Source organism: Lithobates pipiens, unplaced genomic scaffold, assembly GCF_037356315.1.
Source record: "Lithobates pipiens isolate NorthernLeopardFrog02 unplaced genomic scaffold, aLitPip1_a1.2 Scaffold_3, whole genome shotgun sequence".
Lineage (NCBI taxonomy): Eukaryota > Metazoa > Chordata > Amphibia > Anura > Ranidae > Lithobates > Lithobates pipiens.
Genome location: NW_027507790.1, coordinates 234747817 through 234819905, shown reverse-complemented (window position 1 = coordinate 234819905; position 72089 = coordinate 234747817). Strand labels below are relative to the sequence as shown.

Here is a 72089-nt window from a genome sequence, read left to right as displayed (position 1 = left end):
AGAGACGATAACTGAGGCGTGAAGCGTCCTCGACCAGTAGCGTTGTTTCAAGTGGTGGGGTATCGGGGCTTCAGGAAAATTAACTGGAGCTGAAAACAAGAACACACAAAAAGAACAGAAAAAAAAGAAAAACGGAACAGCAAAAATGCAGATAGTCGAGATGCAGTTAACAGTGGCTGGGTGGCGCTGCTCAACAGGTCAGCTAACACCCGTCTCTGACGGGAGCTGACTAATCAGGGGGGTAGAGTCTAGGTTCAAGTAGAGGCGAGCCTGAGGCCGGTCCGGATTATACATTGTAGCTTACACTGAAACGGGCAAGAGAGTTCACTTAGATTTGATTGGAAGACGATCCTTCTGACGGCTTTGGGGAGGGGAGGCTTGCCTGTGAGATCCTGACTGGTTATTCTGAGGTGAATCCTGGTGGATACCCCAGGAGTTGAGCAATTTCAGGCCTCCTTCCAGGGTAGAGATTGTGTGAGGGATGCCGTTGTAGTTTACCATAATGGTAGCCGGGTGGCGCCACTTGTATAGCACTTTGTGGTTGGTAAGAGCTTTTGTAATTGGTTTCAGTTGCCTCCGCATCTGAAGCGTGTATTGGGATAAGTCGGCAAACAGCTGAATATCTGCATAGGGTGCAGGGAGAGTGACCAGAGCCCTGGACTTGGATAGAATCTGCTCTTTCGCCTGAAAGAAGTGGATTCTCAGAAGGACATCTCGCGGTACTGACTCCGCTAGGTGTTTTGGCTTAGGGATTCTGTGGATGCGGTCTATTGTCAGCTCTATGGGGGAGAGTTCAGGTAGCATGGCGGCAAACATAGTGCTAGCAAACTTGTGGAGATCTGCGGGGGGCACCGTTTCCGGTATACCGCAAATTTTCACATTATTGCGGCGAGAGCGGTCCTCGAGGTCCGCTAATTTATGTTTGATCCATTCCGAATCCTCCTTTTGTGCCATGCACGAATCCACTAAGTCATTTACAGTCTCTGTACATTCCTCCATTTTGTCCTCCATGTACTGCACCCTGTCCCCCATGTGCCTCATTTCTGCTGAGAAGTTATGGATCAACGATGACAGGTTAGACATGAGGGATGATTGGAGTGATAGTAACATGTCTTTCATGGTTGAGTCCAACACTGGCTGGCCTGATGTGGGAAATGCCGCTATGGAGGACTGGAGTGAGGCTATAGCATTAGAGTTGTGGAGATTTGTACTCACTGCGGCTCCGGCCTGGTAAGCTGTATCCAGGCGCATCCGTGCCTTAGCTGGGCTCTGGGAATTCGGAGTACGTGGAGGAGAATCTGCCTGGGGCGAGGATGAGTTGCCGCCCGGTATTTCTCCTGGATCCCCATCAGGAAGGTCTGTGTAGGCCGTCGAGCTCCGCACCTCAGCTCCGGCGGCGCCATCTTGTCTAGGCCCTCCACGCTGAAAGGAGAGGACCGTCAGCTTCTGAACGTTCCGTTCGTCTTTCCGCTTGCGGGAGGACATGCCGGAGGGACGTGCGGATCTTCCGGTAGGCGTTGGTCGGTTCGGCGGAAAAGATCTTGCCCGTTGTGCGGTAGATGTCCGGTCGGCTAGCGGGAGCCTTAAGCACGAGCGTCCATCCGGCTTGCTTGCAAACCACGCCCCCCTACCCATCACACTTTTGAAGGTCCAGGAGCACCAGGACAATGGAATTACCCACAAAATGACCCCATTTTGGAAAGAAAACACCCCAACGTATATTCCATGAGACATGGGCTGAAAATAGGTACTCGGGTACTCTGATGGGCTGGTGACAGGTGCTCGGGTACTCTGATGGGCTGGTGACAGGTACTCGGGTACTCTGATGGCCTGGTGACAGGTACTCGGGTACTCTGATGGCCTGGTGACAGGTACTCGGGTACTCTGATGGCCTGGTGACAGGTACTCGGGTACTCTGATGGCCAGGTGACAGGTACTCGGGTACTCTGATGGACTGGTGACAGGTACTCAGGTACTCTGATGGACTGGTGACAGGTACTCGGGTACTCTGATGGACTGGTGACAGGTACTCGGGTACTCTGATGGACTGGTGACAGGTACTCGGGTACTCTGATGGACTGGTGACAGGTACTCGGGTACTCTGATGGACTGGTGACAGGTACTCAGGTATTCTGATGGCCTGGTGACAGGTACTCTGATGGCCTGGTGACAGGTACTCAGGTACTCTGATGGGCTGGTGACAGGTATTTGGGTATTCTGAAGGGCGGTGATAGGTACTCAGATGAACTGTGACAGGTACTTGGGTACTCTGATGGACTGTGACAGGTACTTGGGTACTCTGATGGACTGTGACAGGTACTCGGGTACTCTGATGGACTGTGATGGGTACTCGGGTACTCTGATGGGCTGTGACAGGTACTCTGATGGGCTGTGACAGGTACTCGGGTACTCTGATGGGCTGTGACAGGTACTCGGGTACACTGATGGGCTGTGACAGGTACTCTGATGGACCGTGACGGGTACTCGGGTACTCTGATGGACCGTGACGGGTACTTTGATGGACCGTGACGGGTACTCGAGTACTCTGATGGACTGTGACGGGTACTCGGGTACTCTGATGGACTGTGATGGGTACTCGGGTACTCTGATGGACTGTGACAGGTACTCGGGTACTCTGATGGACTGTGAGTGACAGGTACTATGATGGGTGGTGACAGGTCCTCTTTATTGGGGGGGGGCAATCAGTGTGTGTTGGTGTACACTGTAGGTGGTAACAAAATGTTACCGCAATCTCCTCCTCACACACAATCGGTTTGTGAGAAGGAGAACCCGGTAACATCTCGTTACCACGGTTTGTATACATTTAGTGATTGGCTGTGAAATTAGACTGCTTGTAAATTGGGCAGCCATTACAATAGCAGACCTTTTAAAGTGGTACTCCACCATAGATTGCTTGGCAGTCAACCCTGTCAGTCATTAGCGACCTTGAAAGATATATAAGCAGGATTGGTGGGAGGGAGGTGGCTGCTGGCTGGCAAGCTAGTTTAGGAAGTGTACCAACCCTTTCTCATATGAGCCACCCAGGAAAGGGGGAGCATATGGATTTCCCCCACCTGGGGAGGTTAAGACCAACTGCATGCCTCCCATGCCAGGACTATTTTCTACCAACTTCTAGGGTACAGTTCTCTCCTCTGTTCTCCCTTTTTTTTAAAAATGCTATACCATTGTAGTAGTTTTGTATAACCATTACCCAGTATGACCAATTAATCACTTATCATTCTTAAAGTGGTTGTAAAGGCTGAAGCTTTTTTACCTTCATGCATTGTATGCGTGAAGGAAAAACCTTCAGTGTGTAGCTCTCCCCTCAGCCCCTCTAATACTTATCCAAGCCCAATCCAGCGATGTGCACAAGAGCATCTGAGGAAGCCATTGACCCCTGCTGCTGTCAATCACAGCCAGAAGGGAGCTGGGGGGAGCAGGGCCGAGCCATGCTTTGTGTGTCTCATGGACACACAGAGGTGGCTCAGGAGCGAGCATGCAGCTTGCGCTGGGGGCACTCAGCAAAAGGGAAGGGGCCAGGAGGGCCAGTGGGTCAAGGCTTCCTGTGCAAAAAAATTGCACAGAGCAGGTAAGCATAACTTTTTTTTTTTTTAAAGCTGAACATTTAAAGCGGTAGTAAACCCGCAAATTATTATTATTTTTTTTTAAACCTGCAAAGCATAAGGCATAATGAGCAAGTAAGCACCGCATACTAGCTCATTATGAAATACTTACCTTAGAACGAGGCCCCGACATCTGGCCCGATCCACGCCGAGGGAGCTGACATGCTCCCTCTGCGTTTCTTCCGGGTATCGCGGCTCCGGCGCTGTGAGTGGCCGGAGCCGCGATATCGTCACTCCCGCGCATGCGCGCGGGAGATTTCATTCCGGCCGGCCAGCCACTGGCGGATTTTCAGGCCGAGAATCCCCTTGTGCGCATGCGCCGCTGCAGTCAGCGGCGCATACCGAGGGGAATATCTCCTAAACCGTACAGGTTTAGGAGATATTTTTTTTACCTACAGGTAAGCCTTATTATAGGCTTTCCTGTAGGTAAAAGTTAAAAATTTGAGTATACAACCACTTTAATATCACTTTAAGGAAATGTTCTCTTATTTAGGGGCTTAGTGTGGACCTTTGTGTTTATTTTGTACCAATAGGGGATTATTTGTGGCCAGGATCTTGCACGTAGGTTCAGAGTGAGACATAATTTGCAGGTCTAAGCAGGGATAAATAAGGTGGCCCTGAATTCTGGTGAGACCAGGGTGGACCACCTCTGGGTCTCCCAAGAGTGAAATAAATTTGTTTCCGCCCCATTATTTGAGGAGTTTCTGGGGAGCCCATGCTGTTTAAGCCCAGTGTGCCACAAGGAAACCTTTACAAGCACTGAAAGTTGATTGGGTCTGCATGTATCTGAATGTGGGCCTGCCTACTACACACCATTGTTCTTTTATTTTAGAAGGCTAAGTTTCTGCTCTTCATAGAAAATATGGGGACAGGAGCTGTTTTCAGTGTCTCTGTTGTGAACATTTGAATTTGTCCACAATGCCTATAGCTACAGAAGTCAGGGTTTGTTTTAAATTGTTTTTATTACTTGTTCACACTTTGTAAATATTTGAATGTGCATAGGATAGGGCTGGACACGGGTTCACGTTCACTAACCTTTGTTCTCAATAGAACTAGACCTTTGTACTCGCCAAATTGTCACGTGTCAGGAAGGGAAGTGAGTCACACGCTCCTCCAATCAAAGAAGTACCATGTAAGTGCCGCATTCCCAGCATCTGAGTGGGAAGGAAAAATGAATACGTGCCATGAGACCACTTCTACAGGGCAGTGAAGAACAGGGGACCCACTCATTACACAGTGGTTTATGCAGCTGACAATAGCATCTGAAAAATACATTTGGATACAATAAATCTTTACATAGCTTACGGAAACTATGATTTTGATGAAGGTAATCAATAAGGAGATTGTCCTTGAAATGCAGATTAGTGTAGTAGGAGGGCCCATTTAATGGTTTTGCTCTGGCACCCTATAACACAAATTTATGGCTCTGGCTGCTGATATATGTGTGTGCTTTGGTATATACAGTACTGTACATCCTGCAAACAAATTAAATTCTAACTGAATGTAATTTTTCATTTGGGAAAAATCATACATATTGTAATGTGCATTTTCTAGGCACAAAGAAACATATTTAATACATCTGAAATTTCATTTAAGGAGCAAGTCTGGATGAAAACCCAAGGGTGTTCCATCAAAATGAGTTGGCAGATCAAATGCAACAATAAATGATTTTTTTTTTAGAGTTTACGAATGAAAAAAAATCTTTTTTCTGCACATTTTTATTTTCAACGATTCTGAACTTCAGGAGAATACAAAACACATGTTTTAATTCAGCTATGTGTAACGATGACACTTTGGACAAAGTGTCTGTCATGTACAAATTTCGTTTTTTGCCTCAGAACAGTAAAGGGGTTCCGAGGGTTAATTGTGTAGGTGTAACTTTGAAATCAGTTTGGCTGGGCTGTGATAGAGTTCTGCTTGGTCATGTGTACAGTTAGGTGCACATGACATGCTCAGAACCAGGCCTGGTTGGACATTTTTTTTGTATCGGCTTCCCCGGAGCCAATCAGTTGATACGCCGGGCCCCGCTGAGGAGGAAAGGGTACTTAAGATGTTAAGGTCACGTGTTCTAGGTTCGTTCGTGAGACCTTAGCGGTCGGTTCCTGATTCCGGACCGGGGTAGCCCCGCGAGGGGTCCCGGTCACGGGAGCGTTCGTCGCTCCGCAACATGCTTCGGTTGGCTAGCCCCAATAGACCCGCCTGGTCTGGGGTAGGGATCCGTCTGTTCCGGAGTCTCGGAACCGGCTGGTCCGAGGCGCAGTAACTGAGGGAGAATTCAAGGCATCCGGGTGTGCTCTCGGCTTGGAGGGGCACTGCAGCTCGTGTAAGTGACCAGGGGAGGACTCTTCGGAGGAGGGCCAACAAGCTGGCGTCCTGAGAAGTGCCTGGTTGCTGAGTTGTGAAGGACACTGAGGAATTCACACTTTTTCCAGTACTGTCAAGGAGACAGAGAACGTTCCAGGTACTGAGGAAAAAGGTTCCCATTTGCTTCTGTTACCAGTTACTCAAGGCCAAAGATTTGACAAGTTCTGCATCAAAGTGCTGACTGCCATAATCTCTGGCTAGAGATTTGTTCAGCCTTGAAGTGCCCAGCTGCAAGTGGCTACTCTCTGGGTGGTATTGGAGACTTTCTGGTATTAGCAGTTCAAGGTGCCTGAGTTTCTTCACCCTTGCCCTCTGTTCCCATATGAGACTGTGCTGTTGGATGTTACCCCTGCAAATAAAAACCTTTTCTAAAGGACTTTTATGGTGTCAGCATCCAAAGTTGTTGGATACTAACTCCGGGAACCCCTAGACGTGGAAGAACCAGCCAAGCGGAGGTAACCGGTAAGGCCAAAAGTCAAGGCCGCCCTGCTAAGGGTTATGGCCGCTACATATGTATTCATTCATAAATCATTACATGTAGCTTGACCTGGCATAGTGGTTATAAACTCAAAAAACACATTGAAGCCATTAATTTATCTACCAATGTTTGCCTTTCCTTTTGTTTTCACAATCTGATTTTAAATAACACCTGTTGATTCTGCCAGTTATTTCCTCTTCCATGTCCACAGTGGTATTGATCTCTAGGTTCTTGTATCCTTAACAACAGTGCCACCACATTGCACATACTCCATGGTTGGACTACTGCAGTGGGTACATGTGCAGAGTATCACTTACTTTGCATGACCCAGTTAGAGGGAGGGACTAAGCCACAGCACCCTGACATTGTCACGGAACACTCCTACAGTCTGCCCTACAGTTGATGGCAAGGAAAGCAAAGCTCTATAGAAGAGCCACTGTCAATCAATGCCTTCATTTGCCCCAATCAGGGGGTGCTGCTTGTGATGTAGGCAGCTGGGAACTGGATGGGTGATGTGCTGCTGGTTGGTCCTGCTGACCGTCTGGGCTATGCAGAGCCAAGAGGGAGTGAGATGGTCACAGGCCCTACAAAAAAGAAAGAAGCCTTTTTTTACACAATGCTTTCACGTACATGGGATTTTTAAAGTGGTTGTAAAGGCTGAAGTTTTTTTTTTACCTTCATACATGAAGGTAGTATGCGCAAGAGCAGAAGCTCTCCCAGGTCTCTCCCTCTTCATTGGCTCTCGCCACTGTCAACCACAGCCAGTAAGAAGGGAGTGGGGGTGGGGCCACGCTCAGACACACAGAGGCCTCTCTAGAGCGAGCACCTATGAGTGCCCCCACAGCAAACAGCTTTCTGTGAAGGCACTCGGCGGGTGGGGGGGGGGGGGGTGGGAGGGGCCAGGAGCATCGGCAGAGGAGTGAAGAAAAGGAAGATCAGGCCTGCTCTGTGCAAAACCATTGCAATGGGCAGGTAGGTATGACATATTTGTTTTTTGTTTTTACAAATACCTTAAGGCACTATTCAATAAAAAAGATTCTATATATTATTTTATTTATACATACAGTGCCTTGAAAAAGTATTCCTACCCCTTGAAATTTTCCACATTTTGTCATGTTACAACCAAATATTTAAATGTATTGTATTGGGATTTTATGTGATAGACCAACACAAAGTGGTATATAATTGTGAAGTTGAAGGAAAATGATAAATGGTTTTCAAAATGTTTTACAAATAAATATCTGAAAAGTGTGGTGTGCATTTGTATTCAGCCCCCTTTACTCTGATAACCTTAACTAAAATCTAGTGGAACCAAATGCCTTTAGAAGCCACCTAATTAGTAAATAGAGTCCACCTGTGTGTGATTTAATCTCAGTATAAATACAGCTGTTCTGTGAAGCCCCCAGAGGTTTGTTAGAGAACCTTAGGTGAACTAACCGCATCATGACGGCAAAGGAACACACCAGACAGGTCAGGGATAAAGTTGTGGAGAAGTTTAAAGCAGGGTTAGGTAATAAAAAAATATCCTCACGCTTTGAACATCTCATAGAGCACTGTTCAATCCATCATCCGAAAATGGAAAAAAATATGGCACAGCTGCAAACCTACCAAGACATGGCCGTCCACCTAAACTGACAGGCTGGGCAAGGAGAGCATTAATCAGAGAAGCAGTCAAGAGTCTCATGGTAACTCTGGAAGAGCTGCAGAGATCCACAGCTCAGATGGGAGAATCTGTCCACAGGACAACTATTAGTCATAGACTCCACAAATCTGACCTTTATGGAAGAATGGCAAGAAGAAAGTCATTGTTGAAAGAAAAACATAAGAAGTTCTGTCTGCAGTTTGCGAGAAGCCATGTGGGGGACACAGCAAACATCTGGAAGAAGGTGCTCTGGATAGATGAGACCAAATTTAACTTTTTGGCCTAAAAGCAAAACGGTAAGTTGTTGGGGAAATCTAACACTGCATATTACCCTGAACACACCATCCCCGCCGTTAAACATGGTGGTGGCAGCATCATGCTGTGGGGATGCTTTTCTTCAGCAGGGACAGGGAAGCTGGTCAGTTTATGGGACTCAAATACAGGGCAATCTTAGAAGAAAATCCGTTAGAGTCTACAAAAGGCTTGAGACTGGGGAGAAGGTTCACCTTCCAGCAGGACAAACATACAGCCAGAGCTACATTAGAATGGTTTAGATCACAGCAAATTCATGTGTTACAATGGCCCAGTCAAAAACCAGATCTAAATCCAATTGAGAATCTGTGGCAAGACTTGAAAATTGCTGTTCACAGATGCTCTCCATCCAATCTGACAGAGCTTGAGCTATTTAGCAAAGAAGAATGGGAAAAAATGTCACTCTCTAGATGTGAAAAGTTGGTACTGACATCCCCAAAAAAGCTGTAATTGTAGCAAAAGGTGATTCTACAAACTATTGACTTAGGGGGCTGAATACAAATGCACGCCACACTTTTCAGATATGAATTTTTTAAAAATTTTGAAAACCATTTATCATTTTCCGTCCACTTTACAATTATGTGCGACTCTATGTTGGTCTATTGCATAAAATCACAATGAAATACATTTACATTTTTGGCTGTAACAAAATGTGGAAAATTTCAATGAGTATGAATATATTTTCAAGGCACTGTATATCTTATTTTATCTATGCATAAATAAAATGTAGTTTTTGGAAACCCTTTCGGTGAATAGTGCTCAAAAAATTGAATGGATATAAAAGCATTGTAATATGGATATTTGTGAGGGATGTTGGCATATTAAATAACATAAGTTATCACACCTGTTTTGAACAGGAACATTTTTTTTTAATATCTATTGCTTGCTTTTATTCAGATGGACATTTTCTACATAGATGTGAGCGTTCCGGTTTACAACCAGTTTAAGTTGCGATTCCTTATCTGTATACTTGTTCAGCTGAGTAATTTAGAAATGATAAAGCTATTGGATTAGTCAGGGCATTAGGATTTTTTTTTTAAAGGCAGCATTGGCACTTATGACAGGAGCACTTTAAATGGTTTATAGCTATTCTGAGATTTACCAGATTCCTGAGTATTTGGGAGCAGATTTGTTGCTAGGCAGCAAACGTGCATCGTTTTTTTATATATATAACTTGTGAAAAGACCTTTCATCGACTAGTAAGCAATCAATATTTAAGTTGGATGTGACATTTATAGCTTTGGAACATCAAAGAACGATGTCAAATTAATACTTTTTGCACTGGTCTAACATATCCGTCATGCTGCAGGACTGCAGAGGTCACATGGGGCAGAGAAGGTCAATTCCAAGGCAGCAGCCCCTTGTACAAATGGGTCCCTAGTGTGCAATTCATCCTATATTTTGTTATATTAGAAAAAAATACTGTTATTGTGGAAACAACCAGTCCTCAACTTAAAAAAAACTGCAGATAAAAGCCTTTTAAATGCTTTCTTGTAACTTTTTTTTTAAATAAATAAATGTTTATTCATGTGCCTTTGAACTTACCAGACAAATTGAATACTCGGTGAGGTCAATTCCCTAGAAAAACCCTCCCTTGTTACATCACACCCCTCTCCTCTTCTGGGAGTGTCTAGTTATTCTCTGTGCTGACCCAGCTCCTTTGCCCCTTATTGTTACATCACACCCCTCTCCTCTTCTGGGAGTGTCTAGTTATTCTCTGTGCTGACCCAGCTACTTCGCCCCTTACTAAATAACTTGTTATGTAATTGTTAGGTGAGGACTGAAACAAAAAAAATATAGAGCAGCTTTTCTCCAGCAGGGTTTCTCTGGAACCCTGGGGATTCTCCAAAGGCTAACACTGATGTGCACCAGTGCAAGACGTTACTTCTAAAACAGACCACCATCATCAATGTAAGGGATTGCAATCAATTTCACGTTTTCATTTTAAGCTTTCTGCTCTCTAGGTTACAGGTCTGGATGTAGTTTTAAAGGGGTACAAAATAGGAGTTCAAAACTTCACCCCCTTAAGAGTTTCTTCTCTCAAAACCAACCAAAAACTGCTCAAGGACAGTCAGACTTATAGAATGGTCGAAACCAGCTCTTGTCCCAACGAGAAGTTGTAATAGTACCTTAAGACAAGTTCAAAGGAGTCTATTCAAACCTATTCATGGGACCAAAGCCTAGCTGAGGTATTCATCCTATTCTGGACTTAAAATCGCTCAACAAATTCCTCCAAATTCTAAAATTTCACATGGAAGCCACTAGGTTGGTAATTGGCTCCCCAAAACAGAGAATATCTGGCATCCATAGAGATCCAAGAAGCCAATCTGCATATTCTCAATTATCCACCTCATTAACGCTTCCTGTGCTTTGCAGTAGAAGGCAGACAAATAGTTTATCGCACTGCCCTTCAGCCTATCCTCTGCTTCTGGAGTACCTCTGATTTTCCTTTTCAGAACTCAAGGCATCCACATCAAATGTTATCTATACCAATGTTTCTCAACTCCAGTCCTCAAGGCGCTCCAACAGGTCATGTTTTCAGGCTTTCCATTATTTTCCACAGGAGATTTGATCAGTTTCACTGCCTTAGTAATTACCACAGCTGTTTCATCTGAGGGGAATCCTGAAAAACATGACCTGTTGGGGCACCTTGAGAAACACTGACCTATACAACCTCCTCTTAAAGGAATTATCACCTATACAGCTGTCTACAGGACAAACCAGATGCTCCAGGCCATTGGTTGGTTGATCAGTTTCCAAAAATCTGTTATCCAGCCCTCTCTACACCTGAAACAGTTTGGTCCTGAACCTTCCTTCCAGAAGAGAAAATTCCCACGCTCGAAAATTTGTGAACAAATACACACCCGACAATGGAATTTTCCAGTTCTTCATGGGAGCCTCCATCAAGACTATACCATTCACCCAATTTCATTCAAGAGCCCTTCAACACAACAACACCTTGTCAACCTAGAATAAACATGCTCCATCTCTTGACCTACCCATGCTGCTGTGTCCACTTGATGGATCTCCAGTCCAGCCTTAAAGAGGAAGTAAAGGCAAAAAATAAATAAAAAGAAAACACACCCTGTAAGGCAAAGGCATAATGAGCTAGTATGCATAACATACTAGCTCATTATGAATAACTTACCTGAGAACGAAGCCCCCGAAGCGGTCCTCCGTCTTCCTCTTCGCCGCTGCCATGTATCCCAGAGCGACTTCTGGGTCTCGCCGCTCCGGCGCTGTGATTCACCGGAGCCGCGATGACGTCGCACGGGAGCCGCCACTCGCGTCATATCGCCGTTAACTGCGGCGCGCTCAGTGTGCCGCTTTCTAAGGCGCATGCGCCGTAGACAGCGATGCCTGTCTTTCGGCAAATATCTCCTAAACCGTGTAGGTTTAGGAGATATTTCTTGGACCTACAGGTAAGCCTTAATCTAGGCTTACCTGTAGGTCAAAGTGGTTTGTAAGGGTTTACACCCACTTTAAGGAAAGAAAATACTTTCCTACTGTTATCACTGGAAAGTGATAACAGATGTCAGTCTACCAGGTTGGGGAGGCGTGTTCTAGTTCTCAAAAGTTCAGAGAACATGGTCACCCACGGAAACCAAGCTCCCCGTCAACATCCTGGTGCTCAGAGCAATACGAATGGCTCTCCAACACTGGACCTCCTTTCTGTGAGGACACCAAATCTGGGGGGCAATCAGACAGTGCTTTGGCTGTGCTATAAATTATCACCCATCAAGGGGGCATCAGGAGTCATGCTGCCTTGAAGCAAGCAAGCCAGTTAATCTCATGGATGGAAACTCATTGTCCAGTGACCTCTACAATCTACATCCCAGGAATAGACAACAGAAAAGCAGACTACTTCAGCTGCCACCTCCTGGATCAAGGGGGATGGGCCATTCACTCAGACATCTTCAATCTGATATGTCAGAAATGGGGGACTCTGGATGTGGCCCAGTCTCCGAAGGGAGGGGATTATGCTCTACTTCAGTATGTCGCAGTACATGTTGGCATTTATGGTTCCCTCAATGAAATGCTGACAGCACTCATGCAGCCCCAGACCATGACAATCCCACCACCAAGGCAGCCATCAGAAATTTTTGGGCCCCTTACACAGCATTAGACCTGGGCCCACCGCCCCCCGAGCCAGACCACCAACATTCCCCAGGGCTTGCCTATGGGCCATGCTACCGATTTCGCACACCAGCCACCTCGCCTGTACACACTCAGCCCCCCTCACACACACACACTTGTATATATTTTAGCCCCTCATACACACCTGTATATATGTCAGCCCCACATACACACACCTGTATATATGGCAGCCCCCCCTCACACACACCTGTGTATATATGTCAGCTCCCCATACACACACCTGTATATATGGCAGCCCTCCCTCACACACACCTGTGTATGTCAGCCCCCCTCACACACCTGTATATATTTCATCCCCAACACACACACACACACACACCCACCCGTATATATATCAGCGCCCCCCCCCCACACACACACCTGCATATATATTAGCCACCCCTCCACATACCTTTATATAGGTCAGTGCCCCCCCACCCCCTCACACACACCTGTATATATGTCAGCCACCCCACACACATACACACACCTGTATATATGACAGCCCCACATACACAAATATGTACACACAAGCTTCTGGCCCCTCCCTGTACACAAACAGCCCCCCTCCCTTTCCTTCCAGGGCCCCTACTTGTAACTTCTTACCCGGTCATAGCTTGTTTTTACAAAACTGAAATGTTGTCGAGAAGCATAGTACAGGCAGATCACTTTCACACAAGGGGTGCACATGCACATAGTAGCCAGAGGTGGCAGTAAAATGGCTCGACGTCTAAAATCAATGACATGAGAACTGCAGAAACCGTGAGATTGTTTCTCTACTGCACAGCATGGCTCCCCTTCACCCGTCCTGCCTTCTTCTGGCCCGGACGGCCCTACAGTTGTAACAGCTTCACACCACCCCCCCCCAACCCCCATGCTTGACTGTAGGCAAGACACTTGTCTTTGTACTCCTCACCCGGCTGCCACCACACATGCTTGACACCATCTGAACCAAATAAGTTTATCTTGGTCTCATCAGACCACAGGACATGGTTCCAGTAATCCATGTCCTTAGTCTGCTTGTATTCAGTAAACGGTTTGCAGGCTTTCTTGTGCATCATCTTTAGAAGAGTCTTCCTTCTGGAACAACAGACATGCAGACCAATTTGATGCAGTGTGCGATGTATGGTCTGAGCACTGATAGGCTGACCCCCACCCCTTCAATCTCTGCAGCAATGCTGGCAGCACTTATATGTCTATTTCCCAAAGACAACCTCTGGATATGATGCTGAGCATATTTCAGTTTGTTGTTCAACTGAGTTGTACAGTTTATAGGTTACATTAAAGGTGGAAAAAGTTCTGAAATGATTTAGCTTTGTCTCATTTTGTTAAATCACAGAAACCTGAAATTTTAACAGGGGTGTGTAGACTTTTTATATCCACTGTATTTGAATGGTTCCATTCAATGGGGGCTGAAACTTTTCATAAGATTTGCAATTTCAAATCACACCAGTGTAAACAGAGAGCTTAAAGGCAATCCAATTTGATCTCAGCTAGTAAAGTAAACCTGACATGAGATATATACATATATATATATATATTTATACACACACACATACAAACCTGCGGCTGATAGGCTTCTGAAAATTCTAGCTGCAACCATATTGGCTTCAGTACTTTGCATAAAAGTATGCTGTTAAAAGTACAGTATATGCAAATCCCCACCTTGCAAAACAACCCACTTTAACATAGAAATTAAAGGTGAAAAAAAAAAACTATAAAAAAAAATTATATATATATATAATGCATGTTTTTTTTAATAACGTTTTTTAACCACTTGCTTACTGGGCACTTAACCCCCCCAGACCAATTTTCAGCTTTCAGCGCTGATGCACTTTGAATGACAATTGCGCGGGCATACAACACTGTACCCAAATGAAATTTTTTCCCACAAATAGAGCTTTCTTTTGGTGGTATTTAATTACAGCTGGGAGTTAAAAAAATCATGTTTAATAGTTTGTTATAAAATTTTGCAAACAGGTAATTTTTCTCCTTCGTTGAAGTGCGCTGATGAGGCGACACTGATAGGCATAGTTAAGGCGGCACTAATAGGCACAGATAAGGTGGCACCGATAGGCACAGATAAGGCGGGAAACTGATGGGCACAGATAAGATGGCACGGATGGGTGGCACTAAGGGGCACTCATAGGTACCACTGATAGATGGAACTGATGGGCACTGATAGGTGGCACTGCTGGGCACTGGTAGATGACACTGATGGGCACGGATATGTGGCACTGGGGTGCAGCACTGTTGTTGAGGCAGATTGTGGGCACTGATGGGTGGCACTGACGGGGGGCACTTATTTATTCCTGAGGTGGCACTGGCAGGGGGCAGGTGGGCACTTGTAAGCTGGCCGTGATCGGCTCTTTTTTTTTTCTGACAGCGCGAGGGAGGAAAAATAGCCGATAACCGGCTCCGTTGTATCACATGATCAGCTGTCATTGGCTGACAGCTGATCACGTGGTAAGGGCTCGGGATCGACCCCTTGCTCGGATCCGCGATCAGGCGAGTCTCATAGATTCGCTGATCACAGAGCGCGCAGGCCGCTCGTGCACGGGACAACATCAATAGACGTCCCCCCCTCCAGCTGCCTCCCACCGCTCTTACTGGGGCTCCCATTCAAATCGGGAGCACCGATGCACAATCCGCTTCCTGCGGCTAGGGAGGGACTAGTCTCCTAATTGTAAACACGAAAGCGACATCATGACATCACTTCCCTTTTACTCAGCTGCCAATGGGGCCGGATTTAAAAATATATACACTATTCAGAATCGCCAAAAACATAAAGTAAAGGAGGGATTGGGAGTCATTTAGACCCCCAATCCCTCCATAAAGAGTACCTATCACAACCTATTACTGTCACAAGGGATGTTTACATTCCTTGTGACAGAAATAAAAGTGATCAATTTTTTTTTTTTTTTAAACAATTTATTAATTTTAAGCAAAGAAAACGCATATGGAAGTTCGCGCATATGTAAACAGTGTTCAAATCACACATGTGAGGTATCGCGGCGATCATCAGAGCGAGAGCAATAATTCTAGCACTAGACCTCCTCTGTAACTCTAACCTAGTAACCGGAATTTTTTTTTAAAAAGCGTCACCTATTGAGATTTTTAGGTACCGTAGTTTGTCGTCATTCCACGAGTGCGTGCAATTATAAAGCGTGACATGTTTGGTATCTATTTACTCGGCGTAACATTATCTTTCACATTGTGCAAAAAAATTGGGCTAATTTTGCTGTTTTTTTTTTTAATTCATGAAAGTGTCCCTTTTCCCAAAAAGTGGCGTTTAAAACACTGCTGCCCAAATACTGTGCGACATAAAATATTGCAACAATCACCATTTTATTCTCTAGAGTCTCCGCTAAAAAAATATATATAATGTTTGGGGGTTTCAAGTAACTTTCTAGCAAAAAATATGGATTTTAACTTGTAAACACCAAATGTCAAAAATAGGCTTAGTCATGAAAGGGTTAAGTATAAATTGCCTTTACATATTAACTAAATTATACACCACCACACTTTAAGGTTATTATCTGATTAATCAAAACAATCGGCCAACTAATTGATTATGAAAAATCGTTTGTTGCTGCCCCAATTATAAGCAAAACGCACTCCTGAACTCTGCATTCTGAGCAGAATGCACTCCTAAACACTGCACTGTCTTGTAAAACTTTTTTTTTGTGTCCACTGCATTTGGGCTCTATTATGGGGTTAACAATGTATTGTATCATCACCCACAGTAGATCACAAAGGCAGTGCGTTTTGAACATTATGCAGGAAACACACATGGAACATGCCTTTCTGGCATCACGTTCTGATGTGAACCAGCCCCTAACAGGACACTGTGCCCGTGATATTTGACTTCATCATTGTTGTTCAAGTAGATCTCCATCACTCCAAGATTGCCTACCCCTGATTTAAATGTATATGAATTTATCGTCGACCATTATGGGAACCTTTAGAGCAAGAAAAGCTCAAGAAAAAAAAAAAAAATAGGATTTTTTCATCTTACTTACCTGTAAAATCCTTTTGAGTACATCATGGGACACAGAGTTAGGCTAATATTCATTACCTACTGGGTTATACGCCTTCTCTAAGTGTGAATAGACACTGGTAGACAAAGTCTTAAACAGGAAGTGATACCCTATATAACCCCTCCCATACAGGAAGGGGTTTTGTAGCAGTTTTGTAGCAAGCACTGAATCCTCAAAAAAGTGGGAAGGGATCTCGGTGTCCCACAATGTACTTAAAGAAAAGGATTTAACAGGTAAGTATGATGAAAAAATCCTATTTTCTTTTTCATACATCATGGGACACAGAGTTAGGCTATTATTGATTACCTACTGGCACATCCCAGAGCAATAGCCTTGAGGGGAGGGAGACCCCGTGTCAAACAACAGCCATCAGACCTCATATGGCAGCCTGAAGTACGCTTCGGCCAAAAGCCGAATCTTTGGCTGCTCAAACATACAACTTGATACCATTTTGTGAACGTTTGCACTGAAGACCAGGTAGCAGCCTTACAAATCTGAGCTACATATACCTGATGGCAAGAAGCCCAGGAGGTTCCTACACCTCTGGTAGAATGAGCTCTCACCCTAAAGGAAGGAGCTTTACGTTCCAGACCATAGGCCTGAATGACCAATTGACGGACCCAATTGGCACTGGAAGCTTTGGAAGCTGCCTGCCCCTTCTTGTGTCCTTTTGGTAAAACAAAAAAGGAGTCCTCAGATCCCAGCAGATCTAGATAAATAAACTTTGACATCCCAGACAACGCCAAGGATGCAGACGTCTCTCTTCTGCCAAACGAGGCTGAAAGGAAAAAAAAAAAAAAAAAAAAAAAAAAGGCGGCAAAATAATGTCCCGATTTAAATTAAAGGCTGACACAAAAAAGGACTCAAAAAGGATGGAACAGGTCGTAGCACGACCCTGTTGTGGTGAAGGATAAAGTATGGTTCTCAACACCCTGGCTTCAATAGCCATGCCGTCAAATTTAGAGACTGTAAATTGGGGTGTAATATAGGACCCTGAGACAATAGATCAGGGCGACGTGGAAGCATCCATGGCCTATCTATTGTCAGTCTCACAATCTCCAGGAACCAGGGCTTTCTGGGCCAGGCTGGTGCCACCAGAATGACTGGAATCCCCTCTCTCCAAATCCTGCGCAACAAATGTGGAAGGAGTGGGATCGAGGGGAGAGCATAAACCAGGGAGTACTGGCTCCGTGAAACTACCAGAGCATCTGCTCCGATTGCCAGAAAATACCTTGTTCGGGACACAAACTACTGTAGCTTGTTGAACCTGGAGGCCAATAGGTCAACCTCTGGCCATCCAACACTGGCAAATTTCCTGGAACACCGTTGGGTGTAGGAACCATTCTCCTGGGCAGAACTGTTGGTGGCTGAGATAATCTGCCTTTCAGTTCTCTACTCTTGCAATATGGACTTCCGATAGAAATTGGCACGTCCCTCTGCCCAGGCTAGTATGTGGTTCACTTCCTTCAGAGCTGAATGACTCCTGGTACCACCTTGGTGGTTTATATAGGCCACTGCAGTGGCATTGTCGGACTGAACCCCGATAGGGCAGTCCTGAAGCTCCACCGTCCAGGACCTTAGGGCCAGACGTACTGCCTACAACTCCAAGACATTGATGGGCAGGATCTGTTCTGTCCTTGACCATATCCCCTGAGCCATGAGCCCCTCTAGGGTCACTCCCCAGCCTGAGAGACTGGCATCTGTGGTCAGAACTCTCCAAGTTACCAGGAGGAAGGATCTTCCCTATTTGCGGTTTCTGATCCTGTAATGAGTGATTTCTGAGCAGGAGGTCGTCCAGATACCCGAGCGCCAAGATCCCTTGGGCTCTTAAAAGACCCAGTACTGGTGCTAGGACCTTTGTGAACACCAGGGGAGTTGTGGCAAGCCTGAAGGGTAGAGTCACAAACTGAAAATGATGTTCCTCTACTGATACCCTGTGCACCTTTTGGATACAGGAACCTGTACAATCACTCCTTGATGCACTAAATGATGTAGTGCCTGAAACAGCAAGTTTCTTTTTGGAGGATCGCTGGATCTTAGAGGGAACGCTGGATCTTAGAAACCTCTGAGGGGAACTGCAGCTTGTAACTGCAGGATATAGTCAAGGAGAACCACTCGTCCTGAACCACTGTTCTCCAAATGTCCACAAAGTGCAGCAGCCTTCTCCCCACCTAATAGAGTAGGGGTGTCCCCTCAAAAGGACCGCTTGGTGTTGGGTTTAGAAGTGTTTTGGACTTAGGGCTTTTTATGGCCCTGGCCTTGTCCCTGGCTCTAGTGCCCTGTTGGCAGTGGAACCGCCTTGGCGCCGAGATACCTGAGCAAGCAGTCCCAAAGGTTTTAAAAACGGGGGAAGCCTGGTGCTTCTCTTTACAGGAAGTAGAGAGCTCCTCCCTCTGGAAATCTTTTGGATACATTTGTTCAAAATCATCACCAAATGTTCCCCATGAAGGGGGAAACCTGGCAATAACTTTTTACAAGGAAGCCCGGATGACCAGTTCTTAAGCCACTAAAGTCTGCTCATAGGTACAGACAAGAGAGCTAAATGAGAAACCTGCTGTATTGAATCCTTTAAGCCATCAATGGCGAAAAACAGTGCTTGAGGGAATATCCGTCTTATTTACAGAAAGAGCCTAAGTTAGGCCTGTGAGGCCGACTGACTTGATTGTTTACAGACCGGCCGATACCAATTGCTGCAACAGCTGGCTGAGTAGCTGAACTGGCCAAAGAAAAGGAAGCCTTTAATGACTCCAGTTTCTTGTCAACAGGGTCTTTCAAGCCCTGTGCATTATCCACCAGACAAGTTATTGTTTAAGGAAGAGACTGCTGCATCTACAGCTGGCATGCTCCACTTCTTAATGAACCGTTCATCCATGGGATATAAAAGGGAAAACCTCTTAGGAGGAACAAAAAGGGGGTGTAAGGGGAAAGCCTGTGCGGCCTGAAGAGGCCTCAGGGACCCCAAGGAGGACCAGGGGGGCTGAGTAACTTCTGCAAAAGACAATTTAAAGGCAGAAAGAACCATCTCTGTGAGAGTCTGGATCAAAAGCCTCTGCGACAGAGGCAGACACCAACCGGATATCTTCTTGTCCAGATTGCTGAGAAGCAGACTCATCCACCAGGCCCTCCACAGAATCCTGAGCTTTTAGCTCTTCCCCATCCTCCACCCATTCCTGCTTCAAACTAGGAGGCTCAGGGGAAGGGGATCTGTCATGCTTCTTGCCATCCTGCTGGATGGAGGCAATCATGCCAGCAATCCTGTGCTCTAGCCCAACTAGGGCCAAGGACAGTTCATCCTTGGTGATAAAGGGTAAAGCAGCAGCGTTGACTCCAAGCACAATACCAGATAGGCGCAGCGGCTCAGATTGCCCCAGAAGCCTCTGGTCTTTCAGGGGATAAAACACTAGGGATACAACTAGGTTCATCAGGAGCTACTGACGACATAGGTGTGCCCTTCTCTGTAGCGTTAGTCCCCCTCCTCTTTTTTAAAGACATTTACAAGCCACAAAAAGAGAATACCTGGGAGTAGTATGAGCAAACCTCAGAAGAGAGACCCTTTGATAGGGCTCACCAAGCCCCTATGCAACAACCCTGCTAAGCATCCGAGCCTGTCAAGCAACACCTGGTGACTCACATGACCCAGGTAAGGAGAAATGAACCACTGCAAATGCCTGGTTCAGAGCTTACTCTGTGTCCTACAGCTGCCTCCCGAAAGCACTGCATGCTTGGCATACAAAGCTTAAATAAGCTGGCTGTGCATCGGGCCTTTCTCCACATGCGCAGTCCCAGCAAAAAGGCGTGGCTGTATTCGCATATGATACAAATCTCTGTGCGCCCAGATTAGGCCCCAGCGCATGCATGGCATCCAGTGCACACTACGCCTATGGGGAAGGTACACTTTGCAAACACCCACAAGCTAGCTCAAAACTCCCCCATATGGTCACTGCACACAGGTGTCCAGCCTCGACTGAAGTGCACCAAGAAATACGGGCAGCCGTGTAGTCATCATCCCTAGATGAAGTCTCACTGGAAAAAACCGTGGCAGGACAGGCTCTGCTAATACCATTGAGTCAATTTTACCAAAGCGCTTTTTAATCTTTACAAAATGTGAGTGTTCCTTTTTATTTAGTAAATAGCCCTTTTTTCTTAATGGAAGTACACTATGTGACCCTCTATGTTTTCCTTCTTAACCATACCAAATTGGGAGAGTGTATCCATCTTGCTCCTCATTTAACCATACTGTGGGTTGCCAACCTGGAGAGCCATCGGAAAGACCATAAGAATACCTGACTCCCAGCCAGAGGTCGTCTACATGAATGCCCATATTTCTTGGGGAACGTCACAAGCTCAGTAGACTCATCAGGTATATGCCAGTTTGAGTCCAAGCCCTCGGGTAAGCCTTCATCCAATTGGTGGATTATCTACTTGCAACTTTTCTGTATACCCATTTTTACCTTTTGATGTTATAATGATGCCATGAAAATCCATCTATGGACTTGAACTCATTCACACTATATATTTGTATTGTTCATTTATGCGTTGCTTCATGGGTTCCATCACAGACATTGTTTGATTTTGCGATCGTTTTCTCACATGTTCCGTTTACCACTTAAATGCTATTTAATTTTAGTTTATTCTGTAATTGTATTTTAGCGATGCACTTTTAAATTGGTTTCATCCACCTTGCAGACACTGGTTAAAAAAACAAAAACAAAAAAAACACAACAAAAAAAACACAACAAAAAAAAACACAACAAAAAAAATCACAACAAAAAAAAACAAAACACAACAAAAAAAAAAAAACACAACAAAAAAAAACCACTGATATACTTCCGGTATGGGAGCAGTTATATAGGGGATCACTTCCTGTCTAAGACTTTGTCTACCAGTGTCCATTCACCTAGAGATGATGTATGACCCAGTAGGTAATGAATATTAACCTGTGTCCCATGATATATGAAAAAAATGTAGCCCTTTAAATTGAATGCATGTCTGACGCTTGAGAGGGGGTATGATTTCAATGTACAAATACTGTACTGGTGACCCCACAATAGAGATAAAACTTTTCCGTGAAAGGCAATTTAAAGACACGTGGCCATTCACTAAAATTAGAAGAAAAGAGGTTAAACCTTAAACTACATAGAGGGTTCTTTACTGTAAGTGCGGCAAGGATGTGGAATTCCCTTCCACAGGTCGTGGTCTCAGCGGGGGCATCAATGATTTCATAAAAACAATTAGATAAGCACCTGAATGAACACAATATTCAATGTAATACAGACATTAAATCACACATATAAGTTGGACTTTATGGACTTTTTTCAACCTCACCTACTAGGTAACTATTTCTGCACACTGGTCCGTTGGGCTTCCATTGTAATGTTAAAAATCCACCTTGGTGGATTTTTGGTTGGAAAAAAAAATAAAACAAAATATGCACTAAAACGCACCTCCCAGTTCAAATGCATTGAAAAGGGAGCAAGAACGTACCATTAACGCACCTGTGTTATGTTTTCAATGCAGTTTTTGTGTCACATGACCTTTGAAAAATACACCATAAGCACAGCAAATTATGATAAAATCGGCCCAAAATTGCAGTAAAACTGCCGCAAATTTACAGTAAAATCACAACAAAATTGAAGCAAATTTGCTGTGCGTTTTCAGTGCCATTATTGATATTATTCTGATAACACCATTTTTGGCCAAAAAGGTGTTGGCCGCCGAAATTACAGTGCTTCTACTGAAAAGTACTGCATCAGTAAAGTCAGCATACCAGCCAGGCAACTAGCGTTTTCTGAATAAAAACTTAAAACGATATCTTTCATATTTCAGTCATGACCATTTTCATTTACAGCCATTCAAGTATTTGTATATTTCTTGAAGCCCGTGTGTGCACAAGTTTTTTTTTTCTGAGAAAGTCCCATCTGTACACCCCTGGCCTTCAAGAAAAAAGGTTACAAGTTAGTAGGAATAATTTTCTGATGAACTCTAGCAAAAATTAGCTACTGAATCTTCAAAGTCAGAACTTGCGTGATTTTTTTTTTTTTGTTTTATTATCCCCAGATAACTGCCTTAACAGTAAGGTTCGGTTCACACTGGTGCTCTGTCCGACAGCAGATGTGATTCACACCACACTGCATTGCAAAGCAGATGCAACCTCAACGATACAGGTTGTATCGCTGAATATGCATTGCATTCGTACCAAACTAGCACAGGACCGTTTTTTGGTCCGTACCAGACTCGCTTCACACCCATGCAATCCAATTCCTGTCCGAATTGACAGTTCGCACTGTCCACAGCAAAAGACCTGAAATGGTAAAGTTATAATTGCCAGCGCTCTCACACTTTGAAAATTAGTCACGCAACACCGTACCCAAATTAAGTTTTTTTTTTCCCCACACAAATAGAACTTTAATATTTCAGTGGCATTTAATTACCACAGTTTTGATTTTTTTTTTGCGCTACAATTTAAAAAAAATGCAAATTTTGAAAAACAGTTTTTTCTTCATGACGGTTATAAAGTTTGTTAAAGAAGTAAATTTTTCTTCACACATTTTGAGCAAAATGTATTCTGCTACATTTCTTGGGTAAAAATAACCCAAATCACTGCATATTATGGTGACAATCCAATTCCTTTTTGGAAAGTAAAATAGACAATCCAAGGTGTTTAGTAAGAGGCATGGTGAGTTTTTTGACGGTCATTTTTTCCCCACAATTCTTTGGAAAAGATAATAAAATGTGTTTATTTTCACAAGAGTTAACTGTCATACACGGCATAGGCCTAATTGAAACGACACCCCAAAATACATTGCTACTCCCCAAGTTTAGCGATACCATGTGTGAGACTTTCACAATCTGGCCACATAGAAAAGCTGAACATCCAAGGAGCACCTTCAGGCATAATTCACTTTAAGACCAGGCCCTTCTTCTGACACTTTTTTACAGGAAAAATAAAAAATAAAATAGTATTTTTGCAATTTTAGAACCACCAAACATTATACATTTTTGTAGCAAAGGCCCTAGAGAATAAAATGGTGAGTTTTGCAAATTTTTATAATCACACTGTATTAGCACACCAGTTTTTCAAATGCAATTTTACACACCAACGCATAAATACACTAATGAATTTCAATGCACACAAAGAAAATACAATGCCCACATTTTTGGTAAATATGGTGTTGTGCCAGGTAAATAGCTACCAAACATGTCGTGCTTTAAAATTATGCACGCTTGTGAAATGGCGCCAAACGGCATTTAAAAATCTCCATAGATGACGCTTTAAAAAGCCTTTATTGGTTACTAGTTTAGTGTTATACAAGGGGTCTGGTGCTAGAATTATTGCTCACTCGGACGTTCGTGGCAATATCTCACACGTGTGGCACGATCACCATTTACATATGTGTACGGCGCAGTGTGTCTTCGCTTTTCAGGTGAGCACTGTACATTTTTTATTTATTGATAGAACACTGGTACAGATGTTGATCATCCACCAGTGGACATTGACAAATGTTGATGTTACAATGGAACACTGGTTCAGATGTTTATGGGACACTTGGACAGGCACAGTGGTGTTTGGTGTACTGTGTGGGGATGGTTGCAGTATGTGTGACCTCTGTAACTGAACACTAAAATCATCAGTTACACAGAGCTGTCACAAGCTGAAGAATCCCCCACTTTCCCTCCCCAAACTGAGCTAAGTGGGGAGAGCCGACACAGCAACACGCATCTGTTTACACTGTTTGATGGCTGTAATTGGAGATAATCACATTATTTGGAGGGCCAATCACAGTTTCCATGTCTCGATCTGTGATGTGTCTGAAGTACACAGCCACCACAGAATTGCGCTGCTGTGTGGCCTTGGATCCATGCGCAGGCACCCACTGAGCGAAATATGGGTACATCCACTCAGAACGGGGAAGCTCCCACCCGGCCAATGTACATAAATTGTTGGGTGGGAGCTTTCCTGTTCTTAGTGGACGTACCAATACGTCGCTCTGAATGGGTACCCCAAGGCCATGCAGTAGCGCGATTCTTTGATGGCTGTGTTCTTCAGACACGGCACATCACAGATCGGTGGCGGTTAAACAGTAATCAAAATATGGAATATTGAGCTAGTAAAACTGTGAAAGTATACTTACAAATAACATAATGCAATTGTTTAACTCGTTGACTCAGACCCATTTTGGAAACAAATTTAGCACAAAAAAACAAAATAAAAAAAAACACACACTCCATGAACACCTATTTCAGGCACTTTAAAGATCATAGTTTATTAACCGTATAATAAAAAGCTAGTATACAGAGGGAATCTGATAACTGCAACGATTGTTACCACCTCATTTGTGTCATTTTCATTTACCGTTCCACCTCTAACAAAGCCGCATACCACGCCCCCTTCCTGCGCCGCTCCTGACACCACTATGTGTACAGGTTTCATTTGCAGCAGGGGATGAGACTGCCCATAAAGCACCAATCCATTCTATGAACAACTATGGAAGCAATGTGAAAGGCAAACAGCGCTCAAACATTAATGTGCTTAGCCACATAATTTCACATACATTATTATAATAAAATTAAAAAAAAAAAAGAAAGAAAAGAAAGAGGAAAAAGAAACTAGCGGTTTCCTGTTTTGTTTCTTTGTTGCAAAAGACCCGTAGCTGCAATTGAGCACGTGCAACTATTGTTTTAGAGTGACAGTCTTGATTGCATTTAAGCCTATACAAAAGACAGTATCAGGGAAACGCGTTGACCTACGTGAAAACAAATTAAAGGGTCGCTGCACCAAACACTGATATTTCGGTTACAGGTAGACTGATGGGCTTCACTGAATTCTGACCTCTTCCCTCCCTTGGGGTACTGCAGTAGCAACATTTTGTTGCTGGAGCTCCCACCTCCGTTGCCATAGGGTCTCCCCAAAAGGAGGAGCCCTCTCAATGTCTGTGCTTTACTTCCATAGCGTATAGTAAATGAAAAGATCAGGAAGCTTAAGTGCAGACATTTGTCATCCAGAGTTCCAGCATTAGTCCACACTACCACAGTCTCACTCCTCCCGATTCAGAGGTAGAAATCCCTTTGTTCTGCATTATCAATAACCCAAAAGGAAATAAATCAGGAAGAGTAAAACCCCCTATTTCTCGCGGTAGTTAAGTGGAACTCTGAATTCATATAGAGATCATGCTGCCAATAATTTTTGATGGATGCAAACCTGCAGCAAAAATTGAAATATCAGTACTAGGTGAATTGATCCTTTAAGATAAAATAATGTACCCAAGAATTTCCAAAAAAATTCACATAAAAATAAAATAAAAACACAATGGAGGACAACTGACCCACGAGTACATGCCAAACATTTAAAAATAAAGGTACATGTGCCACAACAAATGTGGGTCACAGTTCACTGCATGTTCTCGCTTTTAGCCCTGAGAAAATCAGAGCCTGAAATGTGTTGGAGACTGGGGTTTGACGTCAGATATACCACCAAAATACTTAGGAATTTCTTCAACTATACAACTGGAACTATGTACACAATTTAATGGAATGTTTCCCCCATCCCAAAAATGGCTTCCAGAGACCATGGGATCATTTACACTAAATACGTAAAGATTTAAAATTTTGATTGACAAATTTACAAGAGAAAAAAAAAAAAAAAAAAAAAAAGAACAAATTTCAGGTGTGTAAAAAGTGGAGAAATTGGGCCATTTGAACTTTGGTGACTGCAAGGCCCTTTCGTGACAATTCTGCTAATTTGTAAACCATCTTGTGGGAATCCTCCGAGGAACTTGAGGCAAACCAAACCCAACGTGCATCCCAGTGTGTCCATCGCAATCACAATTGATCTAGGCCTTCAATAACCTTAAGCCACGTTTTGAGATGCACAATTTTAAGGAGTAGTGTGATGCCAATATGGCAATAAGTATTTGAAATCTCTCATCAAGCTGTCTTAAACCAGTCCAGGTCCTGCATACAATTCAACGTCTTTCTGCGACCAGTCAAAACAAGCAAAAGGTAAAATTACTGAAAAAAAAAAAAAAAAAAAAAAAATAGAAGAAATGTCAAGCAGAGACAACTGGTTTGACGTAGAATGAACACTCCAGTCCACTAGGTTTATTTTGTGAAGGTGGCCACCACGGCCCATAGGATTTCATTAGCGTTTGGCTTTGCGGCCTCTACTTCCGGATCTAGGTCGAGCAGCTGCCGGACTCTCTTCATGGCCAGCTCGTACTGGTCGTCCAAGAGGGGGGCGAAGGCATTTTCGATGACGTCAGAAGAATGAGCTAAATAGATGAGGGCCAGCAAACGTTTATCCATGCGGTGAGGATCCTTCACCCACTTGTCAAGCACAGCTTCCTGTACCCTCTTGATAAGACGCTGCTTGATGTTGTTGTTGGTGAGTGGGTGCGTGGTCATGTCAAACAACAGGAAGTTTTGCTTCTCAGTTGTCAGGACACCCTTTTCTACAAGATTTTTAGCCAAGCGTTCTCGCACGTTTCGTAACTGGAAATGGAGCTTCAAGGGGTTCCAGGTCTCACCTGAAATAAAAAAAAATAAATAAATAAAAAAAAGTTAGATATAGATATAGATATATACACATACATATACACACACACAAGCAAGATGAATCTTAAAAATCACAGGGCCATCCCATAACATTCTCTTTCCTGCCTGACTGAAACCAAATGGAGTCTTGTTGGAATAAAATGGGTGTAAAGCTCTAATAAAGTTAATAAAGCATGTCCTTCTATAGTTCGTACTTCAATTCAAAACACTTGTGTGATTTCGGTCTCCTCTTTCATTCCTCGGCTATTTGCACAAGTCACTTCTGACAGGTGATGCAGACTACACTGGATCAATGAAAAAGGGGGCTTAAAGGGGTTGTAAAGCTTTGTTTTTTTATTTTCTAAATAGGTTCCTTTGACCACTTGCTTACTGGGCACTTAAACACCCTTCCTGCCCAGACCAAGTTTCAGCTTTTGGTGCTCTCACACTTTGAATGACAATTACTCAGTCATGCAACACTGTACCCAAATGGATTTTTCATCCTTTTTTTTCCCCCAAATAGAGCTTTCTTTTGGTGGTATTTGATCACCTCTGGGGTTTTTATTTTTTGCGCTATAAATGAAAAAAGACTGAAAATTTTGAAACAAAAAGCATATTTCTTTGTTTCTGTGACAAAATTATGCAAATTATTAATTTTTCTTCATAAATTTTGGCCACAATTTATACTGCTACATATCTTTGGTAAAAATAACCCAAATTAGTGGATATTATTTGGTCTTTGTGAAAGTTAGAGAGTCTACAAGCTGTGGTGCGAATCACACAATTGATCACATCTGATGTACTGGTGGCCTATCTCATTTCTTGTGACCCGAACAAGTCAGGAAAGTACAAATACCCCCCAAATGACCCCTTTTTTGGAAAGTAGACATTCCAAGGTATTTAGTAAGAGGAATGGTAAGCTTTTTTGGATGTTGTCATTTTTTTACCACAATTCTTTGCAAAATTAAGATTTTTAATTTTTTTCCACAACATTGTCATTGTAATAGGTTATTTCTCTCACATGGCATGTGTATACCACAAATGACACCCCCAAAAAAATTCTGCTACTCCTCCTGAGTATTACAATACCACATGTGTGGGACTTTTTCACAGCCTGGCCACATAGAGAGGCCCAACATGCAGGGAGCGCCATCAGGTGTTCTAGGAGCATAAATTACACATCTAACTTGTTGACTACCTATTGAACTTTTGAAGGCCCTGGAGCACCAGGACAATGACACGCGACACCGATACGTGGCAATGATGACACGTGACACTGATGACAGATGGCACTGATACGTGGCAATGATGACACATGACACTGATGACAGGTGGCACTGATACGTGGCACCAATGACGCGTGACACTGATGACAGATGACACTGATGACAGATGGCACTGATAAGTGGCATTGACAACAGGTGGCACTGATGACAGGTGGCACATGGCACTTTTTATTTTCCCACTTACGGCCACTGCAGCCGTTCATCTCTCCCCTCTCACACGCTGTCTGTGTGAGGTGGGAGAGCGGCGCTGAGAGATGATGATCTCATATGTTTACATATGAGATCATCTCACAATGGACACGCCGATCACGCAGTAAACGGCCGCTGTGATTGGCCGTTTACAGCGATCTGCGTTTGCCTGTCTCCGGGGGACACGGCAAACGCAGAACTCCCCCGGTGCGCGCCCGCGGCGGCGCACATTGCGGAAGTAAACACCAGGACGTCCAGGGATGGCCTCCCAGACGAAAGCGCCTGCTCTATAGCCGTCATTCGGCTATAGGGCGGGCGGGAAGAGGTTAAGCTAGTGCATTGTTGGTTCACTTACCTTTTCCTTCGATTTCCCGGCGCTCTGTGATCGGCGAGTCTTTGAGACTCGCCTGATCACCGATCAGAGCAAGGGGTCGATCCCGACCCCTCATCACGTGATCAGCTGTCAGCCAATGACAGTTGATCATGTGATATAACTGAGCCGGTAATCGGCTATTATTCCTCCTCGCGCTGACAGCGCGAGAAAAAAAAAAAAAAAAAAAAAAAAAAAAAAAAAGAGCCGATCACCGGCGGCCGTGATCGGGACATCAGTCCCGATCACGGCCAGCCCTGCCAGTGCCCACCTGCCCCCTCATCAATAAAGATGATTAAAAAATAAGTGCCCCCCGACAGTACCCACAATCTGCCTCAACAAAGGTGCTGCACACCAGTGCCACATATCCGTGCCCATCAGTGTCATCTACCAGTGCCCATCAGTGCCGCCCATTAGTGCCACCTATCAGAGCCCAGTCCCACCTATCAGTGGTACCTATCAGTGCCCCTTAGTGCCACCCATCCGTGCCATCTTATCTGTGCCCATCTTTGCCCACCAGTGCAGCCTATCAGTGCCGCCTCATCAGCGCACTTCAATGAAGGAGAAAAATGACCTGTTTGCAAAATTTTATAACAAACTATTAAACATGATTTTTTTCTTTTGCATCTTTTTTTGTTTAACAAAAAATTAAAACTCCCAGCTGTAATTAAATACCACCAAAAGAAAGCTCTATTTGTGGGGAAAGAAAATTATAAAAGTTTCATTTGGGTACAGTGTTGTATGCCCGCGCAATTGTCAAAGTGCATCAGCGCTGAAAATTGGTCTGGGACTGAGGGGGGGTTTAAGTGCCCAGTAAGCAAGTGGTTAAAAGAACCTATTTCGAAAATAAAAAACGAATCTTTACAACCCCTTTAAGAACACAGCCTGTGACTGAGAGTCTCAGATGTAAATATTTCCTTACGAGAGCGGGTGTGTTCAGACCCTCCACTCGGGTATTAGATTACATTGTTCTCTCTATGCTGTACATTGTGTGACATCAGTCCCCCCCCCCCCCCCCCCACCCCCCATCCCCGAATGTTAACATTTAGAAAACCTTTGTAAAAGGTGCGCTTTAGAATGCTGTAAAGGAAAGAAGGCTGCAGATAAACAGGTGCAATTAACATAGGAGGAATAGTTATTTCGGTGTATCGCCAGTCACTTTACTGGGTATATGTAAGGGTTTACAACCGCCGTATTACAGGAATGTGTTTAAAAAAAAAAAAAGAAAAAAGAAGAAGTTCCAGAAACATTTTTATTCCAAAAAAAAAAAAAAAAAAAAAAAACCTCAAGGACAATAGAGAGAGGGGCCAAGTTGTACCTGGACCTCTAAAAGTCTGCCTGGAGGTCACATATGTAGGGCCGATGTCTGTGCAGGGTCTGGTGCAGTTCCAATTCAGCGGTTCAGGACCCTTTTTTAAACTGCACCACAACTCGCCCGCATGTGTGTTAACCGGCTCTATTGAAAGACGGTCTGGATCACATGTTATGTGAATCTGATGCGGTTCAAAACGCATCAGTCTCACATATGTGAACAAAGCCTCAATTTTACATTTTCTGTGCATTACACCACAAGCCGAGGAGACTGGAGATCTTCTGGGGTGTGGATCCGCCTGCCCAGGAACCAGATCATTTAATTCATCAGTAGTTTAAAAACAAGAATACCAATAGGATAAGCTTACCGGTCCAGCACTATATTTCACTTTACTAAAAAAGCTCAGTCCTGTCAGTTTTAAAATTCTCATAGACACAAAATTTCCCTAAACAGGATTTAAAAAAAGAAATCTAGCGTGAAATCTAGCAGAACTATCCACATTCCTAAAAAGCAGGGACAGGCTTGATAACCATATATTTCAAAATGTGTCAGTTCCGCTAAAGAGCAAATCCAATCAAATTATAGGGCAGGATGTTTTAAAATGAAGAGCTTCTGAAATCAAATACAACTAATAAAGAGGAAGCTTGATTGTAGTCCAAGCTATAGAAGGTTATGTAGCAGAGTTTTCCTCTTCCGCTGTAGAGTCTACAAATATATTCATGCGAAGTGAAACGCATTAGAAGGAGTAGACAGGGTGGTTTTCCTAGTACCATGTGAAACAATAAAACATTGGCAAACAGTTCAGAGTGGGTTTCATTTTTATTGTTTATGTATAATAGAGAGAAAAACGGACAAAGGCATTTTGACCTCGATGCGATTTTGAAAAAGGTTCTGCGCAAGTTTAGTGTGATGCAGTGTGATTTTGTGGTCCAGACTTGACACGCATCAAAACTGCATCTGTGTTGTTTTTTTACCCGTCTTCAGATAGGATATGCTCTGGTTGTTAGGAGCCGGCATCTTACCAACCAGTGACTCATCCCAGCTTCCTAACAATGATGAGCCATCCCCGCTGTCAGCTGGATTCCACGCCAACAGCATAATGTGAATAAAAGAGCTGGCACCAAAACAAAACAAACAAACCACACCAAGCGCGAGTGTAAGGTTCCTCCACCAATCCATACTGGCACTTTTTTTTTTTACAGAGGAGTCTGTATGGATTGGTGGAGGAAGCCCATGCTTTTTTGTGTTTCAGTGCCAGCTCTTTTATTCCCCATTATGCTTTCAGCGCAGAATCCAGCTGACAGCAGGGATCGCTCATCGTGGTTAGGAAGCCGGCTCTTTAACAATCAATGACTAATCCCAGCTGCTGACATCAGAACCGAGTCGCAGTACTAAAAACTTGCATCAAAACTAGGGGTGCAACGGATCAAAAAACTCACGTATCGGATCGTTTCACGGATCGGATCATTTTTCTGCTCAGCAAAAAAAGGACAAAATCTTGTTACACCAACCGGAGTTGTTTAGATTTCACAGTTATTTTCAAACACAAAATGGAACTTATATGCTTAAATACATTATTTGTAAATCCGATGGACTGTTTAGATGTCACATTTTAAAAGCAGCAGCAAACCTGCTGACCTTACATGGTTGCTAATGTGACAGAAGACCTCCGATTTTCATATTTAACTATTAGCGACCATGTAAGGTCAGCAGGTTTGCTGCTGCTTTTAAAATTTAACATCTAAACAGTACGTCGGATTTACAAATACTGTATTTAAGCATATAAGCTCCATTGGGTGTAGAAAATAACTGAAATCTAAAACTCCAGTGGGTGTAACAAGATGTCCGCTTGCCCCCTTCTCACCATTACTGTGCAGGAGTGTGTCTGTGTGTGGGGGGGGGGGGGGGTTTAGCAAGATGGCGGCGACAAAACGTCACTTCCTGATGAGACAGCGGTCGCCGGGTGTACCAAGATGGTCGCCACTCCGGAGCTAGGCCGAAGCCGTAGCAGATCGCGTGGTGTGCCAATCCCAACAGGGTGACCCGTTCTGATTGGCGACGATCCTTTGCACCCCTAATCAAAACCGCATCAACTCGCGGCTGCCCCTTGAAATCTCTCTGGAAACCGGATTGAAATTGCACTGCATCAGTGCAAACCTAGTCTTACAGACACTAATTGCTTAGCATGCTGCAAATTTTATATATATATATATATATATATAATATATATATATATATATATATATATATATATATATATATATATATATATATATATATACACACACATATATACATACATATACACACAGTATCTCACAAGAGTGAGTACACCCCTCCCATTTTTGAAAATATTTTATTATATCTTTTCATGTGACACTGAAGAAATTACACTTTGCTACAAAGTAGTGAGTGTACAGCTTGTATAACAGTGTAAATTTGCTGTCCCCTCAAAATAACTCAACACACAGCTACTTTACATTGTAACAAAGTGTCATTTCTTCAGTGTTGTCACATGAAAAGATGTAAAAAAAATATTAAAAAACGTGAAATATATATATATATATATATATATATATATATATATATATATATATATATATATATATATATATATATATATATTTTTTTTTTTATTTCTTTATGCTAGGATCACAGCAAAATCTAGTGTATTAGATTACAATAATGTGTTGCAGACTTTTATTCAACCCCTGTAGTTGTGTTCACGAACATACCACTAAGAAGTTCAATCCAGCTCTGTACAGTCTCCGGGGTCGGCGTTTCCTTTATATGTTTTAAGGCTTCATCCAGCATGACATCCCCTGTCGGAGCATCAGATTTGTAAGTAACCTATTAAAATTAAGACGCATTTTGTTAACAGCCACAAGTGCAACCCAGAATATATCCCTTGCTTGTTTGATACCACTTTCTAAACAACACAAATAAGGAGTCTTTTACCCTCTAACCACTTCAGCCCAGGAGGATTTACACACTTCCTGACCAGGCCATTTTCTGCGATATGGCACTGCAACGCTTTAACTGACAATTGCACGGTCATGCGACACTGTACTCAAACCCAAACGGACATTGCGGCCACGCGCACCAGCTCTGGCGTTGCGGGGGCACCCACTATATCTCTTAAAGCGGTTGCCGTACAGCTACGGCGATTTGCGCAGCAGTACAAACCTGCTCCTGCATGACAACGGCGGCTGGTCGGCAGTTAACCACTTCAGTTCCAGGCCTTCTGACACTTGTTAGAATCATTTTTGCTTAGAACCCCCAAACATTGTATATATACACATACATACTTATTATATTTTTTAGCCGAGACCCTAGAGCAGTGGTTCTCAACTCCTGTCCTCAGGCAAGTTTGTAAGATAATTGAAATACATCACAGCTGATATTTTCTGCTCAGCGATTGCAGTATTCTAGTCTGCATCTCCCCAAAGGTGAAACTTAAAATCTGGCCTATTAGTGGGTCCTGTGAACAGAATTGGAGAACTACTGCCCTAGAGAATAAAAAATGGTGGTAGTTGCAACATCATACAGTATTTTGCGAGAATATAATATATCTATATCTATTCAGCGCTGTTGCAACACCGTACCCATATGACATTTTTTGAGACAGAAGGTGTGCTGAAGAGGCTGCACTGATGGGCACAGATAAGCTGCACTGATACAGCAATCATAGACAGTGAGAGACGTGGTTCCTGGAGAACATCCGTGACAGTTAGGAAGTGGTTAATGAATTTTAGTGCAAGCAAACAAAATATATAACCCAATTCTTTGGTAATGTATAAGAGATAAGGTTACACAAGGGTTATGGCTGACAGCTGCAGCCATAGCCTGGTAAACCTATTCAAACCATAAAACAAATTCACGTTAGGGGGTCATGAAGTGGTTAATAAAATGTGCAATCTTATGGTCAAATCGGGAACTGCACCATTACATCAACATCTCTAGGTAGGAGTGAATAACCTTTAAATCAAAGTTGTGGGCTATGGCTACACAGATGTTTTCTCTATGCTATGCAGAAATTTAAAGTGGCGTTCCACCTAAAAAAGGGCAAGCTCCACTTATCTGCCTCCCGCCACACTTGGCATCCCTGGGGGGGGGGGGGGGGGGGGGGGCAGGATGGGTACCTGGTTTTGACCACGGCAAACTCAGACGGAAGTTCAGCCCCTCTCCTCATTCCCAAGCAGCCAGCCCATTCATAGAGTGCGGTGCCCTTTGCACATGCGCAGTAGGGAACTGGCTGTGAAGATGGCAGCACCAGCACCCGATTTCCTGGATTCCTCCGATTTAACCGCTGGATTCCTGGGCAGGCAAGTGTCCTAATATTAAAAAGGTCACAGTATTTGTTGCTGCTGACTTAATTTTTTTGTGAAGGAGCCTGGAGCTCTGCTTTAAAGCTGACCTCCAGGTAGATGAAAGACAAATATCCCAGCTCTTTTTAAAATTACAGCTGGAGTAAGTACCTTAATTTGACCTGATATAAGCATGGTTTCCATCCCCCTACACAGCAACATTCAAATAGGGGAGGGAGAGATAGAAATAGGAACCAATCAGATGTGTTGAATGCAAACATGTTGAAAAGCAACATACCAAAAGGAGACAGCAGAGCGATGACCTCACATCTGCTGCTGCCCTTTCTTTGCCCAGTCAATAAACAATGGGTGGGAGAACACCAATGTATTTTTTTTATTAACAAGGAAATTAGTGTGATCCATCTGTCTGTGCAAAATCTTAGAACAGGATAGAAAAAATAAAAAAATGTTCATCTCTGTATGAACCTGCATGTTAAAGTTCAGCTCTAACTGCCGTGCCCACAGCCAAAAGTGCTTACACAATGGGCATGTGAGCATCAGATCTGGACTATGGAGCAAATGAAGGATGTGGTCTGGTCTGAGGAATATAAGAATGATCTGAGCAACATGAGTTTGAAGTGACAACTTAACCTCCCAATTCCCCAGATCTTAAATCTAACATCTGTGAGATGTGCTGGAAAAACACGTTCGATCCATAGAGACCTCCCCTCAACACACAGGAAAAAGTGTCTGTGAACCTCAGACATGAAATAGATACAAAGCATATCCCTCTATAGTGTGTACTAGAGTGCTTATCGCGCCTAATCACTTCTGACAAGTTTTTCTGACACCAGGTAAAAGTGTTGGCGACAGGGGAGGGACCCCCAGCTTATTGACAGCCTCAGCTCTGTTCCTATGTGCTGGGGCGAGGGCGGGGGGGGGGGGGGTCTCTTCCCTTCAAGCAGCTCTTTACTGAGTTTTGCAGTGTGCAACTTCAGCTCTCTGCCCCTTTTTTAAACTCTCAAACAAGCTTTATAAATGCAGCACTAGGAATAGAAGACAGCAGATAAACAGGTACAACTTATGTAGGAGGATTTGTTTCATCTCTGTGTACCACCTGAGCCCAGTCACTTTACTGGGATATGTAAGGAATTACAACCACTTTAAAAGGATCTGCTACTGACAACTTTGTGCCAAATACCACAACATGCCTTCAGGGGTCTAGTGGAGTCCATGTCTCAACGAGTTATAGTGTGTGGTCATAATATTATGGCTGATCAGTGTATACATGGCTGTTGCATTTAAATAATGTGCATTTAACCCAGATTTCAACTTTTTTTCTTCTATTTGCACTATAAAGATGTAGAAATTAGAATTGCTCAGAGCTTGTTAGGAAACCAAAGAAATACAGGCAACACTGCCAATACGCCATAAGAGTTTAACACAGAAAAGTCTTATACCTTCCTTGACAAGAGACTTTTACGCCTCATTCCACCGGCTTCCAGGGAAATTCTACCTCGAAAGGCTAGTTCAATTAGCATGCACCCACGCAGCCCAGCAGAGATGCAGTCATTCCAGAAGGACGTGTAACCCTGAAAAGATAAAGGTTACAAATTATGGTCATCTTCCCTTGAAAGTGAAAGAATATGCAATGTTCAGCAGTAGATATTGACCAACTATAGCAGGTTATTAATCTGTTGCATTTTCTTTTTTTAAATACCCCTCAGCTATAAAAAACACGGTTCTAAACTCAAGTGACCAGTAATCCGGGACCAGATTTACAGCCAACACCAAGTTCCACCCCCTCTCCATTCTGCAGCATCTGCCTGTCTATTTGTCCTGGTCGGGACAGACTCGGGACAGACTCGGGACAGACTCGGGACAGACTCGGGACAGACTCGGGACAGACTCGGGACAGACTCGGGACAGACTCGGGACAGACTCGGGACAGACTCGGGACAGACTCGGGACAGACTCGGGACAGACTCGGGACAGACTCGGGACCTGCATTCTGTTATTCAGGGTACAGACAGTGAAGATGGTCAGATTGTGTAGTAAAATTACTGCAACTCTTTCATTCATAAGAACACAAAGCTGTCAACAGTCACTCCAGCTACTACACTAGACTGAGACAGCCTAAGGTAATACCAGGGTCCACTTTTTTTGTAAATTAAATCGCTCTTTGCCAGCTGCATTCATTTACCAAACAAGCAGTTTTTCCACCCTCTGGAGCCATGAGCTGTGTAAAGCAGTGGCGTCACTGGGGTTGGTGTCACCCAGTGTAGTAACGATAGTCACCCCTCTGTACAGACACCCCCCCCCCCCCCCCATCTAAAATGCATGAATATGAAAAAGCCTTAAGGGGTTTACAAACCCTTTAAAAATGAGCATTGTATGCAAATGTGGTCACAGGGAACATGCTCCTGCTGCTAGAGATTCAGCCAATGAGGACCCAAGACAGTGGCTGCAGCTGCACTGCTTGTCCCTGACTGAACGATCGGGGTTAGGAAAGTAAAAAAAAGGGGGGGGGGGGGGCTCTGGACTACAAAAGGTTTTTCACCTTCATGCATAAAATGCATGAAGGTGAAAAACCTTAAGGGGTTTACAACTCCTTTAAAATGGTTGTAAACCCTCCCCCACAACTTTGTCCCATGTAAATCAACATAAAAAAACATAATGAACACTGCTTGTAGATATCTCTTTACTTGCTTAGTATTGTTGTAATCCTTTTTGTTCTTTAGGATGAAGTCACTGAGCATGCCCAGATCTCCCCTGATTTACGGCACACTCTCCATGTCTTATCTATTCGTTATCAGAACTTCCTATGGCACACAGCACTGAACTCCTAGCAGGCTGCAGAGTCATTCAGAGCTTCCTTCTACACACCATGTGACATCGCATGCAGTGTAAACTTGGCCATTACTGCAGTCTTATCAGCTGAAGCTGATAAGACTGATAAAGGCAAACAGACACCAGCACAAGTAAATACTATGAAATAAAAAAAGTCAGCTATGAAAAGGGAAGCAGGGTTGCCATAGAAACGTTGGATTGAGAAGGAGGCTTGGTTAACAGTACAGGAAGTCCTCAAAGTAAAGGCAGAAAATACACTCCACTGTGGACTCAGAAAACAATACCGTATTTTTCGGACTATAAGGCGCACGTAAAAGCCTAAATTTTCTCCCAAAAACGACCGTGCGCCTTATAGTCCGGTGCGCCTTATATATGACCTGTTGACATCGCTGGAGTTCTTTGTTAACAGTATCTGTCATCTTGACGTAAACCTTCGGACTATAAGGCGCACGTAAAAGCCTAAATTTTCTCACAAAATCGACCGTGCGCCTTATAGTCCGATGCGCTTTATATATATGGAAATATCCATTTTATCAGCCGGTCGTTGCTAGTGCGCCTTATAGTCCGAAAAATACGGTACTTAAGATGGCGCTACCTTACCCCTGGAAACAAGTTTTTTAAAGTTTCTTTAAACAGTAAGTAATATGCGATTTGGGCTGGATTACGGTGGCTATGGTTTGCTAATTACTTATAATGGACTAAATGAAAAGCAGCATCAGAGTAGCTGAAGAAGAAGAAACCCACACTTTTTTTTGGGGGGGGGGGGGGGGGGATTCTCCCTGCTGAGCCATTATATACCGCCATCATTACATACTGATACCGACTACCAGCGATGGGCTCCGGATCAAACTCACCAAGAAGCCGCCATTGCACAGGCAGCGTGTATATGTGCAGCTGTGGGCTGGGAAATACCTCACTGCCTACGACTGATGGTGTGCAGCGATGGCTTCTTGGCGGGTTCGATCTGAACACGTCCGAACCCATCACTACTGACTAGTATTCCAGCATTTCTCTCCTCCCTCAGCCAGCTAATGTGACGCCAGTGCCAAGAGGGGCATTTCCCCAAGGTTTTTTTTTCCCCCCCCGTCTGAGGAAACCTGAAGGCACCCTGGTTTAAAAAGGCTGTTCTAAGCTGACAGAATGTTGCTGTGCTGTTTCCTCATCTCTTCTGTTTACACCAGTGGCGTCGCTAAGAGGGAGTGGGGGACACCCGCAGAGGGTTGACACAATCCAGAAAGTGGCGGAGGGTCCTGGGGGCAGGGCTCTTAGCATGAACATGCTGGCACTGTGCTAGCCCCGAGTGAGATGCAGGTGCTTGTACTGGTTGCATTTAAAAAATTTATTAAATAAAAAACATATTTAAAAAGCAAGCTCTTAACCAGGGCAAGTTCTGAACACACCGTCTACATGGCATTACAATAAAATGGATATTGTTCATTACAAATCAATATTGCCTGGTTTTCAGGTTAAGCCGGCTTAATTTGCTCTGGGAGCAGGCCATAAATACCCGTCAGAGCCCTGTGGTGCATTTGCGCTGGATTTTTAAAGCTGGCGCCGAATGTGGGTGCCATTCGTGGTAAAAAAAAAAAACAAAAAAAAAAAAACAAACACACAGCAAGCAGTTGTGCGTAACAAACTGGAGTAAAAAAAAAATAAAAATTATTATGTGCAAAGCTCAACATCCAAAAATGCAAATGGGCTTCTTTGGTGACGCATAGGACAGCCCACAGATAATGAGGGCTGCCTTGTGAAGTGCGCATTTTTGCACTTTGTACATAAGACACTAGGTTATATTGCAGCAATTTCTTCATTGGAGCACAGTGACACTTGTCACAATAGCCTGGTGCCTTGACAACCCAATCTGCTATTCAGTGTCATTATACTCAATCATGCTGACCCTGTATGACTAGCGATCTACCAGAGGAAATGCTGAAGTCAAAATATTTGGATGTGTTGTGTGAAATGCCTGCGGGAGACAAATTATTGCTAAACAACATTGTGAAAGATGCTGAGTTTGTATTTAAATAATACTCTCCAATGTTTATTCCCAGCAAGTTCAATGGCTGCTTATTCTCATGGGGGCTGAATACACCTCTGCATCTAGTTACGTATAGAGTGGGAAAAATAATTAGGGGTGCGCCGAATGGAAATTCTGGTGGCAAAACCAAAAAAAAAAAAAAAAAAAAAAACGCAGGATGCACTTTGCTGAAAACCGTAACCGAAAATGACAGATTTGTAAAAAAAATAATTTATATTTTTATATACAACTATTATATTCAACTTGTTAATATCAATTTAAATATGAATTTATCGTTGGCCATTATTGGCACCTTTAGTGCAAGAAAGGTCAAGAAAAATGCAGTCTGCAGTCCATAACCAGCTCCTGCGTCATGTCCTCGGCCTCTAACCAGCTCTTGTATCATGTCCTCAATCTCCTACTTAAAAACTTAAACATACTGCCAATAGCAAAATTTCCATTCGGTGCACCTATAGCAGACATGATACAAGAGATCAATGCAGCCTCACCAGTGCCTGTCAGATGTCATATGCAGCCTGCCAGCGCCCGGATCAGAGCTGCGATCTCCTGCTGTCACATGTTGGATTTGAATTTCCACAGCTACACAGACATAATGTCCCGTCTCCTGTGATCATGTCCCACCGATTTAATGTCCTGTCATTGGATCAGTGTGCCGTCTATCACAGGAGGCAGGACATTGTTACTGCGGCCGTCAGGACAATTCTGCTCCGTGACACACGGAGATCACAGCTCTGCGAAGAGGGACGGGAGGCGAGGACTAGGGTGGGCCAGGATGACACCCCTGCAATGGGCGGCACCCGAGGCGGACACCGCCCCCCTTTTCAGCTCCAATATCTGCATTTTTTTGCGGGTGTATGCCAAAAACTCGGCCGAAAATTTTGGTGCACCAGTAAAAATAGATTTGATCTCCTGTGGATTTCATACGTTTGCCCACTTACAAAGAAGTGAAGGGTCTATAATTTTTTTCATAGGTGTATTTTTTTTTTAAATGATACAGAGACAGAACATCAATCAAAAATCCAGAAAAAAACTGAAAACAAAATGTTATAAATGGAGTTGCAGTTCAGTGAGTAAAATAAGTATTTGATCCAACCAACCAACAATAATTCTGGCTCCCACTGGCTACAGTATGTGCTCGTGTGGTACGCAGATTAATCCTGTCAATTTAAGAAGGTGCTCCTAATGACAACTCATTATGCGTATAAAGGACACCTGTCTACAGAATTCCTTCCACTCAAACCCACCATCATGGGCAAAACCAAAGAGCTATCAAAGGACGTCAGGGACAAGAATGTAGACCTGCACAAGGCTAGAATGGGCTACAAGACCACCAACAAGAAGCTTGGTGATAAGAAGACAACTGTTGGAGAAATTATTTGCAAATGGAAGAAATCCAAAATAACCAATCGCCCTCAGTCTGGAGCTCCATGTAAGATTTTGCCTCATGGGGTAAGGATAATCATGAGAAAAGTGAGGAATCAGCCCAGAACTACACAAGAGGAGCTTGTGAATGATCTCAAGGCAGTTGGGACCACAGTCACCACAAAAACCAATACGCCACCATGGATTTAAATCCTGCAGCGCCCGCAAGGTCCTCCTCAAGAAGGCATATGTAGAGGCCCGCCTGAAGTTTGCCAATGAACAGCTTAACGATTTAGAGAAGGATTGGGAGAAAATGTTATAATAAGATGAGACCAAAATTCAGTTCTTTGGCATTAACTCGACTTGTTTGGAGGAAGAAAAATGCTGACTGACCCCCAAGCACACTCTCCCTACAGTCAAGCACAGAGGTGGCAACATTATGCTCTTAGGCCGTTTCACTGCTAAAGGTGCAGGCTGACTTTGCCGCATTGAGGGGCCAATAGACGGGGCCGTGTATTGTAAAACCTTGGATGTGAACCTTCTTCCCTTACCCAGAACACTGAAGATGGGTCATGGATGGGTCTTCCAGCATGACAATGACCCAAAACATACCGCCAAGGCAACAAAGGCTTGGCTCAAGAAGAAGCACATTAAGGTCATGGAGTGGCCTAGCCAGTCTCCAGACCTGAATCCTATTGAAAATTTATATAGGGAGATGAAACTTCGAGTTGCAAAGCGGCAGCCAAGAAAGAAACCAAGAATTTAGAGAAGATCTGGACTAAAAGAAAAGTGGACCAAAATCCCTCCTGAGATGTGTGTAAACCTGGTGACCAACTACAAGAAATGTCTGACCTCTGTGCTTGCTAACAAGGGTTTCTCCACCACGCACTAAGTCTTTTGCTTGAGGATCACATACTTTTATTACTCACTGAACTGCAACTCACTTTATAGCATTTGTAGCATGTGTGTTTTCTGGATTTTTGGTTGATATTCTGTCTTTATCATTTAAAATACACCCAAGATAAAAATTATAGACCGTTTATTTCTTTGTAAGTGGGCAAACTTACAAAATCTGCAGGGGATCAAATAATACATTTACTGTACATAGGAGCAGATGGAATCTGAGGCATGGCAACCAATCGGCTTCTATCTTCAGCTTCTTCAATTAAGCTTTGAAAATGAGAACTATAAGCTTATTACCATTGGTTGCCATGCACAGCTGCTCCAGATTCTGGGTTCTCCAGTTTTGATAAATTCCCTCAACATCCCAAGGTACATTTCCACCATTTCTCAATTTTTTAACGAGTGTTTTCGAATGGCAACTATGACAACATTCTGGTCATTTCCTGCAGTCTTTAGAACAGCTGCACACCAGATAAAACGCAGAAGCCCCAGAGGTTACATAGCTAAATAGAAACATCAGAACTTGTTCAGACAATAAGGGGTAGATTTGGACAGGTGTCTAAATCTGCCTCTCCTCTGAAGCCTGATCTGCGCTCGGATCATGCCTCAGAAGCGACTGGTAGGCAAGTGAGGAGGCAATGCAACGCCTCCTCCCTAGCTGTTTTAGCCCCATTTTGGCCAACAAATGCAGGGCGTTTGCACAGATTCCCTGTTCACCTATGTGTCACATATGGCGGGGCGTGTCACCTGCCGATCACTACATTTAGGGGAGATTTTGCTACAAAGCAAAGCATCAGGACCTTGGCATGTAAACAACCCTGCCTATTGCAGCTTAACAGAGCTCAACCATGCATTTTTACCACCCTCACTCCCCCAAACGCATGTTTAAATTTAGCCTAATGAAGTCTCATCAAGCTGACTGTGCACAGGGCAGAAGTGTCAAAGGGAAAACGAAGAGCCAAAATTATCAAATATTTATCTTTGTAACTAAATTTAAAAAATTAGTGGATTTTAATTACAGGTGCAAACACTTCTAACTTCCAACAACCAAGCAAATGTGTGATCCTATTCCTAAAATGTCTGAATGGGAGCGCTGGTCACTCTCCAATTTTGTCTTCTTTATTTTGTTTCCTCTGCAGGCTGAACAAAAATAAACAAACCTCTCCATCCATGTTATACAGTCCAGATGGACAAACCTCCTGCAGTCGAAATACCCAAACAGTGGCTGCAAAAAAATTGGATGCAGCCACTAGTTAGCCAAATAATTTTTTGCCTCAGATTTTTCAACCAAGGGATGTTGAGTGGGAGGCAGACGACTGAGTGAATTTGGTTTAAAGAGGTTGCAAAGGCAGACTTTACATTAGGATAAAAAGCCTTGTGTGTAGGAGAGCGAGAGAGAGATCTAGGGGGTAATATTTATTATCGTTTTCACAGACTGGTGAACCTCGGCCCATCTTTATTTGTAAAACCACCGACTCTCGAAGATACTCTTCTTTTATACCCAATCATGTTACTGACCTGTTGCCAATTAATCTAATTATTTGGAAAATGTTCTTCTAGCTCTTCCTTGTTAAAGTGGAAGTAACGTCATTTTTGTAACTTTTACCTACAGGTAAGTCTATAATAAGACTCCCCTGTAGGTAAAAAGAATATCGCTGTAGAAGCTGCAAATACAGGGATAGCAGCATTCTATAGGGTCCTGTGCCAATCTGCTTTCCTCCTGCATAGTAACCATGAGATTTCTGATTGGAAGAAGAGGTAGAGATTGTGCCTTTCCAACTTATCCAATAAGAGAATGACTTGCATAACAAAACCAAAAAAAAAACAATGAATTTTGTGAATGATGGTAATGTTGAATGCCAAGTGAGCAAATCACAGCCATATTTAGCAACCCATCCAAAAATGTCTGTGGGTGAGAATGCAGTCAATAGTCATATAATGACATGCTATAAAAACAAATGTGTTTAACCTAAATGGGGGGGGGGGGGGGGGGGGGAGTGTTGGCCTATAATTAACAAAGCTAGGCAATGTTCCAGCTTTATAAGGTTTTTGTTTTTTTGTTTTTTAGCCGTGCCTCTGCTTGGAAATTTTCACAATACTTAGTGTGGGCAATGAAACAGTAAACAAGTAAAATCTCTAACATGAACACAGAGTACAATTACTATATCTAAAAAGTAAAAAGGAAAACTTTTTTTGTTCCATTACGATATAGTAGGAGGAAGGTAAAATCCACTGGCAGTTATTTTTTTTCCCCCAGCTATGGCCAATTATGGAGATTTCCTTTAACTTCCTGTCTTATAGATTCAACAGGAAGTGAGAGAATATATTTCTATTGGGAGAGAAATCCCCATTTCGCCAGTTATCACAGGAGCAATTGTCCCTATTGGAAGATTTCCACTCTATTCTTGTTCTAGTGGCAACTCACAATTTTGGATTTACCATCACTTTCAGTCCCAGAGACTTCAGGGTTTGAGACAATTTAGATAGGAATATGGACAGCTGCCAATTAGAGTGAATCACCCCATCACACACATTCCTGCAATGGACTGTAAAGATATGTGTGCTGCAGCAAACACCATCTGGAGACTGGAGCATGCATAGTACAGTGTAAATATTTGGCATGCACACCACAAATCTTCAGAATAAGCCTTGGTTCACACTGCGAGCCGCGGCGAGGCGTCTCCGACTTCCTCGCCGCGACTTGCAGGGGGGGGTCAGCGGCGACTTGCAGAGGACTTCTGCATAGAAGTCAATGCAAGTCGCCCCCGAAGTCGCCCCGAAGTAGTACAGGAACCTTTTTTCTGAGTCGGAGCGACTCGAGTCGCTCCTCTCAGAACGGTTCCATAGTACTGAATGGGGGCGACTTGCGGGAGCGAGGCGAGGCGAGCCGTGTCGCCTCGCCTCGCAGTGTGAACCGGCCCTTAGTCAGATTGTTTTTTGTTTTTTTATTGAAGAAAGATCACATCACAAACAGAAGAGTGCAACATTCCAGAGCTATGCAGCAGGACCCTTTTGTCACATGCCTGTCAAACTATGAGAAGCGGACAAGTGCTGTGCCTGGACTGTGCACATAGCCGTATAAATGTTAAAGTGTAACTAAACCCAGGACCCTGCATTCACTATATCTGGTCTCCCACAGTACACAACAACATGGAAATGCCATAGGTTTTAGTAAATATAAACTGTTATAATATCTTTTCTCAGCAGTGTATAGCAGTCTTGTGACTTCTCTCAGTGCCCAGCAGAGCACTGGTTAAAGCTTGAAGGGGGAGTTTCCATTCTCCCCCGATTCTCCTATCAGGCTGCATGACCCTTTGACTGGACAGTACTGATTGGCACTCTCCCAAGAGGGAAAAAAAAAAAAAAAAAAAGAAGAAGAAGGAAAGGCTTTAGCAATACACACCAAACAAGCATGTGCAGAGAGCCCCCAAGGCTCTGTACTGTGAGAAGATAGATTGCAGAAGGGGAGGATCAAAGACAGGATCAAAACAGCCTTTTTACACAATGCAGAAGATTAACCCCTTGGGTTCCACAGTGAGTATAACAAGCATGCATTACTGCATATACAGACTGATTTTACTGTTGTGGGTTTAGTAACATGTTAAGGGCAGTATGTACCCAGGCACCAGTGTCTGGAAGGCTAGAGCTATAGGCACTGTGGCTAAACTCCCAGTGTGCATGAGGCCTCAAACAGTGAAAGCAAAAAGACCCTAAATCTAAATTAATCCCCATAATCCTCTGCACATCAAAAAATAAATAAAAAAAATCAAGCCAAGAGCCAGTACTGGGAGCCAGCTGGGCTCTATTACATGTGATGGCAATCTAAAAACACGTCAGCCACTAAGGAGACTAGAAGGGGGTGTTAGTTACAAAAGGGAATAGGAGAGAGGACCACACTTGCAGAGATAAACATCCAAAAGGCAGACTTTACATCACCAGCAAGCTACAGGTGATGTTCATGTGGCTCCATAATGTGGCAGAACACAACAGGATAACTTTTGGCAGATTTGAATTTCAACTAGATATTTAAATATTTTTTCAGAGATCTATTTTAAGCCTGGAAGGCGAGCATTTCTAAGAGACAAGGTACATGTATTTCTATATTTTTTTAAAGGTCTGAAGGTTAGGTGCTGAATACATTTTGTGTACACTGCCTACGCATTTCTTACACTATAAAATGTATTAAGTGTGTGTGTAGGAATACTTTCACCTTTGTAAATTGAAAAGCGGGAGGATGTAATTTTGTAGGAAGAAAAATGACATGATTCAGTTTGCCTAAACAAAGGAAAGCAATCAATTGTAGCAGAACTTAAGTAGTCGTATCCCCCCGCTTTTAAATTTTTACCTACAGGTAAGCCTATAAGGCGGCTTACCTGTAGGTAAAATGAATATCTCCTAAACCTGTACGGTTTAGGACCTATTCACCTTGCATGCAGCCACTGATGTCAGCGGTGTATGCGCTCTGAAGGTCTGGCAGATGCTGGCGGAAAAAAAAAAAAAAAAAAGAGCTTCTCTCCAGAAAGAGGACTCCAGCGTGTCATCGTGGCTCCAGCCACTCAGCGCCAGAGCAGCGAACACGAAAGAAACGCAGAGGGAACATGTCAACTCCCTCATCGGTGCCCGGGAGGCAATGTCAGCGCTTCGTTCCAATGTTTTTGTTTTTGCGTGCATACAACCGCTTTAAAGCGGAACTTCACCTAAACTTAGGTTCCCACCTATGCAGTTCTGCAAGATGTGTAAATTGGAGGGGGCCCACCAGCCCATTCATTTTAAAGGGCTGCCCTGCTTTCTGAAACACAGGGAATCGCAGCCAACACAACAGCAAGTGCACTACGCTTCCCCATGTGGTTGCAATGCTCAGTGCATGCGATTAGGATTAATGGCACCTGCAAGCATCTAATGCTTGTCACTATGTGCGGCTGTGGGTACGGGTCTGAGAATGGCAGAAGTTGCCCCAACCCACAAGCTCCCTGCAACCTCCTGGAACACCACTGTACATTCGAGGAGGTTGCGGGACCAGTCTGAAATCACAGCATGTCTTTCACAACTGGCTCCCCACTACGCATGCGTAATGGACTGAGCTGGAAACAGCTGCCAGCATGACCACAACAAATCTGGTGTGAACAAGCTCTCATACAGGACTGCCCAGCTCTCGAGTTCTGCGGAAATTTCTCCTGCAGATGAGTGAGAAAAAGCACGAAGTTCTAAAGCATATGGAAACGTTAAGTTAAAGAGTCATAATAAAAATAAAAAAATAAAAAACACACACCACACACACTTAACAGTTATAATGGTTCAATAGGAAAAAATATTTCTCAACAGTTTAAATATGTATTCATCCATAATACTAGGCGACCTTGCATCCTGGTACTATGGAAAGTTAGGCAACACTACAGAAACATGCAAGACTTCAGTCTCAGCTTATTCATATAGGCACTAAAAGCAAATGGGGAGGGGGAGGCATAGCAAGAATGGCAGCAATTTAAATAAAAGAATCCAAAAAAAAGAAAAAAAAAAAAAAAAAAAAAAAAGTGGCACTGGTGAGCAAATGCTGGGATAAAAATAAATAAGTCAATAAACAGCTGATGTTTAAATCATGTGATCAGCTGTCATTGGCTGACAGCTGATCACGTGGTAAACCATGATTGGCCCTTTACCCCAATCTGGGACTCCGCGATCACAGAGCATGCCACAGGCAGCATGAGCACATCAATGGACGCCCTCACAGAATTTTAAGCCCATCCTGTAGCCATCTTTTGGTTATAGCGTTGGCGTGAAGTGGTTAAGGGAGATCCATGTCTCAATACAAACAGCGGTGATAATATTTGACAAGCCCATATATAAGCTTAGTTAAAAAGTCCCACAGATTGCAGGAAAGAACTTTGCTTAATTTTTACATCAACACAGCGCAGCCACCAGCGATAATTGCAAGAGAATCTGTCAGGCTGGTTGTACCCAAGTTGATCGATCGACTTGGTACATTCAGTCTGCCCATTAACAGTTCGAATCTCACACGGTTCCTGCTGAACAGACAGATTCGAATCGTGTATGGTCGGCCTACGTCAAGCAATTCAGTAAAAGGAGACAAGATCAGAGTCATTAAATGCTGCGGGTTGGATCCTACCCTTCTGTACTTTCACAAGTAAAATAGATATTTTCTTACACTTTTAAAACATCAGATTTGGAATATTGGCAGGATGTCTAAATATGAGGTTTCAAGTCTGGCACTTAGGCTTTAGTCTTCTGCAGAGGAATATTATATTCTGTGCTCAGGTTCAAGTGTGCAGCTGACACTTCAACAAATTCCTTACACAAAGAAGAGCCTGTTGCCTCTCCATACTTTATTCATGACATCCATATAAGCTGCCTTGTTGCCAACAACTCTACACTGGTGCTTGTTCTACAACCCTACCTGAAAGATCTGCCAAGTCTGTGGTATACATATAAAAAAAAAAAAAAAAAAAAAAAAAAAAACACCCAACCTACTATGCGCTATAAAACCGAGAACATGCTTAAACCAGCTTATAGTGAAATGATGATGTTTGACAGAAAAAGGACTGCAGACGCAAAGCCAAAATACATTCAAATCAAATTTTTTATTGTCCGAATAGAAGGTAAAGAGTGGAATTCCCATGGGGCTTAAAGAGGAGGTCTAGTTCCCCCACGAAAAAAGTTATAATTCAGCAGCTGCTGGCTTTTAATATATGGACACTTACCTGACCAGGGAGCCCGCAATGTTGGCATCGCAGCCAATCTTTGGATCAGATGTCGGGTGCAGCCACCGCCGCTCCTGGCAAGGGGACCCGGCAGTGGAGCCTTTCGGCTTCACAGCCTGTTCCCTACTGCTGTGTTCTCTAATTCGTCCGCCGGTGGAGGAAGGAGGAGGAGGCCAAAGAGGTACCTGTTCCCTCCTCCCCCATGAAAGGTGCAAAATGTAGCACCAGACGGGGGGACGTATAAGCACAAGTTCCACTTTTGAGTGAAACTTTGCTTTAAGGCTCATTTACAAGCATTGCAAGGCATTGACATGGACCACAGCAAGGAGGTCGATTCATTTTTAATGGGCACCCGTGTGTTTCTGTAACACATAATAAATCCCAATGCTACATCACTTCTGCAATTTGTCTACTGCTGGTCCCACATCCTCAACTTTCTGTCCTGGATTTAACAATAGGCAGGTCTCCTGGTCATACATTCCTGGCCTGGTATATAGTGCACACGTAGGTCTCCCTTCAACTCAACAAAAACACAGACAAGCTACACTTCCGCTCATGAAAGCTAGGCTTATCCAAATCACCATACTGATCTGGGGGAAAAAATTTGGGCAATTGAGCCCCCACTTTCCAACCTCTCAAACCTATAATAAAAATACCGCAATCGTCCCTGACCTCAACACTCCCTTCTATTCTGTAAATAACAGTAGGTCCTGCCTGATAAAATAAGAGACTATGGGGTCGTCCTACTCACCTCCCTGTTCTGGTATATAAGGTCCCTATCACATGGGACAGATTCCATTCTGATTGGCAGGGGATCAGCTCACAGATCCCATGCTGATTGGAGCAGAGCAGGCAGGTTATACAGACGGGTCTGCTCAGTTCCTGCAATGTGGACAAAGCCCACTCTGCTCTATGCTGGACAACCGGAAATAAACGGACTACGCTGTCCATTTACACCAGACTAGCTCCAATCTGAGTGACCTAAACGGAAGGGAACAGAGCAGACCTGAAGGTAGGCAGGTGTAAACAGACACAAGTCCGTTCACAACCGCCTGTCCATAGGGATAGATAGACCTTCCGATCAGGTCTGCCTAGAAAGATTAAAGGCGAACCTGATCAGAACACTCATGTAAAAAAGGTAATGTTAGCCCTCACCTCCCCGTCCTGGATTATTAAATGCCCAAACCCGTCCTCACCAACCCCCCCCCGTCCTGGATTATTACTAATGTCCAGCCCTGTCCTCACCTCCCCGTCCTGTATTATTAAATGCCCAACCGCGTCCTCACCTCCCCGTCCTGGATTATTACTAATGTCCAGCCCCGTCCTCACCTCCCCATCCTGGATTATTACTAATGTCCAGCCCCGTCCTCACCTCCCCGTCCTGGATTATTAAATGCCCAACCCCGTCCTCACCTCCCCGTCCTGGATTATTTAATGCCCAAACCCATCCTCACCTCCCCATCCTGGATTATTACTAATGTCCAGCCCCGTCCTCACCTCCCCGTCCTGGATTATTACTAATGTCCAGCCCCGTCCTCACCTCCCCGTCCTGGATTATTACTAATGTCCAGCCCCCTCCTCACCTCCCCGTCCTGGATTAATAATAATGTCCAGCCCCCTCCTTACTTCAACGTCCTAGAATATTAATGTCCAGCCCCCTCCTCACCCCCCCATGGAAAAATAATGTTGGTCCCTCCACCTCACCTGGGTATAATGGTGTCAGATCCTCCTCATCACCTCCCTTGTCCTGGTACAATAATTTCATCCCTCAACCTGGTATAATATTCATGTCAGGCCCCCGCCTCTCCTTCCTGTAACAGAATCCCCCTCCTCTCTTCTCATCACTATTATAATAGTGATGATATCAGCCCCTTCCTACCCTCCCTGTCCTGGTATATTATGCATTACCCCCTCCTTACATCCCAGTCCCTGTATATTAAAAAAGTAAAAGACAGGCCCCTGTCCACCTCAATGTTCTGGTAAAATATTTATAATGGCAGCCCCCATCCCTCACCTTCCTGGAATAACAATAATGCCAATAATGCATGCATTTCATCACACCCCCCCCCCCCCTTCCTGTCTTGGAATAATAATAAAAACAACAACATCAGCCCCATTTTTGCCTGTTATGGAATAATAATAAAGAATCATTTAAGCACTCCACCTCTCCTTAGGCCTCTTTTACAGGGGGTTTCCGATCGGGTCCGTTTGTCAGGCGGATCTGATCAGATGCTCTATTCACCCCTATGGAGTGGCGGATGTCATTGGTGACATGTCCGCTGATATCCGCCACTATCGAAGGAATCCAAAAGGGGGTGGTGACCCTATTTTCCATCTGATCCCCACATTGAGGAGCTGTCTCAGCACAGTGAGTGGAGACGGAATCAACAGATCAATCCCCGAGCAAAACTGAGTCCACCAGGCAGAACTCCCGTGTGAAAGGACCCTTACTGTCTTGTAATTACAAAAAAAATTAAATTAAATTATTCCAGGAGGGGATAATGATAAAAAAAAAAAAAATGTAATATACACACACACATTATATATATATATATATATATATATATATATATAAAGTTTCAGAACTGATATAAGAATGTCACCCCCTCCAGGTATTATAAGAATACCCCCCCCCCCCCACATCTGGTATAATAAAAATATCTCCCCCCTCCTAACATAAAAAATAAACAAACAACATCACCACCCCCTTCCGATATAATAAATAATAATATTCCTCTTCTCTGGTATAAAACAAATACAATGATTGGTATAATATTAGAAATCTCTCTCCCCCTTCTGATATTATTAATATATCACCATCTCCTGGTCTAATAATAATAATAAAGATCCACCCCCAGTATATCACCCCATTCTGGTGTAACAAAAGAATAATAAATCATATCATCCACTACTGGTATAATAAAAAAAAATATTCCAGGGAGGGGGGGGGGGGTGATATTATTTAATTTTTTTTATATATCACCCCTCCTAAGTATAATAATAGAAACATTTCAGAACTGGTATAAGAATATTCCCCCTCCAGGTATTATAAGAACTCCCCCCCCCCCCCTTCTAGCATAAAAATAATAATCAACACCCCCCTATATAATAATAACACCTCCCGGTGTAGTGATAATAATAATAATAACAATGCTCCCCTCCTCCTCCTCACCTCCCTGTCCTTCAGGCCCAGTAGTAGGACCTCCTCCATGAGGGTGAGTCTGGCCTCCTTGTCCCCGGCCCGCTCCTCGCCCTCCTCCTCCTCTCGGTCCCTGTCCGGGTCCTCGGTCGCCCTCTCTCGGTCGCTGCGGGAGGCCTCGGTCCGGCGCTGCACCAGGCCGGAGTTGCGCTGGGTGATGGTGCTCATAGTGAAGGGCGGCTCTCCTATGACACGGTAGACGGGCGGGGGAGGGCTATCTGGCGGCCCGGTCTCCGCTCATCAGGCCGCGCTCTCCCCCCGGGTCTCACACTCTCCGCTCCGCCGGCTCCGGGTGAGGAGAACACAGCTGGTGATAGGAGCTGCCTCCTGCTCCGCCAAGATGGCGACTGCCGGTGACGTCAACGGAGGATGTGGCACTGACACGACGAGGGGAGGAGACTGGGCGGAGGGCGGCGGTGACATCACGGCTGAGGAGAGCGCGAGACATAGACTGAGAGGGAGAGCGCCACCTAGTGTGTGTGCATGACCTCCACATCACACCTCAACACTCACTGTGTCCGGACCACATACGTCCCGGGGTCATCTCCTACCATTATTCTGTCTGATAGGACACCGACCATCCTAATGTCACATATATATGACGGGGTTAGGGTTATGGCTAAGGTTATTCTGGGGTTATGTTTTGGGTAGGTTTATGGTTAGGATTATGGCTAGGGTTATGGTTAGTCTAGGGTTAGAGTTATGGCTAGGATTATATCTAGGGTTAGGATTATGACTAGGGTTAGGATTATGACTAGGGTTACAGTTATGGCTAGGATTAGGCTAGGGTTAGGGTTATGGCTTGGGATATGGTTAGGGTTAGTCTAGGGTTAGGGCGTTAGAGTTATGGCTAGGGTTAGGGTTATGGCTAGGGATATAGTTAGGGTTAGTCTAGGATTAGGGTTAGGGCGTTAGAGTTATGGCTAGGGATCTGGCTAGGATTAGGGTTATGGCTAAAGTTAGTCCAAGGTTAGGATTATGGCTAGGGTTACAGTTATAGCTAGGGATGGTCTAGGTTAGGGTTATGGCTGGGCTTTGGCTAGGGTTATTGCTAGGGATATGGTTAGGGTTATGGCGTGGGTTAGTCTAGGGTTAGGGTTATGGCTAAATTTAAACTAGGGTTATGGCTATGGTTAGGATTCGTTTAGGATTAGGGTTATGACTTGGGTTAATCTAGGGTTAGAGTTATGGCTGGGTTTAGGCTAGGGTTATGGCTAGGGTTAGGGTTAGTCTAGGATTAGGGTTATGGTTAGGGTTATGGCTTGGGTTAGTCTAGGGTTAGGGTTATGGCTAGGATTAGGGTCATGGTTATGGTTACAGTTAGGGCTAGGGTTAGGGTTATGGCTAGGTTTTATCTAGGATTGTGGCTAGGGTTAGGGTTTGTCTAAGAATAGGGTTATGATTAGGGTTAGGATTAAGTTTAGGCTAGGGTTAGGGATATGGTTAGGTTTAGGCTAGGGTTATGGCTAGGATTAGGATTATGCCTAGGGTTACGGTTATGGCTAGGGATAATCTGGGGTTAGAGTTATGGCTGGGTTTAGGCTAGAATTATGGCTAGGTTTAAGTTAGGGTTATTGCTCGAGTTATGTGTAGGGTTAGAGTTATGGCTAGGGTTATGATTATGGCTAGGTTTAGGTTAGTGTTATGGCTAGGGTTATGATTATGGTTAGGGTTATGGCTAGGGTTATGATTATGGTTATGATTATGGTTAGGGTTATGGCTAGGGTTAGGGTTGTGGCTAGGGTTATCATTATGGATAGGTTTAGGTTAGTGTTATGGCTAGGGTTAGGATTATGGTTAGGGTTATGGCTAGGGTTATGATTATGGTTAGGGTTATGGCTAGGGTTATAATTATGGCTAGGGTTAGGGTTGTGGCTAGGGTTATCATTATGGATAGGTTTAGGTTAGTGTTATGGCTAGGGTTATGATTATGGTTAGGGTTATGAGTAAGGCTAGGGTTAGGGTTAGAGCACATTTCTCATTCAGAAGGGCACCAGGAACAGAGATAAATGGACAATTTGCTCGGGAGGGGCTTTTTCGGCAGAAGGGATGGGCTGGGACTGGTCAAAAAGCAGACTATTTGATTGTTCTTTACAAAGTTGCAAAAAAGTCACTTGTATATCATGCAGGTGCGACTTTTATGCGACTTTTGAGGGTTTATATTGAATTCTATTGCACATGAAAATTGGACCAAAGTAGTGCAAGAACTACTTTAAAGTTGCTGCGACTTTGTCACACAGATATGAACGGTACTAATTTGGAAACATGGGGTGTGACATGCCATGCCACATTTGTGACAAGTTGCACAAATGTGAATGGGGCCTAAAGGGTTAGTCCACCTTTACCAAAAAAATTGCCTATGGCCTCTGTAGATAAAAACAAACTGTGCAGCTTTGAGCAATGCTGAATAATGCAGTCACTATAGGTGTAGGCTATTAATTCATCTCAAGAAACCTAACTGAAAAACTTCTAGGGCATTGCTAAGGACGTTGCTAAGAGACTCCTACCTATTACTGGTCACCTCCACCATCACAAGAGTGAGTTCTGTCTCTGATTCAAGCCCCCTCACATTCTCCTTCTCCCCCCTCATGCAGTAGCTCTGAGCTCAGCATTTAAGGAAATGAACTCCTGGGATGGTGGAGGTGACCAGTAAAAGCTAGGAGTGTCTTAGCAACGTCCTAGGAGTTTTCCAGTCAGGCTTCGGGGGGAGCACAAATAGTCTACTCCTAGAGCAAGGACACTATTCCACTTTAGTCAGAGCTGCACCGTTTGTTTTTATCTACAGACGCCCATTACCAGCATAGGCACTGCCAGTTTTTTTTTGGTAAATGTGAACTAACCCTTTAATGGAATCCTATACATGGTTGTAGATTTCATTACTTCTTAACTAATATGAGAGATGACATCGCTACTCCCCAATATGAGAGATGACATAGCTGTTCCTCAAATATGAGAGATGATATCACTTCTCCACTAATATGAAAGATGGCATCACTGCTCCCCAAATTAGAGAGATGGCCTCTCTGCTCCCCAAATATGAAGGGTGACATTGCTTCGCCACTACTATGAGAGATGACATTGCTGCTCACCAGATATGACGGATGACATTACTTCTCCACTAATATGAGAGATGACATCACTAATCCCCCAATATGAGAGAGGAAATATTTGTTCCCCAAATATGAGAGAAGACATCACTGCTCCCTAAATATTAGATATTATATCACTTCTCCACTAATATGAGAGATGATATCTCTGATCCCCAAATATGAGAGATGACATCTCTGCTCCCCAAATATGAAGGATGACATTACGTCTTCACTAATATGAGAGATGACATCGCTACTCCCCCCATATGAGAGATGATATCACTTCTCCAATAATATGAAAGATGACATCACTGCTCCCCAAATATGAAAGATTAAATCACTACTCCCCAAATTAGAGAGATGGCCTCTCCGCTCCCCATATATGAAGGATGACATTACTTCTCCACTAATATGAGAGATGACATCACTAATCCCCCAATATGAGAGAGGGCGTATCTGTTCCCCAAATATGAGAGAAGACATCATTGCTCCCTAAATATTAGGTATTATATCACTTCTCCACTAAAATGAGACATGACATCTGATCTCCAAATATGAGAGATGACATCTCTGATCCCCAAATATGAAGGATGACATTACCTCTTCACTAATATGAGAGATGACATCTCCACTCCCCAAATATGAGAGATGACATCTCTACTCCCCAAATATGAGAGATGGCATCGCTGATCCCCAAATATGAAGCATGACATTACGTCTTCACTAATATGAGAGATGACATATCTGTTTCACAAATACGAGAGAAGACATCACACCCCTAAATATGAAAGATGATATCACTTCTCCACTAATATAAGAGATGACATCACTGCTCCCCAAATATTAAAGTTGACATCACTACTCCCCCAATATGAGAAATTACATCTCTGCATCCCAAATAGGAGAGATGATATCACTTCTCCACTAATATGAGAGATGACATCTCTGCTCCCCAAATATGAAGGATGACATTCATAGGTGTCGCCAGGGGGTGGCTATCGAGGCTGGAGCCTCGGATCTGGAGCCCCTAGCCCCGGGCATTAGAGGTGGAGGAGAGAGACGAGGGGGTGGACAAGCAGAGATGACATCATCTCCCTCCACCCGCTCCACCACTCTTCATCCCTCACAGCCAGGCCACTTCGATGTGGGAGCGATGTGTGGCGGGGAGCAGAGAGATAACATCATCTTTCACTGCCCTCCCCGCATCTCCACTCTCCTGCCCTCACGAAATCGACCAGTGCTGCCAGCCTGCCACCAATATGGGGACAATGTACATTTGGTGGCACTGGCTGGCATGGCAAGTGACAACCCACATCTAGTGGCAGGTGATGTGGCAAGTGACAATCTGCTAATGGTGGCAAGTGATGTAGCAAGTGACAATCTGCAAATGGTGGCAGGTGACAGTTTGCAAATGGTGGCAAGTGACGTTGCAAGTGACAATCTGCAAATGGTGGCAGGTGACATGACAAGTGACATGGCAAGTGACAATTTGCAAATGGTGGCAGGTGACGTGGCAAGTGACAATTTGCAAATGGTGGCAGGTGATGTGGCAAGTGACTATTCATAAAAGTGTCCTGTGAAGAGTGTTTAAACTATCTTGTGAAAGTAAAAGATTGAATGACTGGTAATCAGAGTCACAAGAATTGGTAAAGTTATTGAGCAAGGACACAAATCTGGAACTATCGCCATACTAGACCAGGTGATTGCTATAGGGCCCACTGACATGGTGATGGATCTGATTTGTCCAAACCTGTTTGGTCATCTCATAATTGGTTGCGGCATGATTCAGCTCTTTGAAGTATTGTATTTCTTGAAGGGGTTTCTACTTTATCTGTAGATTCATCTCAACTTTTTGGACTTCTTAATAGCTATCCCACAAGGGGATCACGTTTCATAAAAGCCTTCCCTTCAGTCTTGCACAGTTGTACAGGCTCCTCTCCTGTCCTGAAAACCTTGACTCTTCTCATAGTGTGCATTAGAAACTGCATAATTAAAAAACAAAAATTGCGCTGTGCCTTTTAAATCACAATCTACTATCTAAGTCCATTCAAAATGTGCAAATTGTGCACATAAGTCATGAAGAAATGCATAAAAGTCCACCACTCATAATTCATAAATCCATCTGTGACCTGGCGTTAGAGATCAGCCAAATGCAAAGACCAAATGATTCCCATTTGTCCCATTCCCCACAGGCCTCTCCAGCAGGAATGTATCGCAATACCGGTAAAAGATAGGAATCATGGAAACTCCATAGCATTAAACCGCATATACCATTTATCTATTATAGAGAAAAGGTACCCCCATTATGCAAAGTAATACAGAGCAATATACAAGCAGACCACCAGGGGGTCCGACAGCGTGATGAAGTCAGCACTAGCCCCGCCCTGACGTATTTCATCATAGGAGATGTTCTCAAGGGGAGCAGCTGCAACCTGTCAGACAGAGCTCTCCAATCAGAACACAGACCAAAAAAAATAACTAAGAATCAAAGCACTCCCTCTATCAAGAAATGAAAAAAATAAAAAAAAGATTTACCTAGGGCAGTGTTTTTCAACCTTTCAGGCCTTGCAGCTTTCAAATGCGTTTGCAAATGTGTGCTAACTAAACCCCTGCTTTTAACAGACGGTTAGACAGGTTAATTTGGTTGGTCAGCAGACTGGTTGGTGAGCTAAGCTATGGAATTGTCTTTGTTTTATAAGTATATGCCCTCCATGGGCTCCTCACTGTGAAAGCCAGTTATGGGTGTAGGCAGTGGCCAGTTTTTTGTTACTGTTTGTATATATGGTCCGGGGACACACTGGGCACCTTCCCTGCCATTGTGCTCTTGCTGGGTGTCCAGTGTGCTCCTGTTCCTTTAAGGGGTCTTGGGCAGTCTCTAGGCACCTGTCCCACATCTATCCATTTCATGCATGTGCTTCCACTGTGGAGACACTTATAAATTTGTAGTGTTAGGACTGCAAGCAACGCAGGGTGCCATGATGAGGCCTTGCAGCTTTCACATGCATTTGCAAATGTGTTCTAACTAAACCCCTGCTTTTAACAGACAGTTAGACAGGTTAATTTGGTTGGTCAGCAGACTGATTGGTGAGTTGAGCTATGGAATTGTCTTTGTTTTATATGTATATACCCTCCATGGGCTCCTCACTGTGAAGGCCAGTTATAGGTGAGGGCAGTGGCCAGTTTTTTGTTTCTTTCAGTCATGGGATACTTCTCTTGCAAAACCTTGTGGCGCCCCAGTCTAAAATGTGAAATATGTAAATGTTACTTATCTATGGGAAACCTGAGCCTGGGATGATGCACACAATCTCCTTTGTGAAATTAACCTCACATTAGAGATCCCCCTATCCCAATCAGAGGTCCCCCTCCCTTTAAAATCAGTGATCCTTCCTTTAAAATCAGTGATCCTCCCTTTAAAATCAGAGGTTCCCTTATTACATCAGAGGTTCCCCAACCACATCAGCGGTCCTCTCATTACATCAGAAGCTCCACTTCACATTAGAGGCCCTCCCACCACACCAGAGGCCCTCCCACCACCATCAGAGGATCAGGATAACAGCCAGGCAACTAGTATATTCAGAAGGAGATGTCAGCAGTCACAGTCTCTGTATTCTCCCAGTACAGGTTTCCCATAATAAACAATCCAGGGGACTTTACAAGGTGCCTCCACTACCCTCATAGCAAGCAAACACTGTAATTTCTTCACATTCCACATGAAAAAAAAATCAACCTCTGTTTGCTATTGGAAACATGTATGTATACTTGTTCTAGAGAACATAGGGCCCTATATATGAGATTTCAGCTAAAAAGGTAAAACAACAAAATAGCAAGGAGACGGAGAGATCAACCAAGATGGCCGTGCAATGAGGTAGGTCCTCAGAGCCCAGGCATGTAACCGTGGCTAAACCTCCACAATTCACCCCTTAGAACCCAGACATATCCTTACCCAGAATTGTGGGGAGGTGTTCTGGTGTAGGGTGATCTCATCTCGGTGGCGGAGTATGGAAGAGCTGGGGATGTTTTAGCTCCAGCAGAAAGTGGATTGTACGGGAGGATCATCGCCGTTCACGGTATCGCGAGACCCTGCGTGAGCACTGCAAAATCTCAGAACGCACTGGGACCCACAAGCATATAGCCCACGGTGGGACATCCCGATCCGAGGGGGAATGGGGGAAGCAGATCCTGGTGGGATGTAAGTCTCCTGTAGGAAGTGGGCATCCAATTGGCAGTAATCGCTTCTTGTGAAAGAGAGACATGGAATAGCAGATGGAAACCTGGGTCCTAGGAAATGGACTTAAGCATAATAATTATCTAAACAAAACAGGAGAATTCGGTATCAAGAGGACTGAGGTGAGACCCCCTTTTTTTTTCCTAATATATAAATCACTAAAACTGCAATATGCCACCTAAAAGAAGTCATATTCAGAAAAATAAGAAGGGATCCACAGGGGGTACAATTAAAAATACCCCTAAACCTCAATCCGTACAAAAGCCAGATATCAAAGGTTTTTTTCAGAATCCACAGTCTCAAAGTCAGCAAGATATGTCTATAGAAATGGCTGCTCTCCAAGATCCATCAAAATTCTTATTTAATAAAGAACAACCCAAGTGTCACAGACAGTACAAATGGTAGACGCTTGTACACACGGTCGGAGAATCTGTCGGAATGTGTCCTATCGGACCGTTTTGTCGGATAATCCGACTGTGTGTGGTATGCATCGGACTGTTTCCGTCGGAATATCCGTCGGACAAAATTTTCCAACTTGCTGGAAATATTTTCAGACAAACTGGTCCGATCGGACATACTCCGATCATGTGTAGAGAATTCCGATCGGACAAAGTGCCACGCATGCTCAGATCAAATCCTACACCAAAGCTATTGGCTACTAGCCTGAACGTAGTCCCGTCGTAACGAAATAACGTCATCACGTTCTGAACGATTGGATTTTCCGACAACTTCGTCCAACCGTGTGTATGCAACAGTTTCGGACAAGATCCGACGGACAGAATCCGTCGGATTTGGTTGTCGGAATCTCCGACCGTGTGTACAAGGGCTAACAGGTGCGCTTATTCATTACTCATTCATTATTCACTAATGAATAAGCGCACCTGTTAGTGTGTGAAACGCGTCTACCATTTGTACTGTCTGTAACACTTGGGATGTTCTTTATTAAATAAGAATTTTGATGGAACTCGGAGTGCAGCCATTTCTTCAGTGTTGATCGTACGCGGAGACAAGACGAGGCGGGTACGTGTGATATCATTAGGCTTCCTGTCTCACCTGGAGCAGCGAGTTCTTTTGTTAAGATATGTCTATAGCAGCTAAAGTGAATGCAGTTTCCCCCAGTACAGAGACATATAGATGGATTAACGATTAGTTCCCCTTTAATCATACAACAATCCATAATGAGCACAGAGACATCAGAAATGGGTTCCTGGGACATGCGGACATATATACAATCTTTACCGACAAGAAAAGATATGGATAAAAATGCTCACAGATTGGAAACTTCATATAAAGCTGAACTACAATTAATGAAAACAGCCCTGGCAGATACACATAGCAGGATGGAAGTTATAGAATATAAGATGAAAATCATGGAACAAAAACCAGCATTATGTTAAGCCCCGTACACACTATCAGATTGTCTGCTGAGTTTTTCCTTCAGATTTACCAAAACCATGTAGTAGAAGGGCCTGCCTGATTGCATACACATTGAAACTCCTAAGGTTTGACCTCATATTATATGGTTTTGGTAAATCTGAAGGAAAAACTCAGCAGACAATCTGATGGGAGAAAAATCTGGAAGAAGACAAGTATTTAAAATCTATAATCACTGTCATTGACGATCTTGAAAATCGGAGCAGACGAAATAATATAAGGGTCAGAGGCCTACCAGAAGCAACGGGTATAGAAGATCTGATACCAACATTAGAAGGCATATTTAATACCCTTTTGAAATGCTCAGTAACAGCAGAATTAGAGATCAGATCAGGCACATAAAACATTGTGCCCCAATAATGCTGACCCAATGAAACCCAGGGATGTTATTTGTAGAATTCATTTTTTCTATATTGAAGAAAGGATTATGTCAGTGGCACGTCTACAAAGGACTATAGATTTTGATGGGGTTCAACTTATACTGCTGTAGGATTTATTTAGATATACACTGATGTTGAGAAAAGCTGTGAAACTTCTTTTGGAAGCTCTTAGAGAAAAGGAAATTCAATATAGATGCGGTATTCCCTTTCAGATTATAGTTTATTATAAAGGACAAAAAGCAGTGTTACGGGACGATGGAGATCTCTCAGATTTCTTGAAGTGTCTTTAGTTACCCAAAATAGACCTGCCATTATGGCCTTGATCATATCAGGATCTCTTTGGAAGATTTTCTAGAAGATGATGGATAGTGGGATGGAGGAGCAGACGGAGGAGTGAGGAAAGGGAAAGAAATTGTTTTTTTGTTCTTTTTGTAATTTAATACTTTATGATATTGTTAATGCATTATTTTGATGGTATTGAGATATGTGGTAGGATATCACATTTCGCAAAAGAGGCTTATGTGTTATTATTTGTATTATGGATAATAGATAACAATCAGAGTAGGGTTTACTCAAAAAGGGAGGGAAAAAAAGAAAGATTTTTTTTTTTTTTTCTTGTAAATATATTGAATTAATTATATAGTTAGGAATACGTGTTTTTTATTCACATATGAATCACAGAAAATACTTGCACTGGAGAGAATTTATTTTTTCTTAAATATATTGAATTAAAGGTATGGGGTATATGAATGGATGATGTATGTGATAATAGGGTGCATGGGTTTTCATCCACTTATGAATCACAGAAATATATGCACTGGGAACATTTCCCCCTTTCTGTTTTTTTTTCTCTTTTTGGATCTAATATGTTGTGTGGGCTAACTTATGGGTATTGCATAATTTTAATGGTTTTGAGATATGTGGGAGGGTATCACATTTGGAAGTAGGGATTTACGTGTTGTTATTTATATGAGGAATTACATTGAATAATTTTAAAAGTTATAATCAAAGAAAGAAAAATGAAAAGTAAAGGATTTTTTTTTCTTTTCAATATGGTATTGTTGGTACAAGGCCATGGGGTAGGATGGCATATTTAAAGGACAGGGTGCCCATTATGAATTATAGACAATAGTTTGTGGGGTCTATTTGTTTCTCAAATATATTGAATTCAAGATATGGGGGTATATGATTTAATGATGTATGTGATAATAGGGTGCATGGGTTTTCATTCACTTATGAATCACAGAAGTATATGCACTGGGAAAAGTTTCCCTTTCTTGTTTTTTTTTTCTCTCTCTCGATTTATTCCCCCGCCTTCCCTGGGCCCTCTAGTCCCTTTCCATTAAAGGAAGGATATGGGAGGAGGAGGAAAAAAGAAAGGATAGGAAAATATATATTAATGGAAAGGAGGTTGAATCATAAAAATATAATTTAACATATATAATATGCCTGGGCAAAACGCAGCCTTCTTGAAGTGGGCCTCTTTATACCCCTATATAGGGAACCTACGATAGTAAGGTCGGACTCAAAGGAGTGAGAGGGGTGTTGTATAGGATATTGTTTGTCTTTGTGGGTTGTTGAGTGAGTGTTGAAAGGTTTTTGTTTTTTTTAAGTATGGGCTCTGTAAAAATTTGCTCTTTTAATGCTAGAGGTTTGAACTCCCCATCCAAAAGATCACAAATGCTATATTTTTTCACCCAAAATGGAAATTACCCCACTTGGTATCATGATTCCTTTCCCTATTCCAAATCTAGGGGAGTATCTATAGCAATACATAAATATTTGCCCCATCAATTATTGGATAGTTGGAGAAGTAGAGACAGAAGAGCTCTGCTTTTGAAATTGTCCATTTATGTGAAAAAATATACATTTATTAATCTTTATTTACCGAATCAAGATCAAATTAAGACAGGCATACAAATGCTCACTGATCTTATGGAAAGAGCAGAGGGTGTGACTCTAGTTGGGGGTGATTTTAATTTTGTTCTTGACCGAAACATGGATACCACGGCACCTCGCTTATCTCAAGTCACTAAATATATGACAAAATTTAGAGCCACTTTATATAAATATCAGTTAGTGGATATCTGGAGGATCCTTCATCCAGTGGATAGAGATTATACATTTCATTCAAAAGTCCATAATACATATCATAGACTGGATCTCTTTCTTATAAATCAAATGGGGATGGGAACAGCATCTCCCTCGGAGAATGGAAACTTTGTGTGGTTGGACCATGCTCCAGTATTTTTGAATTTGGAGGTATCAGGGGAGGTAACAATAAAGGGGTCATGGAGATTAACCACTTTCAGACCGGACCATTTTGCTGGTAAATGACCAGAGGTCTTTTTACACTTTGGCACTGCGCTGCTTTAACTGGTAATTGCGCGGTCATGCAATGTTGTACCCAAACAAAATTTGCGTCCTTTTCTTCCCACAAATAGAGCTTTCTTTTGATGGTATTTGATTGCCTCTGCGATTTTTATTTTTTGCGATATAAACGTAAAAAGACCGCAAATTTTGAAAAAAAATGATATTTTCTACTTTTTGTTATTAGAAAAATCCAATAAACTCAATTTTAGTCATACATTTAGGACAAAATGTATTCAGCCACATGTCTTTGGTAAAAAAAAAGTCAATAATTGTATATTTATTGGTTTGCGCAAAAGTTGTCACATCTACAAACTAAGGTACGTTTTCTGGAATTTACGCAGCTTTTAGTTTACGACTGCCTATCTCATTTCTTGAGGTGCTAAAATGACAGGGCAGTACAAAACCCCCCCAAATGACCCCATTTTGGAAAGTAGACCCCCTAAGGAAATTGATAAGAGGCATGTTGAGCCCATTGAATATTTTATTTTTTTGCCTCAAGCGATTGAATAATGACAAAAAAAAAATTTTTTTTTTTTTTTTACACAAAGTTGTCACTAAATGATATATTGCTCACACATGCTATGGGCGTATGTGAAATGACACCCCAAAATAAATTCTGCTGCTTCTCCTGAGTACGGGGATACCACATATGTGGGACTTTTTGGGAGCCTAGCCGCGTACAGGGCCCCGAAAACCAAGCACCGCCTTCAGGCTTTCTAAGGGCGTAAATTTTTGATTTCACGCCTCACTACCTATTACAGTTTTGAAGGCCATAAAATGCCAAGATGGCACAAAACCCCCACAAATGACCCCATTTTAGAAAGTAGACACCCCAAGCTATTTGCTGAGAGGCATGTTGAGTCCATGGAATATTTTATATTTTGCCACAAGTTGCGGGAAAATTACAAACTTTTTTTTTTTTTTTTTTTTTTTCACAAAGTTGTCACTAAATGATATATTGCTCATGCATGCCATGGGCATATGTGAAATGACACCCCAAAATAAATTCTGCTGCTTCTCCTGAGTACGGGGATACCACATATGTGGGACTTTTTGGGAGCCTAGCCGCGTACGGGGCCCCGAAAACCAAGCACCGCCTTCAGGCTTTCTAAGGGCGTAATTTTTTGAGTTCACTTCTCACTACCTATTACAGTTTTGAAGGCCATAAAATGCCAAGATGGCACAAAACCCCCACAAATGACCCCATTTTAGAAAGTAGACACCCCAAGCTATTTGCTGAGAGGCATGTTGAGTCCATGGAATATTTTATATTTTGCCACAAGTTGCGGGAAAATTACAAACTTTTTTTTTTTTTCACAAAGTTGTCACTAAATGATATATTGCTCACGCATGCCATGGGCATATGTGAAATGACACCCCAAAATAAATTCTGCTGCTTCTCCTGAGTACGGGGATACCACATATGTGGGACTTTTTGGGAGCCTAGCCGCGTACGGGGCCCCAAAAACCAAGCACCGCCTTCAGGCTTTCTAAGGGCGTTACAGTTTTGAAGGCCATAAAATGCCAAGATGGCACAAACCCCCCCCCCCCAAATGACCCCATTTTAGAAAGTAGACACCCCTAAATTTAGGGGTACACTAGTGAGACTAGGTAATAAATGGCGGGTGCCCTGAAACTATAAAAAAATAACTAACCAACCAGCGTCACCTGTAACAGTTATATGGTGATCACTGGTGAAAGGGTTAACTAGGGGGCAATCAGGGGGCTTTATGCGGTAGTATATGGGGGTCCCTGGCGCTATAAAAAGCTGCGGCGAACCTAAATACCTACCTGCCTAACTAGCGTCACCTGTGACACTAATACAGCGATCAGAAAAACGATCGCTTATTAGGCTGGGTTCACACTGGAGCGATGCGGGAACGCCACGAATGCGCGGCGGGTTCCCGCATCGCATGCCTCCCGGCGGCAGTTCACACTGCCCTATGCGAACTGCTGGGAGTGTCAGTGAAATGTTAATGACACCCCCAGATCAGTTCGCATATCGCAGTGCGATCTGCAAACTTGGATCGCATGGTGTGAACACCCATGCGATCCGATTCTGCTGCGGACCAAAAAAAGGGTCCCGTGCGAGTTTGCGGCGGGTGCGGCGGGTGCGACACGAATTCAGCCATACTATCTGTATAGCTGAACTCGAATCGCACAGAGATCGGATGTGATTTGCACTGCAGTGCGGTGCGAATCACATCCGTTCTCATAAACCGCTGCAATGTGAACCCAGCCTTAGTGACACTGGCGACGGGGGGTGATCACGGGGTTAAACCTTTATTGGGGGGGTTAGGGGGGTACCTTAGAACTAAAGGGGGCTAACCCTAACTGCCCTAACAGTTATTAGTCACAAATGACACCTGCCGGGTGATCAGGGGGTTAAACCTTTATTAGGTAATAAATGGCGGGTGCCCTGAAACTATAAAAAAATAACTAACCAACCAGCGTCACCTGTAACAGTTATATGGTGATCACTGGTGAAAGGGTTAACTAGGGGGCAATCAGGGGGCTTTATGCGGTAGTATATGGGGGTCCCTAGCGCTATAAAAAGCTGCGGCGAACCTAAATACCTACCTGCCTAACTAGCGTCACCTGTGACACTAATACGGCGATCAGAAAAATGATCGCTTATTAGGCTGGGTTCACACTGGAGCGATGCGGAAACGCCGCGAATCCGCGGCGGGTTCCCGCATCGCATGCCTCCCGGCGGCAGTTCACACTGCCCTATGCGAACTGCTGGGAGTGTCAGTGAAATGTTACTGACACCCCCAGATCAGTTCGCATATCGCAGTGCGATCTGCAAACTCGGATCGCATGGTGTGAACACCCATGCGATCCGATTCTGCTGCGGGCCAAAAAAAGGGTCCCGTGCGAATTTGCGGCGGGTGCGGCGGGTGTGGCGGGTGCGGCGGGTGCGGCGAATGGCTGAACTCGAATCGCACAGAGATCGGATGTGATTTGCACTGCAGTGCGGTGCGAATCACATTCGTTCTCATAAACCGCTGCAATGTGAACCCAGCCTTAGTGACACTGGCGACGGGGGGTGATCACGGGGTTAAACCTTTATTGGGGGGGTTAGGGGGGTACATTAGAACTAAAGGGGGCTAACCCTAACTGCCCTAACAGTTATTACAGTCACAAATGACACCAATGCAAAAAAAAAAAAAAAAAAAAAAAAAATGACATTGGTGTCACTGTGACTGGGGGGCAGGGGTAATTGGGGGGGTGATCGGGGGGTAAAGGGGGGGTGTGAGTGTGCCTGGCATGTTCTACTGTGTGTGGGATGTGTTGGTGCAACTCACTGATCCGCTCTCCTCCGTGTCGGAACGAAAAATACCGACACGGAGGAGAGAATACATCACTTCCTCTCCTGTGTTTACATTACAGGAGAGGAAGTGATGTCACCGGGGATTTCCATTCGTCGGGAGCGATCGCGAGGGGGTGGCCATGAATGAATGGCCGTCCCCTCGTCCGGGATCGCTCCCGAACGAAAACCGACCGCCGCAGGCACCGGGCGGGGGCCCGATCGGGCCCCCGACCCGCGGGAGGCAAAACACGTACATCTACGTGCTTATGCCTGCCCGTGCCATTCTGATGACGTAGATCGGCGTTAGGCGGTCGGCAAGTGGTTAAATGATAATTCACTCAAAGATGAGATCTGTACTTTAGAAATTGGACGAGTAATTAAAAACTTTGTGATGGATCACAAGGGAGATGCCACTTCCCTACCCATACAATGGGAAACACAAAAATGTGTAATACAAGGCATTTTCATAAAACACGGTGTGAGATTAAAAAAAGATAAAGGGAATAAAATATCTTCCCTTTTAAAACATATATCAGAATTTGAAAAACGACATAAATAAAATTGAATCCCTGAGGACCTGGTAACATTAACGGATAAACGGATACAATTAAAAACGTTATTAAATAAACAGACATTGAGGCTTAGCCCTTGTACACACGGTCGGAGATTCCGACTACCAAATCCGTCAGAGTTATTCCGACGGATTAATTCCGGACGAGGTTCGGAAGTGAAGTTGCATACATACAGTTGGACCAAGTTGTTGGAATTTCCAGTTGCCAAGAACGCGGTGAAGTAAGCTGCGTACGGCGGGACTAGAAAAGGGAAGTTCAGCACCACGTCCGGCATCCTTTGGGCTCCTTCTGCTGATCTCGTGTGTATCGCGTGTTAGTAGAAGTTTGGTGAGAGACAATTCGTTCTTTTCAGATTAGTGATTCAGATCGCTACTGCTCTTCAGTTTCTGCTTGTCTTTGCGTATCTGATAATCAGTGCGTGTAGTCAGTAAGCATTAGTTTCTCATTGTGGATTATATCTTGGTATAGTACGCTTTGATTTGCATTGCTTATTGTCTGCTTGCTTCTGCTATTCAGGCCGTTCTTTCAGACATTGCTGTTTATCGGTGCTTTCTGTTGTCCGTTCTGACCAGCCGACCGTTTTTTACGTACTCGTCGTAGAGTTTGTGCTGTGCAGGGGCTTTGTGTTGGGGTTCTTACTTTGACACAAGCCCGGTCCATGAACAGGGAGGGGAGGTGTTTGTGGACCAAGAATTGGTTGCGCCAGCGTGACCAGTTCTCGCACATGCTTTTGCTCCGTGAGATCCGCGAGAATATTCCTGATGATTTCAGGAATTATCTCCGGATGACGGACCCCATTTTTCACCATCTGCTGGCTTTGCTGACCCCTTATATCACCAGGCAGGATACCTGCATGCCGCAAGCCATCACTCCGGAGTAGTGGCTCATCGCCACGTTGCTCTACTTGGCGACAGGGAGAAGCCTTCAGGACCTCAAGTTCTCTACAGGCATCTCCCCCCAGGCTCTGGGGATCATTATTCCAGAGACCTGTTCTGCCATCATTCAGGTCCTGCAGAAGGACTATATGAAGGTAAGTTTTATCCTTTAACATCACATTCTATGTATTTAATGATTGCTAATGTATTGCATTTCTTTCCTCATTCCCTAATTACCATCATTGCAATATGCTCTAATTCATATGCTCTTCCCCTTTGTCCTCAGGCATATTTGCCTCACTAACTTCCCCACCATGCTCTTCTTGGCCCATAAAACTATAGTCTAGTCACTTACCAATGTCTTTTGTCAGCTCCATAGTATTGCTTTCCCCTAAACACCCCCTAAAATGTCTACAAATGTTATGTGTGTGCTTCAATTCATGCAGAGTGACTTTTTTTTTTTGGTTGTGCCAAACTCATTAGGAACCCCCCTCCCCCCAACTGCTAGGTCAGCTGCTGGCAATCCTCTATCTGCTGACTTTACCAAACCCAATACACACTATATCTACCTTTTTGATGGTCACATTTATGGACGAATTCACCAAAGCATGTAGTGCAAGGGCCTGCCTCAATCCTTTCAAATGCTATCATTTTTTTTTGTTTTTCCCCTATTATTATCTTGATATGTAATAGCAGAATGTGAAAATGTGCTTCCATTTTGTTTTCTTTTTGGTATTATGACACTTCTTACCTGTCCGGTGGGCTGCCAGTAGTGTAAGTAAGGAGGGGCTTCCCAAAGTATCACACATTATTTAGGCATTCAGCTCTCAATCAAGTGGAGAGGGTTACCTGTCCAAAACACCCCCCCCCCCTCATTTTTAGCAAGGGCCCATCAGATGGGGGGATGGGGGGGTGAAGACTCTGATAAGGGGACCTTATACTTTAGGCTTTAAATACTAATTTCCCAAAATGTTATACTGATCTTGGCCAAAAATGTTGGTGTCTAATCTGCTTGCAATGTTGATTTGCAAAATTACTAATTTTTTGTCTTGTTTCACTCCACAGTTTCCTTCAACGCCACAGGAATGGCAGACTGTGGCCTCCCACTTTGCCAGCCGTTGGGACTTTCCCAATTGTGGAGGAGCAATTGATGGGAAACATGCCTGCATCGTCCCACCACCCAACTCGGGGTCGTACTATTTTAATTACAAGGGGTTTAATAGTATCGTGATGTTGGCGGTGGTGTCAGCGACCTATGACTTCCTGTATGTGGACGTGGGGCAAAATGGCTGGATGTCGGATGGTGGAGTGTTCTCACGGATAGAGTTCTACTGGCGTCTCCAGAGTGGCAGTCTGGGCATGCCACCCCCAGAAGAGAATCAGAAAGGACTCCCGTTCGTCTTCGTCGCGGATGAGGCGTTTGCCCTGTCAAACCACCTGATGTGGCCTTTCCCGATGAGGACCCTCACCCCGGACCAGAGGATTTTTAATTTCCGGCTGTACAGAGCCAGAAGAGTGGTGGAGAACACTTTTGGAATATTGGCCAGCCGGTTCCGCCTTTTTTTAACGCCTATCCACATGGCGCAATACAAAATCAATCACATTGTGCTGGCCTGCTGTGTTCTGCACAATTTCCTAAAAAGACATTCTGCAAACTATGCGGTCTCAGTTGTCCAAGAAGCAGACTTGCTTGAAAATGAGAACCTCACGGGCCTTGAAGCTGCTTGTCCTGGCTTGCCCCCCCAAAGCGCCCGTGAGGTCAGAAACCAATACATGGAGTATTTTGTGGGTAGGCCATTGATATGTCAGACAATGTCTGAGCGGCATTTTGGGAATAAATTTTTCTTTGAAACTCCAATAATCTTTGTTTTCATTTACTGCTTGGCTTGGTTTTAGGTGTCTCCTAGGTAAATTTATGTTTTTTCTTGTTGTGCCTTTTTCTACAACAGTGCAAACCCAAGTTCTGAGCGAGATGAGGGGACAGTCTCTTCTTCAGATAAGCTTATTATGTTGTGGGTCTGCTACACACACACCTTGTTTATGTTAACTAATGTATGTAGTGCATTACTGACCAAAATCTTGCTCATTTTCAGCACCATAACAGAAATATGTGGGCTCAGGAAAATGGTGTGATTGTGAAAATTTACACATCACTGTGGGTGTTATTTACTAAAGGCACATCCACTATGCACTACAAATGCACTGCAAAAGTGCACCTAAAACTGCACTTGGAGTGCAAAGTGGAGTTGCCTTTAGTAAATAATACCCATTGCCACAGAAACCAACAACTTTACTCCAAATTCTGCTTTTGCGCATTGAAAAAGGAAGCCACACATTATTCATAATTTCACTTTTTAATCAAAACACATTCACATGTGCGTTTAAAAAAGGGTTTTACAACAAACCAACATATTGGGTGTATCAAAAAATTTTTTGGGTAACTTGGTGTTTTTGTGTGAACAGGCATGTATCAAAGCGTAACATACAGAACACAGGAACTTACAAAGTTCAACTTTGAAAAGTGAAGAAAATATCAGACATGAGTATGTACAAACTGGGCTGATATTGCCTTCATGACATGGGGTGTCACCCCTGGAAAAACCAAATTTGGAAGATGCACACAATGTGTCAACATGTGCTATCTCCCATCATGGGGGATCAATGTACATGTTTTGGGGCTGCAACTCCTTCAACTCAGCCACTTTCCACAAAACACGTACATTGATCCCCCATGACGGGAGATAGCGCATTTTGACACACTCTGTGCATCTTCCAAATTTGGATTTTTGTAAAAGACAAAAGTTGTTGTTTAAAAGCAAAAAAATAAAACCCTAGCTAGTTTGGGGTGTTTCACACTCTCCCCAAAACATCAATAATGTTCTTCATTTTATTTTTAACATCATTGATGTTTTGCTATATATTTTCTAAATCCCAATTGCACCCCATTATCTCCCCAATCAGGATCTGGGCACTTTCACTGGTAAAATGTGATTCTTCTTCCACATCACCTACAAAACAAAGCAAAAAACACACCATGTATTATAAATATGACGACATACATTGATGAGCTTACCGGAAGCTGTGTTCTCCGACACTCACCTGTTGTGGTGACAATTTCTCCAACTTCAACGATCTCTCCTTCCTCCTCCTCCTGCTCCTCTGCTTCTGGTGTTGGAATTTTGCCTTCTTTGGGAGGGGTGGGGTCCCTGGTGTCCTCAGACTTCTCGAGTCTTCTCTCCCCTATGAGAATGTAAAAAAGGAATAATTAGCACAGAGAGGGCAGAGATAGGAATATGAAACATTGCTTGGAAGTGTTGTACAATTGTGTTTTTTGGCCGAGTTCAAAGGTGAGAACATTATTGTGGACACTTTGTTAAGCTGGAATACTTACCTGCAGAACGATGTTTCTTACGAACGAATGAAACCATGAACTTCAAAGTGGCCATTTTAAAATGTACAACATGAAATCAAAGCACATGGAGCAGTATGCAAGCAAGAATAATCATATGAACACACGACAAATACTTACTTTTTTGAAGAACACGCTTGATCCTTCTGTACTGATCGTGCTCCCTCAGTTTCAGGTCTGACCAGCGTTTCCTCAGTTGATCCTTGGATCGGCGTACCCCAAAATTCTTCTGAAGACTCTTCACAACTTTAGTCATGATCTTGGCCTTTCTGATATTTGGGTTTGGGTAAGGTCCATACTTCCCATCATAGTCCGTCCTGTTCAATATGTTCACCATCTCCAACATCTCCCCAAAAGACATATTTGAGGCCTTAAATCTTCTCTTCCTGGATCGGGACGTTTCAGGCTCCGGGCTTTCCTCACCCTCCTCCTCGTTAGTGGAACTCTGATTGCGCACCTGTGTTCTCTCCGCCATGTGCTCTCCCCACTGAGCCGAAAGCGAAGGGGCGGGGAATAGTCTAGAAAGAACGTCAGGGGTGGGCGGAGTTTCACGCATGCGCACTGTATATAAAACGCAACACGCGTGTGTCGTCCGTACGATCTGTGAACAGAGTGAGGAGCTGACGCGATGATCGTGCAAACAAAGGTAAAATTTTGAACTTGGTACATCACTAGACTAGACTGCTTCTATCTGGGACAAGATAAGGAGGGTTTATCATGGCATTATTAGTATTTTAGGGTTTGTCTTGTGTTGTGTCTTG

At 43.6% G+C, this 72089-nt stretch overlaps 1 protein-coding gene across 1 annotated transcript; it reads right to left on the bottom strand.

Annotated features, from left to right (window-relative positions):
- Positions 1-24834: 24834 nt before the first annotated feature.
- Positions 24835-52028, bottom strand: GOLPH3 (golgi phosphoprotein 3). The gene is made up of 4 exons (XM_077462904.1): positions 51632-52028; positions 36051-36182; positions 33019-33133; positions 24835-27119 (listed from the first exon to the last, which is right to left on the bottom strand). The coding sequence occupies exons 1-4, from the start codon at positions 51824-51826 to the stop codon at positions 26695-26697; spliced, it is 867 nt and encodes a 288-aa protein (XP_077319030.1). The 5' UTR covers positions 51827-52028; the 3' UTR covers positions 24835-26694.
- Between the last annotated feature and the right edge of the window lie 20061 nt (positions 52029-72089).

Coding starts and splice junctions, on each gene's coding strand:
- GOLPH3 (XM_077462904.1), bottom strand. CDS start 51,826: ATGAGCACCATCACCCAGCGCAACTCCGGCCTGGTGCAGCGCCGGACC. Junction 33,134..36,050: donor AAAGTCTCTTGTCAAGGAAG/GTATAAGACTTT, acceptor TAATTTTAATAG/GTTACTTACAAATCTGATGC. Junction 27,120..33,018: donor CTGGATTGAACTTCTTAGTG/GTATGTTCGTGA, acceptor TTTTTATTTCAG/GTGAGACCTGGAACCCCTTG.